This window comes from Podarcis vaucheri (genome assembly GCF_965113315.1).
Source record: "Podarcis vaucheri genome assembly, chromosome: 4".
Taxonomy (NCBI): domain Eukaryota; kingdom Metazoa; phylum Chordata; class Lepidosauria; order Squamata; family Lacertidae; genus Podarcis; species Podarcis vaucheri.
The window spans coordinates 71,722,000-71,794,088 of NC_138762.1; the positions used below are offsets into that span (position 1 = coordinate 71,722,000).

The 72,089-nt window shown below is 42.9% G+C and overlaps 2 long non-coding RNA genes across 2 annotated transcripts; one reads left to right on the forward strand and one right to left on the reverse strand.

The window, feature by feature from the left end:
* Positions 1 to 12,069: 12,069 nt before the first annotated feature.
* LOC309530950 lies at positions 12,070 to 19,410 on the reverse strand. The gene is made up of 3 exons (XR_014218987.1): positions 19,222 to 19,410; positions 15,731 to 15,829; positions 12,070 to 12,169 (listed from the first exon to the last, which is right to left on the reverse strand). It is a non-coding gene; the product is annotated as an uncharacterized lncRNA (long non-coding RNA).
* Positions 12,079 to 24,220, forward strand: LOC309530945. Its single transcript, XR_014218982.1, has 3 exons — positions 12,079 to 12,186; positions 13,810 to 13,916; positions 23,917 to 24,220. It is a non-coding gene; the product is annotated as an uncharacterized lncRNA (long non-coding RNA).
* Positions 24,221 to 72,089: the final 47,869 nt, after the last annotated feature.

Genomic DNA, 72,089 nt, shown 5'->3' on the forward strand with positions numbered 1-72,089 from the left:
CTCTGTGCCTAAAACTCTCATTGCACCTCTTTGATTGCAGGGATCTTTTGCTGCCACACTACCCTGCAAAATTATTATTTTTCTCTGATGCACTGCTGGACGAATCACCTGGTCTGGTACCATGGCGGCAAAAAAAACCAGGTGCCTAGACATTTTATTTGGGTGCCCACAACCCAGGTCCCAGGAGCCACATGGCTCCTACCTTTCCTATCCCAGTTTCTAACACTGTCTGGACATTCTGAGAGGGATAGTTAGCATATTCTTGTATCCAGTAGAAGAGATGGGAGGGCGTTCCACAGGGCGGGCACCACTACCGAGAAGGCCCTCTGTCTGGTTCCCTGTAGCTTCACTTCTTGCAATGAGGGAACCGCCAGAAGGCCCTTGGCGCTAGATCTCAGTGTCCGGGCTGAACGATGGGGATGGAGACGCTCCTTCAGGTATAATAATAATAATAATAATAAATTTTATTTATATCCCGCCCTCCCCAGCCGAAGCCGGGCTCAGGGCGGCTAACAACAATAAAACAGTACAAAGGTACAACATAAACAACATTCTAAAATCATTCATTATAAAAATTAATTAATTCAAGCCACTAGCAACCATTGGGCCAGAGCTCTGCGAAGATTGCCGAGGGAGGGAGTCAGGCTGTGCCCTGGCCAAAGGCCTGGTGGAACAGCTCTGTCTTGCAGGCCCTGCGGAAGGATGTCAAGTCCCGCAGGGCCCTGGTCTCTTGTGACAGAGTGTTCCACCAGATCGGAGCCACAGCCGAAAAAGCCCTGGCTCTAGTTGAGGCCAGCCTAACTTCTCTGTGGCCTGGGACCTTCAAGATGTTTTTATTTGAAGACCGTAGGTTTCTCTGTGGGGCATACCAGGAGAGGCGGTCCCGTAGGTACGAGGGTCCTAGGCCATATAGGGCTTTAAAGGTTAAAACCAGCACCTTAAACCTGATCCTGTACTCCACCGGGAGCCAGTGCAGCTGGTATAGCACCGGGTGAATGTGATCTCGCAGCGAAGACCTCGTAAGGAGTCTCGCTGCAGCATTCTGCACCCGCTGGAGTTTCTGGGTCAGTCTCAAGGGCAGCCCCACGTAGAGCGAGTTACAATAATCCAGTCTGGAGGTGACCGTCGCGTGGATCACAGTGGCTAGGTCAGGGCGAGAGAGGTAAGGAGCCAACTGCTTAGCTTGGCGGAGATGGAAAAATGCCGCCTTTGTTATAGCTGCAATCTGCGCCTCCATGGAAAGGGAGGTGTCGAAGATTACACCCAAACTCTTAACGGACGGTGCTGGCACTAATTGCGCCCCCGCAAGAGATGGGAGTTGCCCCCCCAATCCCATATCGCCCCGTCCCAGCCACAGGACCTCTGTCTTCGAAGGATTTAGCTTCAACCGGCTCCCACGTAACCATCCAGCCACAGCTTCCAAACATCTGGTCAGTGTGTCTGGGGCCGAGTCAGGATGGCCATCCATCAACAGATAGAGTTGGGTGTCATCGGCATACTGATGACAACCCAGCCCAAAACTCCGAACAAGCTGGGCGAGGGGGCGCATAAAGATGTTGAAAAGCATCGGGGAGAGTATCGCGCCCTGAGGTACTCCACACACCAAGGAGTGGCGCGATGACAATTCCCCCCCAAGCGCCACCCTCTGTCCCCGACCAGAGAGAAACGAGCGCAGCCATTGAAGGACTGTGCCCTGGATCCCCACGTCGGTACAGGACCGAGGCTGTTTAGGGCTTTAAAGGTCAGCACTAAAACTTTGAATCGTGCTCGGAAACGTACTGGGAGCCAATGCAGATCTCTCAGAACCGGTGTTATGTGGTCCCGGCGGCCACTCCCAGCCACCAGTCTAGCTGCCGCATTCTGGATTAATTGCAGTTTCCGGGTCACCTTCAAAGGTAGCCCCACGTAGAGCGCATTGCAGTAGTCCAAGCGTGAGATAACTAGAGCATGGACCACTCTGGCGAGACAGTTCGCGGGCAGGAAGGGTCTTAGCCTGCGTACCAGGTGGAGCTGGTAGACAGCTGCCCTGGACACAGAGTTAACCAGCGCCTCCATGGACAGCTGTGAGTCCAAAATGACTCCCAGGCTGCGCACCTGGTCCTTCAGGGGCACCTACCCCATTCAAGACCAGGGAATCCCCCACACCAACCCGCTCCCTGTCCCCCAGAAACAGTACTTCTGTCTTGTCAGGATTCAACCTCAATCTGTTAGCCGCCATCCATCCTCCAACCGCCTCCAGGCACTCACACAGGACCTTCACTACAGGACCTCCAAACTACAAGAAAGAAGATTCCACCTAAACATTAGGAAGAACTTCCTGACAGTAAGAGCTGTTCGACAGTGGAATTTGCTGCCAAGGAGTGTGGTGGAGTCTCCTACTTTGGAGGTCTTTAAGCAGAGGCTTGACAACCATATGTCAGGAGTGCTCTGATGGTGTTTCCTGCTTGGCAGGGGGTTGGACTCGATGGCCCTTGTGGTCTCTTCCAACTCTATGATTCTATGATTCTATGATTCTATGATTCACTGGTTCTGATTTAAAGGAGAGGTAGAGCTGGGTGTCATCTGGGTGTCATCTAAAGCAAGAAAATACTTATTTGTAAGGAAAGATTTATCTGCAAATATGTTTCCTTTTTAAGGCAACTTAAACCTGACACGATTTTAGCAGGTTTCCCCCAAATGCTGCCTCCATAAGCCATGGTGAATTGTAAGTCAAGTTCTGCAGAAATTGCATGGACATCTTGTAAAACTTAATCTCAGGAAAGTAGATTCTCCCATAGAAGTTGAATTATAATTAAAATAAAATGAATTTACATTTATGCATTGAAAGCAAAGGTCATAATAATGCTGTACAAGTCCAATAAAAATATTGTATGGAAACATTACTCTGCAAAAAATCTATTTCTTTTTATAACTTATTGAAGAGGAAAGCGTGCAAATGGTTAGTCACATTATCATTGTCAGATTGCTCTTGCATGAAAAGGGCTGTTAGAATTTTAGAAAACACTTTAAGAAACCACCCAAGAAATGTAACCAATGTCCTTATTAGTTCCATGTGTAACTATGAAGGAATCATTAATAAAATTGCAATCAGTTGATTTTATATGAGACCACAGATTATATGTGGGGTTTCTAGTTACTATTTTGGAAGAATCTTTATATGGTTCAACCTTGATTGCTTAATAAGCCACTAATTTTTCAGCTAACAAAAGTAAACAAGAACTATCTGAAAGAAAAACAGAGTTACAGTGTTTGGGGATGGGAATCAGATACTAGTGAAGTTTCAAAGCTCTGAAACTTGTATTTAGCACAAAAGCACCCAACCAAAGGCAAATATTCACATACGACTTTGGGATTTCAACCATATGAAGTAGTTTAATTCTGATTTCAGAACTCAAGCACATTTGTCCATTTTGAAAGCTATTTTTAAAACGCACACCACAAAGGTATGATTCAAATGTTTGGTGCAGTCCTCATGTCATCAGGCAAAGCATATATGGTATAGTCCTACATCACCCTGGAACCCATGAATTTACTTATTTGAATGAGAAAATTCCACTACATGTGGAATGCCTCAGGAAAAATACTTTCAGGCCTTATCTTCTTCCTGATATATAAACATTTGAACAGGAGAACTTTGCTATGAAGCTCCTTCAAACAACCCACCACATGTATTTTGAGATGGAGATGCCATGAAATATGTGGATTTCCCATGTGAAAATGTGAATATGGAAGTGGTCCTGGCCTATGTGAGGACATCATCCTATTAGAAACAGCACATTTTAATCTACTCTTAGGCAGAGGGTTGTATTCAATAGCTGTGAGAACCGAAGGTGCTTGCACAACCTATCTCTATCTCCCCTTCCTCTCTGCAACCCTTACAACCCCTAAAATCATCTCTGGGTGATTTTGGGGTTTCCTCTTGAACCTTGTGAGCTGTATGGACATCAGTGGAATTGTCAGAAATTGAACAGAGGAACATGATTCAAGTCCAGGGAGGGTAGAACCATCCAGTTTTAGATACCGGTAATTCCTCTTTCCCTTTGGAAAGCTGTGTACAACACAGCTCACACTGCTCAAAAGACACCCCCCATTTTTCCTCCATAGAGGCTTTCTGGGGGCAAGGTTGCAAAAAGGAAGGAGGGAAAAGAAAGATGTAATTATATAATAATAATTTATTATTTGTATCCCACCCATCTGGCTAGGTTTCCCCAGCCACTCCGGGCGGCTTCCAACAAAGACCAAAAATACACTAAAATGTCACACATTAAAAACTTCCCAGATGTCTTCTGAATGTCAGGTAGTTGTTTATCTCTCTGACATCTGATGGGAGGGTGTTCCACAGGGTGGGCGCCACTACTGAGGAGGCCCTCTGCCTGGTTCCCTGTAACCTTGCAGGGAGGGAACCATCAGAAGGCCCTCAGAGCTGGACCTCAGCGTCTGGGCAGAACGATGGAGGTGGAGATGCTCCTTCAGGTATACTGGGCCAAGGCCATTTGTGCAAGCTGCCTTCTACTTTTGCAAACCTTATTCATTGCAGGGCGATAGTTATAAAAATGTTTCAGACACCTGCCAAAACTTGAACCTTCAGAGGCCCTTAACCTTAGTAGATTTTCTGGGGGCTCATGCAAATAGGAAGCTGCCTTCATTGGCATCTGGCTGGCCACTGTGAGAACAGAACGCTGGATTCGATGGACCATTGGCCTCATCTAGTAGGCTCTTATGTTCTTACCAAGTCAGACAATTGGTCCATCTAGTTTACAACTGGTGACATTATCTGGCAGTGGCTTTTCAAGGTCTCAGACAGTAAAGTCTTCCTCAGTCCTTCCTGGAGATGTCACCTGGGATGCTCTACATCTAATAATGTGTTCCACCAGTGAACTGTGGCTCTTCACTTATGATTCTGCCATGATATCCTAGATCTAGTGTGGACAGCTCTGTGCTTCCCATCTTATAGGAAAGAGGAATGAAAACTGTTAAAAATTAAAAAAAGACAAATAAATGCATTCTAATTTGAAGAGCTATTTAGCCATGGAAACCAATAGTCTTGTTTGTTTCCTAATGAAATACTTTGCATTACTTGAATACCAGACGCAATACTTGGTTTGGATGCACAACATGAGAGGCCACTGCAGGGTGTGCCATGGCAGAGGAAGAGGTTCTAGGAAAGAGACACCAGCGGGTATCATTTAACTCAACTGGCAGAAAGCAGGATTCCAATGTAGACGGAAGAGACTGTCAAGCAAAACTGTGGCTCAGCTACACACTTCAGCATTCCAAAGTGATCTTCATGCTCCTTCCAGCTGTCATCATGCCAAAGACATACACTTTGTTGTGGAAGCGTGCTCTGATCCTTCTCAAAACTGCCTTTCCTTTCACAGTGCCAATATGCCAGGTATTTGTTCCCATATATTTCAAACATCTTTCAGCGGACTAAAAAAAATGTGGACATACTCAGAATATGGAAAGACTGTCAAATTATATTCATTAGTCTATGGTGAAAAGAGGCAAAAACTGAGTCTGAGAAACACTTTATTAAAAAAACCACAACCCTACTGTTATATACTCAATTTCTACTTATTTTTGAAAAGTCTAGATTAATTAGAAAAAGCTGTGTTAAATACAAGTTTAAGACATTTTGTAGAACTCCTACATGCATGTTAATTGCCAATTTGACATGGTTTTTTGATCTGTTGTTTCAGTTATTTGTCATCTGATCTTTAATATGCACAATTCCGTATGTGTAACAGTTTTTATCATTGCTTTTTCTAACTTGTGGAATACTTGCAGAGTTGGACACTCCCTCCCTTCTACTTTTGCTTCTATAGCACACTTTCAAGAGCTCAGAGTATTTCTAAAAATGTAACTCAAGGGAAATACTTCCTGGAAACACTGTTCTCTCTCATTATAAAATGTGATGGAAAGATTATTCTCTCTTGGGAGTGTTTGTGAAAGTGCTACTAAGAAGAATTAGGAGAGAGACATTTTCTAATTATGTTTCTTGTGTGCATAATCCAGAGCTTGGAAAGTTCATTTTTTAAATGAATTAGATCCAGTTCAGCCCCTCCAAAAAGGAACCATTTCCACTCCAGTTCAATTCACATGGGTAGTCCAATTGCACTAGTGGGAATCCTTGAAGTGACTTCCGCTTGTGCAATAACTTATTTAAATATAACCCACTGATTCAAAGTTAAACAGTATTTGAATCAGTGGGTTGTATTTAAATAAGCAGTATTCTGATACAGGCACATAAATGGGATCTGGGTGGGATGTTCCTTTTTGTCCATCATTGGGGAAAGCACTATATCCCAGGGCTGGGCACCAGCCAAAAGAAATGACTTGTATATGTGTTCAGAGCTGTTCCCGGGTCTTCCCAGTTTGACTCAATATTCAAACCTGAATTGGATCTTTTAAAACTGAAGTTCTAATACCTATCTCCATTTACTATAACAGGAAATCTAAAAACGGCTATAACACACACCCTTCCAACAGAACTGGATGCAATTTGCAGGCATAGACGTCCCTGCAGAGAGGATCAAATCAGCCAACTTGAAAGCAGACACATTTAGGGATTTTTGTGCAGTAATTTACAAGGTTTGATTTTTTTTTTAAAGGGAGAGCTCTATAACGTTTTCATTTTCTTCCAGAACTGGATGCAATTTGCAGGTACGGCCACCCCTCTGATGGAAAGAAGCATGCCAAATTTCAGAATGGGGTAGCTACTATAGGAAACTTAGGGGCAGGGGGTAGAAAAAAGGGCATGGGTCCCCAGAAAAAATGGGGTGGGTGAAATGTCACCACTAATAAATAACTTTTTCGCCTGGAGGGTCGTTGATGGCTTCTGCTCCCTACTGATATTGTGAGGGGATACCATCCCTTGTCTCTGTGAAAGAGAGAGGACTCTGTTGACTTGCATGGGAGAAGAGTCTGGTGGACAAAAGACCGTGGATCTCCAGAAAAGACTGAGATTGGGGAAAATGCCATCCTCTCAGAAAGGGCCCTGTTACTCCAAGGGTCACTGGTGCAGGTCGCTTCTGCCTTTCACAGATTTTTGGAATACAGTGAAGATCACTCCAGTGACTTGCACAAGGGAAGGAATTGTCAGGCTTCAAGGAATCAGCTTCCTCCCCCCTTTGGCAGTAGATAAGCAGAACAAAGGAAAAGGAGTCTTCTTACCTGAAACTTTAATGATCACAGCGAGAGAACAAAGAATCCCTTCTTAGGAATGGCGGCAGTGGCGTAGCGTGGGGGGTGCAGGGGGGCCGGCCGCACCGGGCGCAACATCTGGGGGTTAAGGTTAGGGGGTGCAAATCCACGGGTTAGGGGGCGCAAATTACTTGCCTTGCCCCGGGTGCTGACAACCCACGCTACACCACTGAATGGCGGTGCTCCCAATTAAGGGTTCCACCCACTTCCTCCCTAGTCACCCATGTCACTACCGCATCTTGCAACCTGATCTTGTAACCACTGTGCTGTCTATGCTGCCACCTTATCAGCTCTTCTTGACCTTGGGCTGAGCAGATGGATGCTTTCCAGAGACATTTAATCTGTTAACCCTCTCTCTCCTAGTGCATCTTCTCCTAGCTGTTCCCTGTCCGGTATTTCCCCACTTTTGCCTTCTGAACTATGTCCCTCTGCAATCCACTGTTCCAAATCTATACTGTCCTCCTGCTCCTGGGAAGATTCAGGATCCTCCTCAGGAGCAGGGGGAGAGGGAGGCTCCCATCATTCCTCCTAAGTGCGGCCCTCCTTGGCACGGTCCCTGACAGGAATTGCTTTACGTGAGGGCGAGGGGACAGTTTAAAATCCTTTATTCAAATCACTCTATTGGAGTGTCCTGGGGAAATAATTCAGTGTGATACAAAGCTAGACCTGTCCATCAAAATGAAAAATCCCCCCCTCTCCACCCTCCCATCTTAAACTTTGTGTGCTTCTCTATTCTACTTGGTCTCATTTCTTGGATTGGCTGGGTGAAATGGCTGTGTATGTTTTGGACAGCTAAGGCCACAGAAGCTCAGGGAGTCCCTGAACTACCTTGATCCACTTCGTTCATGGTATTACCCAACTTGGAAACATAAGAACCTACCCAAATCACTCTGATTCTCTTTGTAATTTGGAGTATATCCCTAGAACGTATGGATCCCTACTGTGTGTCTTGTAGTTTTCCTGACATTGGTAAACCAGAGGTAGAATGTGCTTGTGTGGTCTTATGTAAGCATTATAACCCTTGTTTGTGTCCTAGAGCTAAATGCCATCTTATGAGTATGCTTAATAGACGCTATTGTACTGCAGAGCCCCATATTTTTTCTACATTGCATTATCATGTATTTTCTCAGTATGATATATATGGAATGTCTGGATGTATGAACCATCACAATAGCTAACTCACAATTATTGAGTGACAGTGATCGGAATCTTAAGGAAGCTTTCTTATTTTCTATTACAGCCCCAGTTCGGTATGTTTCTGGTTTAATTTAGTGTTTTTCTACTGAACAAATCTGTTGAGACTAATACAAATACATGTAACAGTTCGGAATTAATACTAATTATATCAAATCATTTTTTCATGAGTAAGTTTTGAAACTTGCACTCAAAAAATAAAAAATCTTATTTCATAAAGAGCCCCATGAATCAAATAACTTAAAATGATTCTCAGGTCATATTTAGTTTGAAAAATTAATGAGGAGACATTATCCACATATAAAATAGACTATGAACTGTAATTCTGACTGCAGAGAAATGGAATTCTTTGAATTTAAAGTATATGCCATTAAAAAAAATAATCAACTCACCAGATGCATTTGACTCTACATCGATATAAGTGTGTATTATTTTATCTCAGCAGGCTCAAGAAGCCCATAAAAAAGATATTAAACTTTAAAACTGTTTTTGGAGACCTGTAATTAATGACTGATTCTGAGCTGTTAGGAAGAAAATATGGTTTTGTAGACTAATTTGGATACCTGCTCCAGAAGTGAATTGCTCCATTTTATTCATTGTACAGCCCACTGTACTATTAAGCTCCTGACAAATAACAGCAACAATGGTAGTAATATCAGACCAGCTCACACTTATCAGAATATCCCCTCCATTTGTCATAGTGGTGAATGCAAATATTTAGAAGCAAGGATCATGCATATATGAAGAAGAAACTGCATCACATGCTACATTCCAAATGTGATGGGTGCCCGCAAATGTCCACACTTTTCTGCCGTGTATATGGAGGGGAGGCCCTTTTCTAGTATGTGTATGAACCATCCAACACTAGCCTATTACGCAACCTCTAGGATATCCATATATCTTGAACCAGGGAAGGGAAACGTGTAGCCTTCCAGATGTTGTTGGATTCCAGTTCCCATGACCCCCAACCAGTATGGCAAACGGTCAGGGATGACAGGGAGATGTTGTAGTCCCACAACATCTGGAGGGTCTCAGGTTCCCCATCCCCTAACACTGATAATAGATAAGTAATCAGCTATTTGATTTGTCTAATTCCAGCTTGGAGGACCTTCAGCTATTTGGGAAAAAGTCTGTTTACAAACTGAGGATTTCCTTCCCCTGCTTTAAAGAAACAGATGATGGAGCTCCTAGCTTGTCCGGAAGTTACTGCATCACAGATGTGGGTGATGCAGCCCAGATGTTGTAGCTCGGCAATGTGAGTAAAGCACACTTAATATGTTTAGGGCAACTTTCTTCTTTATTAAAAGCTCTTTATGAAATGGGTACCTGGGTTCAGTCCGGGCTCAAGTAGTCCAAGAAGCAGAGGCTACACAGCCACAAAATAAATTTACTTTTGTTCTGAGCCATGTCACTGAGTTCAACAGGATTACCCATGAAAGATCTTTACAGCTGCAGTACTTAACTTGATGTATATTGGTTTCTAGTATTACATTATGAGCCTTTGAGGAAAACACCATCAGTATCTATCAAAATCACCTAAGGTCAACAGAAACAAGTTTCACTTTGTTTTCCTTTTCATTTCCAAGGCTATTTGGAATTTGATCATGCCAGGTGAATGAATGCTACATACAGGAATGAGCAACAACAGATTGGATCCAGTGATCCTTCTGAAGTATCAGAGTTTCCCCCAGGTGCTTTTGACTCAAGTGTTTCCAACTTGGGGAGGGGGGAGAGAGAATATGGATTTAAAATGAGATTTAAGTTAATCAGTTTCAAACTGAATGGTTGCATTATTTCCAAACCAATCTGGTGGGTTGAACACAGTCCAAACCCACTTCATACAACACAGTGCCTAATATTTCTGCTGGTTGTAGGAGATAATGGTTAAAACGTCAGAAACAGATGCTAGTACTGGATCTGCTAATGTCTCCTGTGGTTCTGCCTCCATCATAGGAGCCAACTTAGGGGCTGTGGGGGCTTCGGCCCCCACAATGGAATATTTGAGGAGGCCAAGCCCCCACAAAGTTGATGGTGTGTGCGCACTGCGTCATGTGATCGATTATGTGGGGTGAGACCCCACAATATTTTATTCAAGTTGGCACGCCTGGCCTCCATTGTTAATGGAGATGGGGGAGAAATAAGTAACAGACAAAAGTACAGTAGTGTGGAGCATATCCACTGAGCTCCAATGGGGTCCAAAGAATAAAGACTTATCCTCCAGTCAAGGGATGGATTGGGGAGTCTGTAAAGCAGTTGATCTTGTTGCCAGGGCCACACACCAAGATGGCGCTTTCCCCTAACATTTAAGGGTTGCCAGTTCACAATCTGGACAGCATTCTCCTGTCTCCATATGAACAAATGCAACAGACGATGGGTCTGTGGAGGAAACATAGCTCAGCGGTACACCACATGTGTTACATGCAAAAAGGTCCTTTTTTAGTCCCTGACATCTCCTTGTAGGTCTGGGAAATTCTGGAAAGCTGCTGCCGCCAGTCATTGTTGCTAATATTGGGGTACACAGCCCAATTGTCTGAATCAGGGTACTTTCCCCTGTTTGCCTGCATATTGCCATTCCACTTCCCACTACTCCATTTCCACTGCCGCTGCAGCAATATCCTTCCAGTTTATAAATCTTTTTTTTTTTTTTTGTGGGAAAGAATTAAGATATGGGTTCCTCACATCCTTGTTGGACTTCAAAGCTTATTTGTTGTTGCTGGGCTTCTCCTGGATAGGAACTTAATGTTGTAAATGGGTCAATGAGATGTCCTAAATGGATTTTTGGCAACCGAGGTTTTTAAAGAAACTTCTTACATATTTTCCAGAATTTATTTTATCCAGTTTCTCATGTTACATGTATTTCCTCCACCATGCTATCAGCTAGGATTGCCATCTTACATCACAAACTTTGTGCCAAACCCTCTAAGTCTTCCATCAAAGGCAGCTAGGTCTTCTCCCCCATCTGCTTCCTTTGTGTCCTTTCATCCTCTCCTTCCCTTATCCACTGTGCAGCACACCCTGCCATTATGCTATCTAGTTTTCTCTATTTTATTTTCTTCTCTATGGCCACCTCCAAACTGTTGCTATTTGGGGGCAGAATTAAATCACATTCCTGCGAATTCAGGTTGTCCTAACTCGCTTTCTCATGAGATCAGATTTTTGCTATGGGTGGTGGGGGAAATTCACTGAAAAGCATGTTCTGATGCAGGGTTATTGAACATCCTTGCAAACAAATCATAATGAATGCTTATCAAATAGCCCATGTAGTTTTGTATCTCCCAAAACAAATTAGGATTAATGTTCAATAAACAGGTCATTTGGAAGCTCCCTATCTCTTTTTCTTTTTTCTTCATGAAGGGGTATTTGGGATTGGGGCAGGATTTTTCCTTGATGGGAATATGCTTGACCCTTGCATCCATAGTTGTGCTGTAATAGTGTCATAAAACCAACATGAATGCAAAAATCTACATAAAAGAGAATTAAGTATGGAAAGGGAGGCTGCTAGCTAATGAAACCTTCCACAGGAAACCTAGCCAATTCATGCAACTCTTTTTGATGTGTTAAACCTGATAGCAATTGGCTTTTTTGGTAGCTTTTGGAATGCTTTAACCAGACAAATGCTTCACCGTTTGTCCAGGTCGCAACTGCGATGTACTGAATTTGCAAATCATCAAACTGGTTCTTCTAGATGCTTGTGTGTTGTGCTGATCCTGGACCAGTTTCTCAGTCACTGAACCTTATGTGAACTGAGTGCCTCTACAGTCGCATGACATTCCTGAAAAAGAAAACAGGGTGAGTTGCTTTGATAGATGGATCCCCAAATTTCAGTGAAATGTATCTCAGCCCTTGTTTTCTTTGGTACTTAGCTGCGACAATTCTTTCCTGGTTTTTTCTCCTTCCCCACCCAATCGCTCCTTAGGATGTGTTGATCATGTTATTGCTGCTATTCATGTGCCCACAAACTATTTTTTTAAAAAGTTGTATTATGGTAATGCATCTGCATCTGGGAAAGGGTGAGGCGAGCACAAAACCCCTTGAGCAATTATTCTGTGATGGTGCACAGAGTTTCTTTCCACTTTAATTGCATTGCTCACCGCATGTGTCTGGCTGTCTCCTTTAAACATTACTCTTTTTTTTTTTTAGTTTTGCATTTTTGGACCCCAACTACTCGCCTAAGCTGAGGTTTGCCTTAGCATCAGGGGCTTCGGTTCTATGTGGTGTGGATCATGTTGCACTTGGGGGGATAGAGAAATATAAAAATTAGCAACAAATCTGAAAGCACTTACTCATGATGAAAAATGTGTCTTGTATAGAAATATTTGCGGAGGGGATGTAACGCAGGGAGTGTATTAAGATTCAAAGATATCGGAGATGTGGGTTTTTATAGTTTTAATTTCATTTGCTTTTAATCTACTATCAAGTATCCTGACTGCATATTTTTATAGTGAGCAACACCAGTTTGAAGTATGCTATCTACACTGAGCAACAGAAAGGACAGATAGGGTCTGATCATGTAAAAAGACAACACCAAGATAGAGGTATCTATTTATTGCTAAGCATTGCCGGACAGCTAATCTGAAGCTGAGCACTATAGTCAACCCACAGTCTAGAGCCTGTTGCCAGAAGGCTCCCCACTCCAACCATCTCATAACCTCTAAATTCCCTCTCCTCCCTCTTGATTGTTGTTTTCTGAAGGGCTTCCTCCTGGTTTTGGCCAGCTAGATCATGTAGCATACAATGTTCCTGTTCTTGGAAGAGGGAAAGGAAAGACGGCAGAGCAGTCATCTAAACAATTTTTGCAACCGCCCCGGCTTCCTCTGTCACGGCTGTATTGAAGTATGATATATCTGGAAACATGTGTATAATAGCAGCTAAAGACACTATTTGACAGTCTCTGTCTTTGTCTTATGCTGTGATTTCCAAGTTCATTTATCATCCCTGGGTTGTTGTTTCTGCTCCACCACTTGCTACTACCTTTATCAATTCCCTCACTTCAAATCATCAAATAAAGTTTATGATGCTGGTTTGGTGATTGTGGCTCTTCCTAGCAAAGTAAATTACCTAGTTAGGAGTGTGCAATGTTTAGTGTATGATCCTCTTTAAATTCATAGCCAGCGTCTATGGGAAAGCATATATTAATTCCTGTTCATGAGAAAGTTTGGTACGTTACATTGATGTGATAACAGGCTACACCAAATATTTTCATGTTTTGCAATCCCGTTGAGTGCCATGGTTCATTCTAGCTCTTGTTTCTGTTTGCCACTTCGGTACTTTTTCCTGTTGTAAACTGCTCTGGGATCTTCAAATGAAGGGCAGTACAGTATACAAATTTTAACACAACAACAACAACAACAACAATAATAATACTATTGGTTAGGACTTCTTTCTTCTTTCTCCTACCTCCATTACTCACAGAGTGGTCACAGCTGATCAGAGACTGTACAGTGAAAATGGTGACGCCATGGTGCTACAAGCCAGTCAGCTTTGTTATCGAGGGCAAGCAAAGTCAACTTAGAGTGAAGGTAATTTTTTTCTTCATTACTTACATGAATGATCTAAGTCAATCAGGAATCAAGAGAGATTATAGTAGTACATTCCTAACCAGATTTGGCAACCTGCTAGTACTGTTAAGGGATGAAAATTAGAGTGCAGGCACCACTTTCTGAATGGATTGAGTTTTATCGAAATTGTAAATAATTGTTCAAGTCTGTGTGAATTCTTGACCTTGGCAAAAAGGTTAATGAAAAACAGCAGATACCAATTCATGCCTAGTTGATCATCACCTTCATTTTGAAAAGCCCTTTCAAACATCAAAACTCTAAAGTCTTCTGCATACCTGCTAAGAGTGTTTTAAATCAACAATGACCATCATCTCATTATCTGAGAAGACGCTTTTAACTCTTCCCAAACCTGATTGTAAGTACACATAATTGAAGCTTTCCCCCCTGGCTTTTATTGCAAGATAACTCTAAGCAAATATGGAAACCCTGAAGAAACAGAGATCAGAAAGGCATTTTAAGAATCAACATCCCATTATCTGGCTGGAAAGAGAGGTGTTTCAGATTCACCTACAGATAGGATTATGTATGCCCATGCTATGCAGTGTTTTCAAAAGAGTAGATGGGAAAATGCAGATATTTGGTGGGGGAGAAAGCTGAAACTTCAATAGCTATTTTATCCCACTTTTAGGTTGATCTCTCTCCCACCCTCTCCTACCACCTCTCTCTTGTTTTATGATATTTTTAATTGATGGAGAATGCTCAGAAACTTTGCCAGGAGCTTGTTCCTTATAAGGGACACCAGTCTGACCATATGCCCTTTGAAGTCAATTTCCGTTTTCAATGGACTTTAATGTCAAATGATTCATTCTTGGAGTCACAGTGAACCATTCTTCTCCACTGCTTGCCAGGATGGGGGAGGCAGTGAGTTCAGGATGAACAAGCACATCAGCAGACCCAATCTGGTGCTCCTATTGATGGACCTGTACAGCCCTGACCTAACCACTTCTCCTTCTCCTGGTGAGTGGCAGCTGCACTGCTGTTGGGAGGCTATTGCTCAGCTCTGTCCTTACCTGATGTCATTAATTCCTTCACAGCTTTACAGCTAAGATCAAATGTAGAATTATCTTACCACCATTCCTCGTTGCTCTCATTCATGCCGGTCTTCATAATTTCAGAATGATAGATCTGAGGCTGATCAATGGAAACAGATGGGTCAGCAATGCAATTTCCCTATGAAGTATTCTTGTTTGAGTCCTCTGTCATTAATATCTTTTGTATATTTGGTGCTTTCCATGCACATTTTAAAAATCAGGATACAGTAACAGCACCATCAGCTCCTAGTCTCAGTCTGTGGCTGAAAGCCATGAACACCAGTATATTGAGAAAACTTTTTATTAGTTTCCATGCTTGTTTCAAAACGTTAAGGGAGCCAAATCAAATTGCTCAAGGGTGACCTCTGGTCTGGCCATTTCTGTTTAGAGGGGGATTCATGGTGTTATGGTTTAGAAATAACAACTTTGCACATGATTGACCACTAAAGTATTTAAGGCGGCAGTATGGCACAAACAGAAGACAGAAATCATATGCTGTCATTTCCAAACCTTGCTAGAGCCATGCTTTTTTAATCATAAAAATGAAACAAGTGAAAGCCGTGATGAAGTAAAAGGTAAGTGAGGCCTATGTGGGGAAAAGGGTTCAATCTGCTATTCCTAAAAGCATTTCAAAATGGCAGGATCAAAAAGGGTTAGCTAAGCTATTAATCTCAGTTCAAAGAGCCATCAAGTAAACTCCCCACTGTGCTCAGAACTAGATTGAATCCTTATGAACATACCAACCTGTTGGCTCTGGACCTTGTAGAGCAAGGAAAAACAATTGGGAAGTGAGGGATTTTATTGTTCTTTCGACCAAGTTCCATGCCTGCTGGCTTTATCAGTCTGTCAATAATATTTAAAAACAATTCCAGTTTACTTAGCTAAATTGTTATTCTTCTCACTGTATAGGACCCCCCCAGCCCAGAAATGTGCTTCACCAAGAAATGTGCTTGGTTGTTATTTCTCTTTGTATGTGTTCTGAATATAGTAGATATTTCAATTTACGAGGTCAACAATAATACACTTAGTGCCTTTTTCATGCGTACTCAGAATGTTCCATGTAAGTATCTCAGTAATTTTCACAACAATCTTTTGTGATAGGCCAATATTATTCATATATGAGGAGCAGAAATTTATCTAAGGCCACCCAGTGATTTTGTGGCTATGTTGTGATTTGAAGAGGGGACTTCAAGCATCTTGCTCATTCTCTTAACTGCACTGGTATTTTCTGGAAATTAAAACTAAATATTCTTGGGGCAGGAAAAGAACTGAATAATACTTGGCTTCTGTGAGGACTAACTGTTGAGGAATGTGATAAGATGAGAATGGGCCATCTTTCAATTTCATGTTGTGAATGGTGATAAGAGATTTCTCCCAATCTCAATTTGGCATGGCCTTGTTCTTTCCAAACTTTTCTAGACAATTCTTCAGAAATGAATGGGTCCCCCCCCTGAAATTTTGAAAAGATTTGACCCACTCCAAATGCTTCCCTGCCAGTCATTCACTTACCCTGTAGCCAGATTACAAACTCTATTTTTTGAGCTCCCATCATCCCCCTCCCCTTATCAAAAAACTTGTCTTCCAACAGCCATAATAAAAAATTAAGAATGACAACGCATGAAACAAAAGAAGGCACCAGAAAGAGTGAGTGCTTTGTTTATATAATCAGCTGATCTGAGAGAACATTATGGTCTAATCTTGTGCCATGAAAACCGATATAGTTTTATTAATATTTATGAACATTAACTCCTTAATATCACAAAATCTGTATCAGTTAACAAAAAATATATTTTACCAAATCACACTCCTTATTTGCTTAAATTTGCAGCATCAAACTGAAAGAGTGTGGTACATTATGATCTGATTCACATGCACTGTAAATTATTTCCAAAGGCTGTTGCTTTTTCAAAGAGCAACAGTCTTTGGAAATTATTTAAGTATTGTACAAATGGTTCATAGAGAATGACAGAACAATTATTTTTATCACATGCACAAATCCATTGTGTTTTCAGAACATGTGAAGAATATGTGCTCTAACTGGATAAAAGTGGAGCATGAACACACACACACACTATTGTTCAAGGGGCAATCAATACCAACAATTCCATCAGTAATTTTGAAAACGCTCATGCAAGCAATGAATACCAGAAATTTGATCAGACTGAATTCAAACCACTCTTAAACATTTGCCAGTAACTGAAACTGAAACCAAACAATGTGTTTTGAGGTTTATAGAAACAACAACAAAGTATTTTTTTTAAAAAAAATTATTTAGAAATTCTCAATTGCAGACAAAGCTGACATGTGATGGTTCAATGGAAACAGAAATAGCTATGCTAAACTATCCATGGACAAGCATATATTGGGCATAGTCCAGCCAATATTTTAGCTCTCATTGAGTTCAGTGAGAGAGCTGAAACACATGCTTAAATGTCTCCCACAATGGAAAAGAACTTAAGTTAGCTAGATTATGGTCTTCATTTTCTAGACTGGATTTCAAGTATACGTGGCCAAAGAAAATAGCTAATGTGAGTACCCCATTTTTAACCAAATCACACATCTGATCATTTGTGGAATAAAATAGGCAGATGGTCGACAGATTCATTTCTCTTGGACTGGATCTGGACCAAGTAAGCCACACGTAGGTCTTATTGAAATCAATGTGGAAAGTTAGTCATTACTTGCTGAGCTCCCATTAATCAGAATGGGACTTACGCACGGCTACTTTGGTTTGGTTCCTACCCACCCGAGGAGCAGTTGGTGGGCAGGGATGCTGCTGCACACCTGGTCTCCTGTTATCGGCATCAACGTGCTTCCCCAGGGGGGAAGAGGCAGTAGTGAGTTTGGCACAACAGCGGAGCCAATCAGAGGCTCCCAGCACTGCACCTGCATTGCACCAAACTCCTCACCACCTTTCTCCTCTCAAAGTGATGTAGTTTATGGGAAGCCAGGTTGTGGTGCAGCTACTTCCTGCTGGCTGCCCTTCACCCACTGATTCCCCTCCCTTCATTTCTAACTGTAGCATAAAGTGTGCCAATCACCAGCTGCAATCCTGCATACAGTTATACTCTTTATAGGTGACAAGTTTGCTCACCACCACTCCCTGGGCTTTGAGCTTTCTTCCCTTGGGGGCAGTAGCAGAGGAAAGGGGGTGCAAGGGGTGCGGGCCGACCTGGGTGTCATCACTGAGGGGGGTGACAAAATGACAAAAAATGAGTTTCTTTTTTTAAATTTAAAAATGGGCTCATGAAACTTTTTAGTTCAGTCAACAAACGTAATGAAACATGGCTGGCACTGGGAACCACACCGCAGGGCCTGCAGCGTGCCTGAGCCATGTGTCTCTCCTGGGAGTGACGTGGTGGTTCGGGTGCCTGCAGGTTCCACGCTGCCTGAAATGGCAGCGTGGGACTTACATCTGCCCTCCGCCTCTCCCTCAGCCATCTACAGCTGAGGGGGAGGTGGTGGAGAGTCTCCATGCAGTGCCCCCTGCTCCCATGGACAGCTTGCCCTGCCCATGGCTGCAGGACGGGTGGGCCTCACCCAACACCCGAGCGGCTAGCTACACCGCTGCTTGGGGGTTCCCCAGCTGGTTCCTCCCACCATTCCTCTGCGTCCAACCAGTCCATGACAATGCATTATTTTAAACCACTGATTCCAAGGAATTTAAAGATGGACAGCAGAAAACAATGTATTTTAGCTTACCAGAACTTAAAATGGTTCCAGAACAGCACATTGTGTTTGTGTATTGTGAACAGATGTGAAAGAAGTGAGAGCCAAAGAAAAGCATGAACTTAAACTTAAATGCAAATGCCAGTATTTGAAAACAAAAGTACATACCCACTTCTTCTTTTTCAAAAAAAGTTCCCTAATAGTCCTTGGTACTCACTTTAATTTTGTCTCCAGCTGCCAAGATAATATTGGACATGAAAACTGCTACCCATCCCTGTTAATCTAGAAATGAAACACCTATCGCTATTGTTTCCAAATTATATTAATGGCTTCCATCTGATTTGCTTTTTAAAATCTAAATATACAATGACGTTGGCAAGTAGTTATGTTCTCCTATTCCACCCAGTGAAATGAACACATTCTTAGATTAACAGAAAAATAAACCCAAGAAGCAAGTCGCTATTCCCCCTCTAATATTTTCCCTCACCAGATTGTTGCAATTTGATATTTTCCCAAAGCAGAAAGCAGTTCACAAAATTAAAAAAGGGGAGACTTAATCATTTTACCTTCTCCTTGACACTTGTCACTCTGCAACTGAAGTAACGTAAAGTAGTGGCGTTTGTCCTCAGGTTTTCCTGGACGTGTTTGTCACCATAGCAGCAAAACAGACCTTTTTCTTTTTTCTTTTAACAAAAGCAGATGCAAAGTCTGCAAATCCCTGGTCTCTTCAGACCACCAGAATGCTTTGAGGTGTATTCATATAAGTCCCACCATTTAAAAGGAATGCAAATGAAATGCCTCTCTGATTCGGACTGTTAGGCGAATTGCATCTCTGCTCCCCCTGTACCTTAGCTTATATTTCCTTTGAGTGCCGGCAGATTACAGGTGGCTTTCTTTTTAATTTTTGTTTTATGTTTCTAGGGCAGACAATGGAGTCTTGTTATAGTTAAGTAGCTGCCAGTGAGAAAAAGGGTTCGGCTTTATGTGGAGCATTGCTGTGCTGTAATGAGACCCAAAGACAATATTGGCAAGCATCAGTAGCACGCTTCATTTTTAACTGTCTACACACCCAGCTGGAAGTTAAATAGGAAAGTCAAAAGATTAGATATCATAGTAGGATGTGTTAGGACAGTAACTTTCAAATTTGCTACCATCACTTTCCGCAGATATTTAACTCCTGAAGTTTCCTGTGAGTTGCAAAGACTGGTGGACCATGTTGCAGAGTCCTATGTCAATTTCTCATTTTGGGCATGCCTCCAAAGTTGTTCTGGTTTCTCCCCACATTTTTTGTTAATTCCATTTCCCCAGTTGCCACATTCAAGGATCATTGGAAGGGGAAATAAAGGTTACTGGCCCCAGTCATAAAAGAGGATTGTGGTTCAACGGAAGAGCATGGGCTTTAGATGCAGGAAAATCCAGATTTAATCTCTGGCATCTCTAGTTATAACTTCTACTCAGAGTAGTTCCATTTAAATCAGTGGAGGTAACTTAGTCATGTTTATTAATTTCAATTTCTATGGGTCTATTCTGAGTAGAACTTACTTGGGTACCATCCACTGGGAGCCTGTGCCAGTCAGTTGGTAATATCAAGCTAGATAGTCATCGGTAACCTCATCCTCCCTGGGTGTGTCTAATCCTCTTCACTACATATTCTGAGAGAGAATTCCACAGCTATATGTTGTGTGAAGTACTTTATTTTGTCTGTCCTTATCTGTATTCACTGAATGGCTCAAAATGAGCAAAACGAAAACTCAACAGCTCTAACCACGTGCTGAATGTTGTTTAAGTTGTCCCTTCATCTAGGCTCAGAAATACCTCTCCAAGCAAAGTCGAAGGGCAGAGCCACACCATACATTCGAAGCATGCAACATCCCCCCCATCCACCCCCCCGAACATCCTGTAGCATGTTAAGCAGATTGGGATGTGTTGTTCTGGGCAAGGGGAACCTACAATGCACAGAATCTTTTGGGGAAAAGGCATGTGCTTTCAATGGGTGGGGAATTTGCTTTAAATGTACAGTGTGCCCTGGTCTAAGAGACTGTCTCATTCCTGCATCCTCCTGTTTTCAGGGGGAAGCACATTGATCCAGAACACTGGAAGAAATTTGGTGGAAGAAATTGCCATTGATTCTATGGAGCTTTAGGATGATTAGTTTCTGAGCAGAACACTCTTTTGAGGATCTTCCTTTCTGACTTTTGTACTGCGTATAATTATTAAATTATATTGTTATTACTTTTGTCCCAAATGCATTGCTTCACTGTTGCATCTAGGAATGAGAGTAAATGGGGGACTGATACCTATTTGTTGATTACCATGATAACTGTCTATATAGAGAGAAACAACAGCACATTTGTTTGAGAGCTGTATAGCAACTTCCATACCTAAATGTAAATTCCATGCACTTTAGATGAGGGTTACAAAGGAATCAAATCCTTAATGGCAGGGTTAACTGCATGCTAATAAAAGTCACCTAGGGGATATATTACTTAAGCTTTTTTTTCCTGCAGGGAAAGTACAAGTGAGTGAAGATACCACATTCAGGAAATAAGATTGTCCTCTGCATAGCAAGGGCAACTATGTTTGAAGGGTATCACTAACATCAAAAGCCCTCTCTGGGGTGAAAATGAAGCCCTCCCAATAGGTCTGACCTCGATATCCATTCCAAACAAATATAGCATTCCTTTCCAGTAGTAGTGATGGGCTTGTCAAAAGAATTCTCTGTTAGATAGATAAACAACTGGTGGCTTCTGCAGCTCCGCAGATGCATTCCGACTCCCTGCTAGTTAATGGGCCTCCACCACAAGATGATGCATGAGAAACCAGACCATGAGAACAGCTTGGGTCAACATCGTACCATTGACACTTTCAGTTTAGAATGTGGAACATGTGCTGCTCTATAAAAGTTGTGCGTAGAATTCTACATGGCAACACTGCAAATGCCACCACAGGCTATGCAATGCCATCAAACTTTCCAACCTTTGAATGCTGTGGTTTCAGAAATTTACTGCATATCCCATTATTTGTCTCATATATATATATGTATTCCTTATTTCTTAGTCAACCTTCATCAGAAGATTCCAGGATGGGATACAACCCTGTAAAGAAAACTAATCACACAATTTAAGAATAAAGTATATAAACCAATAAGCCACAAGATTAAAAAGCAGAGTGAAAACATGAAATGTTCTCAGAGGAACTGAGAAGGCAATCCTAACTAAAACGTTATCTAAAATGCTGGCGCGAATAGGAAGGTCTCTGAAAATATTGTAATTAATATTGAAGCCAATCATATCTCTTTGGGGAGGGCATTCCAAAACAGAGGTGCCACCACAGAAATCTTAGGATTTAAGCATCTATTTAAAATGCTTTCCATAACAGAGATGCTATCTTATGTCTGTTTGTTAACTAATTAGAAAAGTGATTCCATCTTTATTCCATTCAGTTGTGCTTTCGGGCATAACATTACTCTCAGCATGTAAATTCTATACATTTTTTGGGTTTCTTCAGACATGATATAATAATTTAATCTCCTTATCTAAGCATGTCGGCAGTGAGGTTAGTGACTTCAGTTCCCCCAGTGCATAAATAAAGAAAAGTCAGATTATGTTGAAAAGCTTTTCCAAGTTTAGGGCATGAGATAAACTTCGCAATGGAGAGAGAGAGAGATCTCAATTGGGATTTCTAAAACGGCATTAACCCTTACTAATAAAACACAGATAATTAGCCAAAATAATGATAAAACCCCAGCAGATTTATTTTCTCACATGCTTTCCTTTTTATTGTGAGCCTTGTGGTATTACTTGGCAACCTTCAAGAAGAGTAATGGCCACACTGTTAACACATGCCCAGTCATGCTATGCAAACCCAGAGTACATTAATCTACTGACCCATGTTCTTAGAAGTTTCTACTTCACTTAATTTATGAAAGTCTAGACCCAGAATCCTGCTATTCTGCCTTTGACTGAATACTGTACATATCACTGATCTCCATGTATGGTTTATTACATCTAAGGTATAGTAAAATCATCGATCATCTACAACCTGCTGGTCACTAGGCAGGTATTTTTGTTTTAGATTTATGAGAAAGTGTATAAAGAAAATGTCCTAAAAGAATAAAGATATCTATTAAAATCTTACAGCCGGCACCATCTGGTAAAGCCATCACCAGTGTTTTACGGCTTGCATTTGCTTGAAGTTAAAGTTTATAGCGTCCAATGTGTGGTAAAAGAATTGTGTCACTTCTCACCCAGTTGTTGTCATACTATATATAGAGGGTGTGTTGCATCCATCATCACTGTGGTGACCACTTCTCAAAATATATATCTGGGATCTGTGATTTGCCTGAAGGTACAAAGGTGCTGAAGAGTGAATGAAAACAGATACACTCTAAAATTTTACTAGCTGGCTCTGCCTGAGCTCAGAAACAGGGTGTTTTCTCCTGGTCCTTTTTCTAGAGCTACATAGCCCAAAGTGCTTGGCACAAGGTTAGGAAGGACAAGGGGCGCCCCTCAGATGCAAGATATTGGGGTACCACCAAATAAAGGTTATCACAATTCAAAATTCTCAAATCAACAGTTCCTTGATTTTAAGAGCATATTGTGTGGTTGAAAACCTAGGCCCACAATCTTAATAGGACTTTATAGGGTTGTATCCAGATGTAATCATGCTTTGAGTAGACCAGCTGGGGAAAAAATGCAACTTAAATTTGAAGGATTGCCATGCCCACTTGTCCGCTTTGATCTGTGGAACTGGCACTTTTATCAGTGCCATGTTCAGTTTGCACTTGCAATACTTCATTGTGGCAGCACCTCTGGAACTCCCTGCCCATTGGTATTACACAGGCACCTTGGATGAACTTTTGGTGCTTGCTGAAAACTTTTGCTTTAGGCAAGTCTAACCAGGCATGCAATCTTAATGATTTAAAGTGTACTTTTTAGCATGCTATTTTACTATGTAGAATGATTTTCAAATTGGTGATTGTATTTCTTTTTTTTATTTATTTAAAAAACCTATTTATTTGTTTTTAGTGTTTGGTTTTATGGGTATTTTTAAGGAATTCTCTAGACCAGTGACAGCCAAACTTGGCCCTCTAGCTGTTTTGGGACTACAACTCCCATCATCCCTAGCTAAGAGGACCAGTGGTCAGGGATGATGGGAATTGTAGTCCCAAAACAGCTGGAGGGCCGAGTTTGGCCACCATTGCTTTAGACTGTAAACTGCCTAGAGGGGCTCTGCAAATGCTTGTTTGTTTCCTGTCATAGGCTGCTTTGGGAGGAAGAGCAGGATATCAATGGAATAACCAACCAACCAACCAATAACCAACCAGGACAACTGGTGGTAGATAGCGCTGTGGACGGAAGGAGGGGGCAGCCTAGCTAGATCAAGCCTTCAGGTGATATTTGCCTGCTTTTCTCACTGGCCCAGAACCTTTCCCACAGGTCAGTTGATGGTGGTCAGTAAATACATAACAAGTAATCTGGATCCATCCCACAGGACAGTTAGTAATACAAGGCCTTCTGGAAGCCAGAAGAGGGAAGTCCAACTGAAGCTGGCAAGTGGTCTTCTCCTTCACCAATCTCTTTCCCAGAATCCTCTTCAGACAATTGGTGATAGATGACTTTGTGAAAGGGCAGGGGAGTGGGGAAGGAAAGTCCAGCTGAAGCAGATTCTGAGGTGTTTCTGCCTGCTTCCTGAGGATCCTTTCCACAGGGCAGGTGGTGACAGAAATACATGATACTGTGCACATACGCGGCACCATCAACTTGCATGTGCCAACATTACAGAGAAAGGGATTCTGAGGGCGGGAAGCACATTTTCTCCGAGACCTTTGAAAAGCAGCTTGCAAATACCAAGCTGATGATAACTAACCAAGCCAAGGGAGCTTTTGCATCACTAGCTGTCAAAGCCTGTCTGCTTCAGTGATGCTCGGAAGCAGGTGTGGGGAATCTTTGGCCCTCCAGATGTTGTTGAACTGTAGCACCCATCTGGAGGGCCACTCCTGTTCTGGAGGTTTTTTGGCACCAGTTCTTTACTGGGGAGCTGTTGATACCTTGTTTCCAGCTGGCTTTGTCCCTTATTTGTTGCCGTCCTTGTTAAATCTCCTCTCTCTTCCACAGTGGCCATCATCACCTCCTGCTGACCGTAAGTCACTGTGTGTCTCCACTTTCAACTGGCAAAGGCGGGAAACAGGAAAAACATACACCCTGGCCATAAATTTCTGAGCCAAGCACTTATCTCCAAATATCGGTGTGTTGCTCTGCTTAAATTAAAATCACATTGCAGTGCCCCACCCTTAACAACTTTACTTGGAAGTAAATTCTATATGAATGCTTGCAATTAAGTGTGCTTACGATCATGACTGAAGTCATATTTTATGGAATAGCAATTCTGGAATCAGAATTGGCCCATGAGCCAGTGAATATAATTACTAATACAAGCACACAAGTGCTTTCCCTGTGTGTCTATAAGGTCCGGCATAGCGTGTTCTCACTAAAGGAGAGCACGTGTTGCGGATGGGGCCAGGCAAAGCACCCTGTAGTTGCCAGGGAAATTTGATGAAGGGGTCTGGCAAGGACTGGTGCTGTTGTTGCTGGGGCAATTTGTATGTTGCCATTTTTGGGGGTGGAGATCAGAGATTATTTAAGCAGGGCCCACAGAAAGTTGCTTTCTCTTTTGCTGTGGGCATCGGATCGAACACAGCTAAAGACGGTTGTATAAAAATATCTCATTCTCATTTTCTCCTATTTTATTTGACCTATTTATTAATTTGATCTTGGCCTTTTGTGTTATCTCCCCCCCCCCTATTCTTTATTCATACCTGGTTCTTGTCTTTAGTTTTCAATTTATTTGTTTTTCCTGACTCTTATTTCCTACTTATTAGCCTTCTCCCCCCCGATTTTTCCTTGTGGAATTTTGTCCCGTGGGGCTGCTGGGGGTGGCCGGGAGGGGGGGGCGGACCCTAGGCCTTTGGCCTGGTTCTTAGCGGAGGCGCCGGAAAAAGGGTTTGCTTGGCCTACGGGCCTTCGGAGCCTTACCCCCCCCTATTTTCCTAAGTTTACTAGTTTAAAAGCGGGTGCTTACCGTAGTCCTCCCCTGGCCTCTCCCAGCGGCGGCTCCTTTTCGCGCGCTTCGGCGCGCTCTTACTACCCGGGGTGGGCCGGCTGGCGCGGAGCCTCTGCGTAGGCGCCGTTAGAGCCGCCAATTCGTGCGTGGCGCTCGGCGCTCGTTTTTTCGGCCCGGTTTGGGCCGGGTTTGGGGAGGCTTAGCGGGGCCTCTCCTCTCTTGCCCCGGGCACAGCGGGGAGTGCCTGGGAGATTTGTTGGGGGCCGTGCGAAGTAAACTGGGCCGGGAGGCCTATTCGGGCACCCCCCCCCTCCTCACCCGGCTCCGAGCGGTAGCGGACTTCACCGCGCTTCGGCGCCTGCGGAGTTGGGCCGTTTAAGCTGCGGAGGGCCATCTCCGGACGTTCCGGCCTTTAGCCTGGTGGCGCTTAGCGTGCACAGCGGCTTTGGGGGCTGACGGCCTGCTTGCGACCTGCCGTGGCCCTTGGGTGAGGCCTTCCGCCTGATGGCAGTTGGGAGGCCTCCATTTTGAGGAATTTTTGGTGGGAGCGCCATTTTCTTTGCCTCCTCATTGCGCTGGCCGCTAGTGGCCGTTTATTGCAACGCAGTTATACTATTGGCTTTAATTACTGGCTGTGCCACCTGCTGGTGAGCTATATAGTTGCAACTGTTTTGGATTGATCTGTTTCCTGCTTGATTGACTATTCAATTATAACAGAGCACTGGTGCAGCCTTGCATTAATCTTATTATTTGTTTTACTAGTAGCAGGTATGGCTCCAAAGAAGAAGGTGTCACGGAGGTCCGATCTCGCTTCCTCGGCGAAGCGGCCTATAAAAGGCCCGTCCCAAGCCTTACGTTCCCCAGTGCCACAGCGATCTTTGAGACGCCTTCAATCCATGGTCACTGGCTTGGCCAGTGACCCTGTGGCGTTAGCACGTGTTGAGGCAGAAATGGATGGCTTGATTCAACGCTGCTCGACTCCGACGACTTCTCCTGCTAGTCCAGCTCCGCCTGTGGAAGCACCTCCTTCGGTGTCATCTTCTGCTGAAGATGAGGGGGAGGATTTGTCAGCTGGGGGTCTTTCGCGTATTACTCAATTGTCCCAGTCGTCGGTCTTACCTGTCTCCCAGGCTGCAGCGCCAAGGGTACGGGGCGGCCCCAGGGGTTCGACCAGGCGGAGGACATCCGCCCGGATTCGGGCGGCACGGGGTTCAGTTGTACAGTCCTCATCAGCGGTGAGGTCTGTTCCTGGTCATTCACCTGTGGTTTCTTCTCAGTTAGTTCCAGGCGATGTGCTGTTAGGCGACGCATCGGAGTCTTCGGTGGAGGACAGCCTTCCTCTCCCCCCAAAGGCGTCTTCGGGTGGGCTCCGTCGCCGGAAAAAGAGATCTAAGAAGCGTGCCAAGAGGAGACGGAGAGACACCTCATCCTCTTCCGCAGGTACGTCGTCTCAAACCTCCAGTAGTGATGAGGAAGCGTCACTCTCGTTATACTGGGGCTTTGGGGAGACATCAGGGCTTCCAAAATGGGCTTGGGAGCGGAGGGCAAACTCTCATAGGGCAAAGTATGGGGCGGTGCAGGACTGTCTGCACGGGGTCCTCATGCCTGATGTAAAGGTCTCCACCAACTCAGTTAGGGACATCATACCAGGTGCCCATTTAACCACAAAGCTACGATCCAGGATTCTGGATGGCCGTTACATTGATATTTTTAGCCTGGCACCCCCTCAGGAGGGCCAGGACTCCCTGGATAAGGGTTCGACAGCCACAAAAAAGAGGGCGGTTGTGCCAAAGGTGGAAAGGACCTTCGAGCGATGGCTGGATAGTTTCCAGGTGTTCGCAGGAGTGGTGGCGGCGGCTTACCCACGGAGGTCCATGCATTTATGGGTTTATTTATCCATAGTTCGCTCAGCATTTACGATGGCTGGAGCGTCGGCTGCGATTTCCTATGATGAGAATTTCAGACGCAGGGCGGCTAAGATCCCCACTGCCCGCTGGGATCGAAAGGATTTAGATGTTTGGACCACGTATGTGGCTCCACGTATTGACAATAAGCTCCCTGAATCTCAAAAAACTAGGACTGTGCCAGCTAAGACAGGTCGCAAGTTCTTTTGCTGGGATTTTAACAAAGGTACCTGTCAGCGCCAGTTCTGCAGGTATTCTCATAGTTGTGAAAAGTGTTCTGGGAACCATCCAGCATCCGCTTGTGCAGGGGTTCGACGGCCCTTTCGAAAGGGAGGGGGCTCACAGCAGCCCCCAAAAGCCGCTCCCCAGCCTGCAGCCGCCAGTGCAGGAAAATAGTGTACTTTTCTCTTTGGCTTATACCCCGGTTAAGCTGCAGCCGTTATTGTCTTTGTTACAGTTATACCCTCTTCAGGAGGCAGCATCTTACTTGCGTGATGGTTTTTCCCTGGGCTTTCGAATCCCAGTGGCGGCTAATCCTGCAGCTAGAAACCCTTCAAACCAGAAGTCCGTGAAGGATATGCCAGAGGTGGCGCGTAAGAAAATTGGGAAAGAACTGGCTTTACACCGTATGGCTGGCCCGTTTGCCTTCCCCCCCTTTCCTAATCTGCATATTTCACCCTTGGGTATAGTGCCCAAGAAAGCTCCGGGGGAATTTCGCCTGATACACAACCTTTCACACCCTAGGGGCACATCAGTAAATGATGTGATTCCCCCGGAGCTTTGTTCAGTGAAGTATGCCTCGCTTGATCAAGCGATCAAGATGATAAGGAAATTTGGAAGGGGTGCTTTGCTAGCCAAATGTGACATTGAGTCTGCATTTCGGCTGCTTCCAATTCATCCTGATGACTTCTGGTTGCTAGGATTTCAGTTTGATGGGGAATTTTACTTTGATAAGGCCATGCCCATGGGTTGTTCGGTAGCCTGTGCGGCCTTTGAGTGTTTTAGTTCATTTTTGGACTGGGCTCTACGCAAAAGAACTGGTTTGGGCGGAGTCACTCATTATTTGGATGATTATTTATTGGCCTCAGCTAGTGATACGGGGAATTGCGTGGTGTTGCTGCAGGCCTTTGCTGCCTTAACTGAGGAACTGGGCGTGCCGTTAGCTGCGGAGAAGACTGAGGGTCCTTCTACGCAGCTGACTTACCTTGGTATTTTGTTGGATACGGTGGCGCAAACTTCCAGTTTGCCGGCGGATAAGATACTCACACTGAAGGGCATCATCGCTGAACTTATTCCCATGAAAAAGGTTACCCTGCGGCAGCTACAGTCCTTGTTGGGCCACCTAAACTTTGCCTGCAGGGTGATTGCCCCAGGGCGACCTTTCTGTTCCCGTTTGGCCAGACTTATGTCAGGTTTAAAATCCCCGAGACATAGGGTACGCCTATCAGCTCAAGTGCGTGCTGACCTTCGTATTTGGTTGGAATTCCTGGAGGAATTCAATGGGGTGTCACTCTGGCAGGACACTTTGAACCTTTATACCGATTTTCAGGTGCACTCTGATGCTGCGGGGTCGTTGGGTTTTGGTTTGTATTGGGATGGCAGGTGGTGTGCCGAGCGTTGGCCTTTAGCCTGGCGTGGGGAAGCCATAACTCGGGATTTAACTTTTCTTGAGTTTTTTCCCATTGTAGTGGCAGTCCATTTGTGGGTTGAGCAATTCAAGGACCGTCGTGTGTGTTTCTGGACAGATAACCTGGCGGTGGTGAATGTGCTAGCCAAGCAGTCTTCACGTTCACCTAGGGTATCAACCCTGTTGAGGGTTTTTGTTTTGCATTGTTTACGTTTTAACATTGTATTTTCTGCTCGTTTTGTGCCTGGAGTGTCTAACGAGATTGCCGATGCTCTGTCCCGTTTTCAGATGCAGCGGTTCAGGTCCCTGGCGCCAGTGGCTCGAGACCGTCCGGAATTTTTCCCGGATCATCTCTGGAACCTTGGCAGCACTTAGTTTTACAGGGAGTAGCTGCATCCGTTGCCCCCTCCACAATGAGGTCCTATAAGAAGGCTTGGACCGATTTTTTGCATTTTACTGGGCAATCTGTTGTAGAGGGAACTTGCACACCTCAATCGACAGCGCAGGTGCTCCAATATTTGGCGCATCTATTTCAGATGCGGAGGGCAGCCAGGACGCTGAGATTGCATGCGGCTGCTATTTCTTTCTTTAGCAAAGTTTATTTTAATAATGACCCATGTGGGAAGTTCGTGGTGCGCAAGGCATTGGAAGGGTGGGGCCGGCTTTGCCCCTCCAGGCCAGCTACAAGGAGGCCTATCACGTTTGGTTTGTTGACCAAGATGCGGAGTAAACTAAGGGGCATCTGCTGGTCTAAGTTTGAGGCGCGGTTATTTTCCGCAGCCTATTCAATAGCTTTTTTCGGAGCCCTCAGACTTGGGGAGGTGGTGTGCGAACCTAAGCAGAATGGGGGTTCGAGGGGTTTGTTGCTGCAGGACGTGAGCTTATCTCAGTCTGAATTGCAAATTCTGGTTAGGAGTTCCAAAACTGATCAACTGGGCAGGGGGGCAGTTATTCGGCTCCCAGCAACTGGGCTAGGGGGCCCTTGCCCAGTCAAGGATCTCCAGAAATATATGGCATTGCGGCCTACGGGGGCGGGGGCCCTGTTTATTCATGAAGATGGGCGTCCATTGGCACGTCATCAATTCACTGGTGTTTTGCGCAAGGTCATTGCTGCTTGTGGCCAGGCAGCCTCGGAGTTTGCTCCGCATTCCTTCAGGATTGGGGCTGCAACTACAGCCGCCCATTGGGGCTTGTCGGTTAAGAGGATCAAAGACCTGGGTCGTTGGAAGTCGGATGCATACAGGGGTTATGTGCGGAAATGATCTTGATTTCATGTACTCACATCTTCTGTTTTACCCTAGGTCTACCCACTGTCCATGTTTGGATAGTGGGGCACAGTATTGTGCATTGGGCTGCTTGCAGAGCTCGGCAATCTGAATTGGGAGTTGGCCTTGGCCTTCCGCAGCACGTACGAGTGTCCTGGATCTCCAGAAGGGGGATGCGGTGGAAGGAATTCTTACCGCTGATGCAGAGGCGTGTTCTTCTGGAGGGCCCCCCTACGGCGATTGTGGTGCAGCTCGGGGAAAATGATATGGTTTCTTTTTCCTGTTATGTTTTACGTGCTATTATTTTGCAGGATTTGAGGGACCTAGCGGCCTTGGTGCCCGCTACTAAGTTAATTTGGTCACAGTGGCTCCAGCGTGTCTGGAGGGGTAGTCCCTGCCCTGCGGCCACTGAGAGAGTGAGAAAGCGTATTAATTCAGCTGCAAGCAAGCTGGTGTATGAGATGGGTGGGCTTGTGATTCCCCACCCAGATATTAATGTTAAAGCCACTGATTGCTACAGGTCTGATGGGGTTCATCTTACCTCTGTTGGGAGTGATTTATGGTTGAAGTCAGTGGTGGCTAAGTTGAAAATATGTTTAGGTTTGTGAGTGGTTGGCGGTGAGCGTAAGGGCTCAGGTGGCGGATAGGCATTGGTTTAAATTGGTTGGTGGAGGGGTATGGATTGGCTGTGCCTACCCCTCAGGTGATGCTGCTGCACGGGAATTCCGTTAAAGGAATTCAGGGGCTTACCATCCTTTTGTCCAAACCCCTGGAATCGGGTTTGGGCCGCGTAAGCCCCTAGGAGCATGCGGGGAGAAGCTGTGGGTCTGTGTCGCAGCTCCAGTTATCCCTGGTCTTGTTCCTCCACACTGGCTTCCGCTGGAATCCGGAAGTCAGTCCTGTCCCCAAGGCGGGGGGACAGATAGTCTTAACCAATGCCTAAGCAACCACTCACAATTTGTATGAAAATAAAGTTGTGGCCAAAAATTATGCCAAAAACCTTAAACAAAAATTATGTGTGAAGTGTGAGTTATTGGGATAAGGGTGTTTTGGGGGACCTCAGCACGCAAAGCGTGTTCTCACTAAAGGAGAGCACGTGTTGCGGATGGGGCCAGGCAAAGCACCCTGTAGTTGCCAGGGAAATTTGATGAAGGGGTCTGGCAAGGACTGGTGCTGTTGTTGCTGGGGCAATTTGTATGTTGCCATTTTTGGGGGTGGAGATCAGAGATTATTTAAGCAGGGCCCACAGAAAGTTGCTTTCTCTTTTGCTGTGGGCATCGGATCACCCGCCCGCCCTCCCTTGATTGGGCATTCGCTTGACCTTGCTATGCCTGTCATGGGGTCGTCCGCATTGGTGCGGGGGCCTGGTAGGAATTTTGCCATTTGGCTGATTAGTGTGTGCCATCTGGTTTTTGCCTACTACGTAGCAAATCGTCACAACTTGTAAGGTTGGCGGATAGGCATTGGTTTAAATTGGTTGGTGGAGGGGTATGGATTGGCTGTGCCTACCCCTCAGGTGATGCTGCTGCACGGGAATTCCGTTAAAGGAATTCAGGGGCTTACCATCCTTTTGTCCAAACCCCTGGAATCGGGTTTGGGCCGCGTAAGCCCCTAGGAGCATGCGGGGAGAAGCTGTGGGTCTGTGTCGCAGCTCCAGTTATCCCTGGTCTTGTTCCTCCACACTGGCTTCCGCTGGAATCCGGAAGTCAGTCCTGTCCCCAAGGCGGGGGGACAGATAGTCTTAACCAATGCCTAAGCAACCACTCACAATTTGTATGAAAATAAAGTTGTGGCCAAAAATTATGCCAAAAACCTTAAACAAAAATTATGTGTGAAGTGTGAGTTATTGGGATAAGGGTGTTTTGGGGGACCTCAGCACGCAAGTGGAACTATTTATTATCTCTCCAGCGATTTTGGAAATTATCTGGCATCACATTGGTTCCACTTGGGCTTTATGACTGCAGTTTGTCCAACTGTGTGAAAAACACATTATTTATGACAATGCAGTGTGAAGGCATGGCGTTTTAAAACAGTATCCTTGTTAGAAGGCGGATGCTTGCTTCCTGCTTGCTGTTTGGAAATGTTCGCAAAATGTGGACCATTGCTCTTTTCACACTATGATATTCTGCTTTCTCCCGCCTTTAATCTGAAGCTGCTTGAAGTTTTAGATTAGGAGTGGGAGGTTTGGGGTTATTTTAAATGATGTGGGGGAAAAAAAATCTCATTATGCTGCCAGAGAAAAAGACTATTACTGAAAATTAATGATAATGAACCAAAAGCATTAAGCTATCAGCTGTCGGAACAGCTAAGCTACTGACACATTTTAACATCAAAGCTGAGACTAAATTATGCCTATTATTGCTAGGTAATAAAGTGATATATTCTGTACATCTGCCTTAGCTGAAGAATTATGCACCCCCAACTTTATCTGTTCTCATCATGTCACTGGGATGTGCTAGAACAATCTGACTAGTTTAAAATTCACATAACTCTTTCCCTGCTAAATATATCAAATTTGTAAGGAAGGTGCATATATTAAATGCTCTTGCAGAAGTAATTATTATCCAGATTAATCTACTTTTGTCCACAGTGACAGGGCAAGGTGCCCAGACCTTTGTGTGGCTGTACACAAAAGACATTACTGCTGGCAGTGGGCCTCAAAGTCAGGGATACTGAATTAAAAAACCCCACCCACCTCTATGCTATTCTGTATTTTATCTATATATCTTAGGCGTTTATATATCAGCAAGGCAAATAAGAGCAAAATTAAAATGCATGCAACAAAGCAAGCCAATCATTAAAAATATAGAAGTAGAATAAAAGAAGGTGGCAAAGCTAAAGGTGACAATACCTGAATCAGATTAAAAAGCCTGGGAAAGTCAAAAGAAGAAGAAATTTCCTGGTGCCAAATAAACATAGCCAGAGTCCCACCACTGAGAAAGTCCTTTTCCTAGTAGCCATCAATCATACCTCACCCACAAGGGCACCCAAATAAGAATCTCATAAGATTTGGGTAGGTCCAGTTGGGACCAAGCAACCTTTCTGGCATTACGTTGAAACTCTGAGTTGTGAAGTTAGAGTAGATTTTCTCATTTATTACACTAGAGAAGACCTTCTCCAATTATGGTGCTTCTGCTCTGCATGCTTTTCAAGTGCCCTTTGTTCAGAGAGAAATCTTACATAGATTCATCCCTTGCACCCCCTCACCCTGAGAGCGGAGACCAGACCTTATGCCTGTTGTGTGCACAATGGCAAGAAGGACATCACACTGGCAAGTTCTATCCTGCCCCGTAACATTTAGGAAAGCTAACTACATGATTCAGCATTGCAGTGTAAATTTTCCCACCCAAGATTGGTACACAATAACATGGAATGAGGCTACGAAAACTTCCTAAGTGGTGGTGTTGGATCTTGTGTTAGGGATTTCTAAATGCTGTGTAATGGGAAGGAACTCGGTATAGTGTTCCTGTTTTGGTGCCATTCCCACTGTGCACATAACATCCCTTCCTTTCATACCTTACTTCTTCCCCCATCCCTCTAAACTATTGCAATTGCTCTACGCATAGAAGGTCACAGAATGTTATGAAGTTAAGAATGCGTGCAGAAGATATGCAGACCAGACTCTATCAGCCAAGCTGGGAGTATCAATAGAATTTTCTCTGAGGCTATAAAAGCATAACTTTAAAGATGATCTCCTTGTAGGTTGCTTATGTCTCAGCAAGTCACGTTTTGGAACATCTGACCCTTCTCTGGCAGAATTTTCTGTACGTATTAACATGAGTGTGGGGGTGAAACCACTTCTCACTCCTGGAGGACCAACAAATTCTCCTTACACCATCTGCATGACATTATGGGTGAAAGAACTCAACCAATTATCAGATGCTAAAGCACTTCGGTGCCCATCTAGCCAGAAGGGAAGCTGATAATTGGTAGCATCTAGTCATATTGTGCATCCTTATCAAAAAATCTAGAGAAGCAGCAGAATGGCGAAATTCTCTATAAAAGACCAGGTTGTTGTTTTTTCTTTGCAGATAGGCTGCAGTCAGGGCAAAAAGTGTCTGCCCCATCACTGATGGAAATATCAATATTATCTTTCCTTAGAAATTGCTATGGTCAAAAACTCTTGGTGGATTTTTTGGTACCACAAAATAACGTAAATCCACTCCACTTCCCAGTGGGGAGGAGTTGCGGTGGACCGCATGGCCACCCACTCCCCTCCAGGGGCTGGGGACGAAGTCCCGCGTCACCCGGAGGTTCCCAGCCATGTCATTGTCCAGCCAGCCAGTCTGCTGGCTGGGAGGGGCATGGCTGGACCCCATTTAAACTGAGGTGTGAGCTGGAGAGCTTCCTCCTCAATCTCCTGCCTGCCCTCTCTATTTTCAGGTTTCAACATTTGTCTTGCTATGGACTTCAGTTGGTTGCCGTTGAGGGGCTTGGTAGGAATTTTTCCACTTGGCAAATTGGCATGGGCCACTTGGTTTTTGTCTACCTCTTGAAAATTGTCGCAACTTTGTAAAGTTTAGCGGTTAGGCATTGGTTGATCTTATGATGGGGGAGGGGAGGTGTGGCCATCACCTGCCCCTCAAAGCTTAAGGGTATTCTGTTAAAGGAATCTGGGGGTGTGGATCTTGTCTGAAGCCTAGGGCCATGTCACAACCCCGTCAGCCACCCCCCGCCAGGGGGAGCTCGAGTTGGTTTGCATAGACGCCCCCCCCTTACTGGTGGTTGACCCTTACAGGACTCCCTGAAAGATGGGCTGGAGTCAGATATAGTTGGGTCAATTCCAATGCCTAAGCCAATACCGCTCACATTCTGTAACCAATAAAGTTGTGGCCTAAATTTGTCCAATAGCCATTAACCTAATATCTGTGTCCTTGTGCCTTATTCATCAACGAGGGGGTGGCCTTTGGGTCTCGACACACAGTAAACATCTTTCCTCAGCCCTTAAGAATTTCCTGTGTTAAGAAATGTTGCTTAATGTAGGTGACATTGTCCTGTTCTGGAAAATAGTTACTTGTGAGTATGGGAATGTTTCTTTTGAACCTTTTGGAAAAGTTAAGCGCAGTTCCATACTTTTATATGCAGCGGGCTTGGCTGGGGGTGGGGACATGTCGTCTATGCAATGCATGAAAGAGACAGATCTAGGTTGCATTTAGGAACTCCAGCATCAAAGACAATGTTCTTATTTTGTGCTCATATGCATCTCTTTCCTGACTTCCTGACGAATTCTATTAGTGCTGGGCATTCAGTTTTAAAGGATGCCTTAAAAGCATGGTTCCTCAGGTGAGCCAAGCCTGGGTACCAACAGAGTCACAAGGAAATTATACTGGGCCTTTTTATAACAAGAAAAGGGCATACTCATTCATGCATTAAAAGTACCTGTCATCTTGTACTATGTCTTTTTAATGTACTCTTGCTGTGATATAAAGGATCCTATTGAATTCATACTCACACACAAAGGCACACTTGTGACTCTAGCAAAATAAGCTGTTCAGTTTTCTTCCCTGACACACTATATATCAAAATATATAACAAAATTTGTCTTTTGTTTCATGCATTTAAGAGGAAAGTCAAAAACAGGCAACTCCTCCCTTACATGGGAGTTACATTCTGCATAAAGAAATCACGTAAAGTGGGGAGCTACCTCTAATCACCCTTTAAATGCCCTCTCTGCCACATACTATTCAAATCCATACCAAAAATACTATATCCAAAAATATCCACAACTAGAATTGAAGCTCATGGGGGGCCGGAGGAGCACGGAGGATGTGCAGGAAAGCAGGGGCTGTGCTACCCCAGACGCCAGCTGTTAGGCAGGGAGATGGAGCAGTGTAAACAAAGCCCCATTGAAAGTCTGGTCTCTTTGGGGCTTCCTCTGCCCCTCACTGACTTCCTCTTTCGGCTCTTGGGAGGGTCTCCTCATGAGTCACAAGAATTCTCTAGCTCTCTTCCGCCATTTCTGAGTTTGAATTGAATTCTTTATTTCCTGGTAACATGCATGAGTCGATCACATGTAAGTTGGGGTGTGTGTGTGTCTGTAATCTGCAAAGTTAACTTCACCAACTTTGCTCATTGAAAACAGAGACATTGCTTAGTTTACATTTTTATCCATATATTTTTTAAAACTCTGTGTCTGCTGGTGATTTGGAACTCTAACAGGAGATGGTGTCAGATATGTGGGCTGGGAGGACTTGGGAGGTGGCTGTACTGCACAGGTGGAAATATTTTGTATACTGAGTAGAACATACTGGAGGAAGCCGTAGGGTCTGTTTCCCCATCACTCTGCGATTTAAAAAACACAAACAATTTTGCATTGTTTTTGAACATATGTCTCAGTCAAATATGTTCTTTGTTGTTGTTGCGTTTTTTAGCACATTTTTAATACACAATTTTTGTACAGGTTTTGAGTCCCGAAATGTATTGCCAGAAAACTGAAGGACCACCACATTCCACCCATGTGTTAGCCTGGGAAGCTCACATTAGGTTGGTTCATTTGTGGACTGGACAAAGAAGATGAGCTTACATAGCACAGGTGCAAGCCTGAAAAAGATATGGTTTATCAACATGCGAATGAACCTTGTACCCACATGGCCCCTTTTAATCTCTTCTGCTATCACATATCCAGCTTCAGAGCTTCTCTCGTGCTTGCTTAAACCAGTTCACCATGACACCCAACCCGGGAAACATGCTTTAAACACTTTAAACAATCCAGGCTCTAAAACCAAGATCAGGTTCTAGGAAAAAGATTTTATGCATTTTTTTGTAAAATGCAGATAATAAAACATTTAAACTTATTCTCTGAGAGTATTCTTCTTATTTCTGTTATCTTTATGTTCCCATAAAACCCTCCCACCATCCCATGGACTCTCTCACATACTCACACCTATCAGGAGTACAGTAATAACTCTCAATTCCAATCGCCAAATGCAGCACTCCAGGTCTGTCTGTCTGGCCCAGGAATCTCCTCAGGTGATGGCCCTTCCTGAGACGCACTGTTCACTGACTCTATTTGAAACCCCCGGAGGCTTTTTGCCTGGCAGGACTGTGTCCTTCAACTCTGGCCTCAAGAAAGTTGTCCAGATGGGATTGCATCTGAAAAAGAGTCTTGATGTGAAGAAAGGTTCCCATCTGTTTTCAAGAAAGCTTTGGCCATCATAAATTTGTTGGTCTTTAAGGAAGAACAAGATGGCTGCTATTTTGAAAATATATGTCTACATGTATAGTGAAATAGTAAGCCTTGAAGGTGTCAGGGATCTCAGTCTCTTCTCCCTGCAAGACACTAATTTAGATCCTTCTCACCCAAACCCTTATTTGCTTTTTGAAAGACTGCAGGACCTTTAACAAAGCAATAGTGGTGCTTATATATTTGTTCATGTGGATATCATCATATACTGCTGGGAGTATGGAAGGTCTGGCTGTTGTTCACCTGTGGTTCTTATAAAGTGTTATGGCCTGTGAAAGACTTGCTGTAGGGCCCGTACCTTTCATGTGTTAACAGCCAGCATGTTTTTCTGTTTGCTTAAAACTCACACACACACCATAAAATGAAACAGTGTATTAAATACAAGAGGTAAAACAAGTCCCCAATGTAGGAAATCACTTTTACATATGGCCTATAACAAAATACAGCATGTATTGGGCAGCTGAGGAGATGCAGCAAATTCTTTTAATTATTATTTTGATTTTAACATAGCAGTCGTGATGGGACAGTATCCTCCCCTGCACCTGAGAGCAGCAGGTTAGTTTAGGCCACGGGTTAAGGATAGGTTGTGTGGCACACACACAGTTCTGTTCTCCACAGAGGGTAATAGCCGGAGGCTGCCACCCCTTCCCTCAGAACCTGCTGCCTGAGGCACCTCTGTCTAATGGAAGGGCTGGCCCTGTTAGTTTAATTACCAACCTTTGATTTCAGCACGTATTTATACAAATACAAATGCACAAACCCAGGAGTTCTCTTTTCACTCCTCAGATGCCATAAACTGGGAGAGGTTTTTGTCTGCATGTTGACTTTCTGCTGCAATCTTCTTTGCTTTCAAGTTGCTTTTGCAGCAGATGTTTCCTGAATTAATCATTTGTTACATGAGGGACTTTCTTCCACATAGACATCAGATAACACCCCTTCTCTAAGGCCATTAGTTTTCCTTGGCAGCCATACCTATACTGCATGCAGTGTATCATTTACTCACCATTGTGTCCGTAAATTGTAACATCAGGAACATTTTGATCCTGTGAATTTTGCTTTTATGCAGCTTTCTTTTACAATAGTTTTACAAACAGAGCAAATATTCATTCACTCATTATTCTGCTATCAGGGAAGAATGGATCCCCCTCAACAGAACATACTAGTTGTTCAAGTTCAGAAGGTTGCTCTGTCCCACTATGCATAAAAACCACAAGGAAAATGCCTTGTCCTATACAAAAGAGAATGCCTTCTAAAGTCAATCCACTAATTGCTTTCCTCAACATAGCTTTAGCTTAATCCGAAGCTTACCAAGTGTACCATGAAGGTTGCCTCATAGGGTAAGCTGAAATAAAATCTAGAGCATGGCAGTATTACTCCCATTATTTTTCTCACCACGTTACAAAACTGTGGCATGGAAGTACATTGAAAACTGGATTGCTCTTTCCAATTTGGCAGTTTATGAAGAATTTACATCTTTGAATTTTATAGGTAGCCAAAATGTGGGAATTAATAGGTAGCCAAAATGTGGAAATTTTCCATATAATTCTTCTGTGGCTACTTTTTCCTTTGTCGATAACACTATACAACAAAAGTGAATTCCTGAGTTGAAGAATGCCAGTGCCTCTTCTGTGTCTCTGTTTTGCTGCATGGGTTCCATGTGAGAGAGGCAAGTAATCATTTAAAAATTGGAGGTGTTTTGGTCTCGTGGTTTTTCTGTTAAAAATGGTCATATAAAACCCATCCTTAGATGCAGATCATAAAAGCACAGCCCTTACAAAGGGCTCTGAGACAAATGTGAATGTGGACCTGAGAATGACCCTGCTTGATCCCCTTCCCTTTCTTTGTCCATCTTCATTATTCCTCTATCCAGTCCTCAGGATTTCCCCCAGGCCACACTCATCACTAGCTCTGCTCTGTGGCCTTCTCAGATGCTTTTGCCTGGCTAGATTGTGTCCTTGTGAACATTCTTCCTGTTTGTTGGATGGAGAAGTGAGAGAGAGCATAGAAATGTTCAACCAGGCAGAGGGCCTTCTCAGTAGTGGCACTAACCCTGTGGAATACCCTCCCATCTCCTGTCAAGTATATTACATTCAGGAGACATCTGAAGGTAGCCCTGTACAGGGAGCCGTTTTAAGGTAAAATGTTTTACTATGTTTTTATGTATGCTGGAAGCCACCCAGAGTGGCTGGGACAACCCAGTAAGATGGGTGTGGTACAAATTATTATTATTATTAACTTTTCTATAGCTGGAAGGTAGCCTACTGCACACGTACACTATTTCTCTACCTAATCTTGCCTGCAGCTCTGCTCACCCCTTGGAAGTTTCCCCATGAGGCAGAGTTGAGTAAAGGTTATCCTCAGTTCGAAACAATTCATTGATGAAAATGGATTCTGTTTTATTCACTATTTGAATGCCCCAAACAAATGAAAGCACTGGTGTGAATCAGGCAGTTCCTTGAGTCGCATAAAGATTCAGGGCATGTCCCTATTTCATTTTTTTACAAGAGTCTGGGAATCCTAGTGGGCATGCAATTGAGTAGAAGTCATTCTTGGGCAGGTGAGAACAGATGGGAAAGAGAAAGTGAACAAAGAATGGACAGAATCTGGCACTGATTAGTATTTTCTTTCATAGGTGGGATGAACAGAAAGGAATACTTATTAAATTTATAAGTTGAACAAAAACCAAGGATGGGCTTCAAACACTAAAGGGCATGACCAGAATACACAATAATCGTGGACTATTGTGATGCAACAGAACAAGTCTGAGTAAGGAACAGTGAAATGACGCTCAGTGTTTTTACCCATAGTAAGGTCAAGTTGACTAGTACAGAATGATAACTAATTGGCTAGACAGGATAATAAAGATTCCATAGTGGTTTAGTAGCTGAAGTTTCTGAGAATTTTTCAAAGGAAGCATGTTGCAGTAATCTTAATGGCATGTAAGTAAGGCATGAGCAACCGTGGCCAGATCAGACATCTTCAGGAACAGGAGATCCAACTCTACCCCATAGAAAGAGAAGCAGAAGATTAAGGTCCATAGGCCTGGATGAAGAAGAACTTTGACTGGTGACTAAGAAACAGATAGTGATGGCACCAGACCATTAGATTATGACAGGAACTAGATTATTATTTTAGAGTATTACGGTAAACCCTAAACATTAATGTGGACAGCAAAATAAATTACACTAATTTGGTATGGTGGGTGAGGGCTCAAGGTGGGCTTCTGGTGAGGAGACTGAAACCACTTTCTCTTCCTTTATCCCTCCTGCTGCACCACTGTGAGCAAAGCCATAGTTTCATCCAAACCTGGGACAAAGCCAGAGTTTGAATTGCATTGAATTGCAGTGATGTGACCAAGAAGTAAAGCAGTGAGCTGGAGAGAGAATCAGAGCAACATTTGAGAGTAATGTTTGATTTCTGTTCTAATCCAAGGCTATGGACTTTCGGAGAAACAAGACCTTTTTGGGGTGTTAATGCTGTGAACCCCTCCCTTGTAGGCTCAGGTTGTATATATGTGTAAATAAATCATATATCATAATGACACCACAGTCTCTGTGTGACTTATTCCAAATGGAAACACGAACCCTGAGTAAGTGCCTTGGACTTCTGGAATCAAGCACCACCCAGCGATTGGGGTGGCATTCGGCAATAAGTATACAAGACAGAATTGGAACATGGAAGACATCTGAAGAGCTCTCTATGTCCAGAATGGAAATTTCACTAGCTTCAATTCCTTTAGGGAACACTTCTGTTTTCATTTTTATTCCAGGATTATTAAGTACACTGGACCTTTCTTGGTTTGATCTATGGCTCAAGTTTTCATAGTGAATGTGACTCCTTTGATGAAATTCTTCTTTGCCTTCTAAACAAAGATTATTACAGCTCGAGGTCAATTCAGGTTGCACTTCTGTTTAAAGGACTGCTGCTTCAGGGAATCATTTGGGAAGAGAATATTTTTGCAAGACATAAATCAACTCTCCTTAATTCAACTTTTAAGAAAAAAAGAAAACACAAAAAAACTTTTGGACGATGGCTCCTATAAATCCAAATGTGATTTTATTCTTGCCCTTTGGCTAATATTTAATATTGAACAGATTTATCTAGGTTTCACTGCAGGTTAAGGCCACTGCAGATTAAGTTAGAGGCCCCAGGACAGTCTGGCCTTTTGAGTAATGCCATCATATTTTACTCTGTAAGGCGACATACACACATATATACAAATGAAATATGGACTGCAGAATATTCCAAGTCAACCTCAATCACGTAGTATCTCTGTATAGAGCTGCAAGCAGTTAGCATTCTTGCTTACCAATGATGTGAGTAAGCTGGATCTAAAGTGATATAGGCAGCATTCTGTTCATGCATGGGTGTGTTCCAGTTTTCCCTCCTGTGCCAACTCCAAAGTAGCACCCTATGTACAGCAAATATCTATTGCAAGAATCAAGTATTCACCCCTCCTCCATAGACATGTGGAAGCATTTTCCACAGAGGTAGGGTTGCGAAACAGGATTGAAGCCAGTCCTAAGCCAGTAATGTTTTCTTCCATTGTGCATCAGTATGTAACCTGATCATTATTTATGAGTCACAACATTTTCTTATATTATTGTCATGAAGTGGAAGGACATTCGAAAACCTTGCAAAAGGAAACCCAGCTCCTATATTCCAGTTCAGCTGTACTGAGCATGTGAACTACAGGGAAGGGCCATTGCTGAGTAGATAGATAGATAGCTAGATAGATAGATAGATAGATAGATAGATGATATAGATAGATATAGATAACCATTGTAGATTTCTGTATGCTTCTTGAGATGTTTGTTAGTCGAGCAAGAACTACTGCCAAGGACACATGTGGATAAATGTAACATGTAATTCAATATTTATTGACTGCCCTGACTGGTGGTTTTATATGTGGCTTTTGTTTGTGTTTGTTTTAAATACGGCATCTTTTGATTAATGGAATATTTCCTTGATTTCTAGGTAAACCACTTTGTGGCCATCTATGGTGAAAAGTGGTCTATAAATATTGAAAATAAATATCATCTTCTGCCTGCTGTGGAAAAGCATTTCCTTGCTCCCTTTTTCAGATTTTGTATATATCATCACAAAGCAGTTTGTGTCACCAACTACTGCTACTTAATGTCACTGTTACATACAATGGAAATCCCAAAGCAAAGACAAGTGCAGGGCCTTCTATGATGGAAGGCAGAGCACACAGAAACGCCGTTTACCTTCCTGCTGCAGAGGTACCTATTTGTCTATTTGCACTGGTATGCTTTCGATCTGCTAGGTTGGCAGAACCACATTGTTGTTGTTGTTGTTGTTGTTGTTGTTGTTGTTGTTTTTAATCTATCGGCTAATGCACCAATATCATGTTGCAGACTATTTTAGCAAAACAGCAACCTCACCCTGTCACTGAGGAAGAAATTACATTCTGTCTTGACTGAGTAAAGTTTACTCTCTCTATTTGGCAAAGCCTAATTGAAATTTCAGGCTTGTAATGAAATACACTCATGAAAGCTTTTATTGTATAACAGGAAATTCACTCACAAGTTTTGAGTGCTGTATACTTGCTTTCTCCTGAAAATGTTTAACCAAAGAGCAGAAGAGTTCACTAAGTCCTAGCTGGTCAGTTTGGCTTTTGACACTGAACATTTGCATGTAACTGGATCAGACAGAGAGACATGTTTAAAGGCAGCTGATTTCTGTCCACAAAAAACCAGCAATAGCACCTGTTGGAACAGGCATACTTCTTCTGTAAATCTGTCAGAGGTCATCATCATACAGAAGAAAATTCTAGATAAATTCCCTTTAGACACATGGAAGTTAGCATTAAGAATCATAATGGTATTTTCTTAACAAAGAAAATAAACCAGCAACTAAATTGGAACCAACCACCAGCAAAAGGCCTTGGGATCTTGAAACAGCTTCAGCCAAAGTTTCATGAATGACTGGCTGAATATTAGTAAAATAATGGTTTTTATAAGCAGACCCCATTTAGTGTCACTCATGACTGGAAAATAGCAGAAACCTAAGAGGAACATTTTAACAGCAGGAAAAGTATCAGTGTTATTTTAAAACTGGAGCTGGGGGAGTTAGGGCAAAATTCCCTGCCAAGAAAACATAATGCTTTGGAGACCTTTGTAAGTCTCAAAGGAATTGTTAAAAAATTAAAAGGGTAACAAGAGATTTTAAAAAAGAAACAATGAGAATGAGAATTTTTAAAACATGGTTTGATGTGTCCTGGATGTCAAGGTTTATTATGCTATCAAGATAAAATCATGTAGAAATCTGCAAGATAAAATGCAAATAAAAATTAGTTAAAATAGTCCCCTCCTCAGCTGAAGGATGTGTAGTTCACTTCATGAAGGACCTCCCGGCACTGCTTACCAGTTGCCTGGTGTCTTTTTGGGCTCCTCTTTTCCACTTCATACCACAGTGAATGCTTAGTGAGGGTTGTGTTGTCAAAGAAGGCATCCTATCTGTCCTCTCCTATATGAATGTTTCTGAAATTACAATTACATGCTATATGCATCACAACCATACATCAATTTGTCAATACAAGTCTGTACTTCATCTTGGCCACTCTTGCTCTTGGTTGTGTCTCCTGTTTTATTCCCCAGCTTCCTGCAATGTCCTTTTACTATATCCAGTTTGCCTCTTTTCCCTGAAGTCTGCCTTGAAATCTCCAAGCTGTCATCCTTTGCTGCCCCACTCTTCTCCCTGAGGTGCTGTGATTCTGGCATGGTAGAGGTTTGAATCAGAAGATCTTTGGTGCCCCTTCCAACTCTGATACTGTATGAGACCTGTTTTTTATTTTGCATGCAAGTGGTATTCAATCATGTTTGCCTTCCATGTGAAGTGATATGGCCTAGACACAGGGCTACCATCTCATTGAAAAAACCATTTCCACTGAGCCAACCAAAGATCTATGAATGAACTCGTTTGGAACAAACAAAAACAAGCAAAGCAGGGCTGGTTCAAGACATTTTGCTACCTGATGGTGCCCTCTCCTTCCACATGCACAAGCTAACTAGACTTGCAGTTACATCAACATTGGAAATAGGACAGAATCCTCCACTCCATCTGAAGACAGCAGGCTAGTTTAGGGGATTGTTAGTCCCCAAGAATCTGACACCTGAGGGAATTGTCTCACTCTGCCCAATGATAGGGCTGGTCCTGAAGGAAAGATATGTCTCTCTCTGTTTTGATTTCTAGCTGAAGGTAACCTGTCAATAACTCTGTTAATATTTTAAAGCCATGCACTGAATTCTCCACACACACAGGAGTTGGCAAAAGGTTGAAAGGAATTGCTTTAGAGATGTGGAAAGTGCATTATTCCCTCTGACAGAATTTGTATCTAATAAAATAACAAATCCTCAAAATTAAAACATTCTCACTCTGCAAATGGTCTTGTTTTATTTCTGGTCCAGCCTCATCTGGCTTCGTTGTTCAGTCCCTCAGGAATAGCAAACCACTGAAACTGAAATATAAAAAATATATATGGGAGAGATGAATCCATTAAACAATCTAGCAATGCTGGATTTAATATATGGAACAAATGTATACAGCAAAACTGGCACCATGTGTCACACCCTTTGTGAGTTGAAAAGTTGAGCTCGTACTGTAATGCAATTTTTGCGATGACCAAATAAACAAAATGTGACAGTCAGACAAGGGTAAGCTAAAATAGAGCAGACAAGGAGGACCCTTGCACCCAGATGAAGGAGGATGGAATCTAGGACACAAACTAACCCTTCAAGAGCAAAAATCCTTCCATCTGTGCTGGCTGAGCTCTGGCTGGAGAGAATTGGAATAGGAAGGGGCTCTCTTTTCTTAACCATGCCACTCCTCCTATATCTATGCAACTTGGCAATAGAAGGCTGCAAGTGTCAAGTGTTCCTCCTAACAATCTTTCTTCCCTTCCCCTTCTCTTTAGTGTCATCTGTCCACCCTTTTAATAATATCACTACCTGATATGCTCTGGTGTCAGATATTGGTTGTGTACGCACCATAACTTCACACATTCAAAGCACAAGGTTGCTGGGAATTGTAACTGTGAGGCGTAAACTACAGTGCCCCGAATTCTTGGGGGTGGGGATGATGATTGTGCTTGGAATGTGCTTTTAAGGTACAGCGTGTGTGCACTAAAAAGGGTGGTCTTATGGCTTCTCTGACTGCTATTGGTTTAGCCACCAGATGTACAATAGAAGCTAAACTCCCTCAGGGCGAGCCCACACAATAAGTGTTCAGGGCAGCATTCCCCAAACTAATGTTGTCACGATGCTTTGGACCTTTAACACCCATCATCCCCTGCTAATGCTGACTGGAGTTAATGGGAGTGGTGCTGTGTGTGGTCTAAACCACTGAACCTCTTGGGCTTGCTGATCAGAAGGTTGGTGGTTCGAATCCCCATGATGGGGTGAGCTCCCGTTGTTCTGTCCCAGCTCCTGCCAACCTAGCAGTTCAAAAGCACGCCAGTGCAGGTAGATAGATAGGTACCTCTGCGGCAGGAAGGTAAACGGCGTTTCTGTGCACTCTTGCTTCCGTCACGGTGTTCCATTGCACCAGAGGCGGTTTAGTCCTGCTGGCCACATGACCCAGAAAGCTGTCTGTGGACAAACGCTGGCTCCCTTGGCCTGAAAGCAAGATGAGCGCCACAAGCCCATAGTCGCCTTTGACTGGACTTAACCGTCCAGGGGTCCTTTACCTTTTTTTACCTAATGGGAGTTGTAGTTCAGAAGAACTGGAGAACAGCAGGTTGTAGCAACATCCTCCAGCAACTTCTGATGAATTAAGCCTTCTTTTCTATGGCCGTACCATAGCTATGGACTTTAAAATTGCAGCTTTATGGGGCTCTTGATACTATGAGCATTATTCATGCAAATAATTATTAAGTGACTAGTTCCAGTTAATTAGAAGGAATACTCGTGCCTGGCTACTGTGTGACCTCAGACATAAACTATGCTGGTGAGGAAGTCATCCAAAATGGGTAATGCAAAATTAAAAGGCAACAGCAACACACCTTCCAGAAGAAAAGGGCATTTATCATTTCAGATAGTGTAACACATGTCTCTGTTTAAAAAAGCAGGCCTGTTTTATTGATAGGTATTCTACTGCACACTTTTACAGACTTGAGGAGATTGTTCTCCGAATACTGGATCTGTCTACAAACGTAAGGGCCTTGTCATGGTCTGGTTTCATGTGATGAAAATTGACTTGTGTATGGAATGGAAACCAGCTGTCTTTTGACATGCCTGGATAAGAAAGGCGCATAAGCGTCAAATTCAAAAGGATGGAAAATCAGATCGGAAGCAAAGACACCCAAGAATGAAAAGCAAAAAAGAGAAACAAAGAATTCTTTCTTTCTTTCTTTCTTTCTTTCTTTCTTTCTTTCTTTCTTTCGAAGAACAGTCAATTTAAGAGACCAAACTTGATAGAAAGATTGTATCTATTAAATATATAACTTGAGGACCTGCACCAATCTCTCAACCAACAAGTGCAGGCAGCTGTAGCCTGCGCAGGCAGAGAGGGAAGTCCTCCTGTCCTCTGCAAAGGGCCAAACCACCCCAGAATAGCTTTATCACACAAGCTGGCATGATGGGCGACCATGTTTCCATCTGTCCTTAAAGAGGAGCAAAGGAGATGCTTGACCTGACTAGTGCCAGCCACCTCCACTGTTCAGCAGGTGGTACCTGCCAAGCTGCCAGAGCACCAGACCAAGTAGCCCACCCTCAGCCTCTTGGCAATAGGAGAAATGCCCCCCACCTCCCCGTGCCTCAGGATGCTTACCCTGAGTGCTCCAAGCCATTTACCTGTCCTCCCTAAAGGCCAATTAACTCCAAACAGTCAAATTGAAAACCCAGACCTACGGTAAGTCAATCAAAATTAAGAGCAGCATGCAGTAGGTGAAAAAGGCTGCACCAAGGACCATGCGAGTCCCAGAAAGAGATCGTCAGCGTCCACAGTGCCCTAATGCTGGGAGGCTGCGATGTTGCAGGGAATTAAGAGGAAGTGTTTCAGAGCGGCATTGTCTTTTATAGCACACATCTGGAGAGACTTCCAAGAAAGAAGGATCGATTATTAAACCAATCTGGGAATTGTAGCTCTGTGAGGGGAATAGCGGTCTCCTCACAACTTTCTGCACCCTTAACCGTTCCTGGGATTCTTTGGGAGAAGCCATGTATGAACCTGCTGTAGATGTCTTGTGCAGATGAGGCTCTATGCATGATTGTCAGTGTACGCATGGTTTTCCTCCTTCCCTTTGGAAATTATTAAGGTCACCAGATTTTTTTCAATGAATCCGGGGACACTATACATACATACATACATACATACATACATACTACACGTTCGGGACGTTGATGCTGCAGCGATGGTGGTGGCAGAGGGGCAGCTGCCGCCTTGACCTTAACCGCATGTTTCCCCTTCCTCCGAGGCTTCTATCTCCTTTCTCCCTGAGCCTGGGCAGCCCCTGAGTTGTTGGTTCTTCAGTGGTGGTGGTGGTAGGGAAGCGGTGAGTGGTGGGTCAGGCATGGAAGGCGGAGAAGGAGGGCCGAGAGTGGCGGTGGTGAGGGTCGGGCAGCGCAATGCCTCCCTTCCTATTGGAGCAGCCCCAATCCCATTTCTGCTTGCGTACAAGCAGGAGGGGGGCAGGGATTCCTCAGCTGGAAAGCAAGGCTTCACGCTGCCTTTTGGAGCAGCCCCATCCCACTTGCGTGCAAGCAGGAGGGGACAGGGATCTCTCAGGCAGCGCGGTGCCTCCCTTCCCATTGGAGCAGCCCCAATCCCATTCCTACTTGCGTGCAAGCAGGAGAGGGCGGGGATCCCTCAGCTGGGAAGGGAGGCTTCCCATTTCCTATCTGAGAAATCCCTGCCCCCTCCGATAAGCAACATGAAGCCTCCCTTCACAGCTTAGTTGCTGGGGTCAGGGAAGGTGGAGGCAGCCTGCACCACCAGGGGACTTCCGAGCAGCTCCTGAAGCCAGCCAGAGCCAACTGCTCCGGGCTGCTGAGACTGCTGCTGCTGCTGCATTTCCCGGGGACATTAGATGAAATCTGGGGACATTCCGGGGATGGAATTTGTCCGGGGATTTATTCACAAATCCGGGGACTGTTCCCGGGAAACGGGGACACCTGGTAACCCTAAATTAACATCCCTCTGGTGCTCAGCAGCTCGAGATCCACACTACAAAAGACATGAAGGATGCTTCTAGACTCCAGAGCTGCAAGGAGGGGCTGCTGTCGGAGGAAGCCTTCCACAAGCTGGAAGCCTCAGTGGCACCCCCTGGAGACTTCACCCAGGACTGAGACCCCAGCTAGCCTCTGTTAGCTACAACTGTGTTGTAAGCCAAGAGGTTGATGTTTTTGGCTCCTTTGTCAAGCAGCCTGGGGTTAGAGAGACATAATCTGCGAGAAACAGCATCTTATTTTCTCCAATGTCCTTTCAGATGCTAGCTCTTCTAATTGCATGCAAATGTGCTCATTGTTCACAAGAACCCTGTAGACTCAAAAATTCATGGGGAAGCAGAGTAACTTTCTGGAATGATAACAGCCAGTGCTTTTTTTCCTGGGGGTACGCAGGGGTACGCATACCGTTAAACATTTTGTGAATCTAAGTTTGGTCTCATTGAGGGGCAGTATTTCAATATGAGTAGGGAAATGAGAGTACCCCATAACATATATATATTTTTTTAAAAGAAAAAAGTACTGATGACAGCCATGATTTTGTCACTATTGACCACCATGAAGTCACCCTCTTCTTCCCAGTCTTACATGCTCAGAGATGCGAGACAGAACATCTTCTGTCTTTTTCCCAGTATTTTCTCCGAAAACAACTGGAAACTGTGGCTCTATTAAACACAGATGTCAGAGTGCCAAGGCAAGGGAGCTGTCTGAAAACTGGCTCAAACAATTTTCCTTTTTAGAGCTCATACAGTTTGAAACAATGTTCAGTACAATGCTGCTGTAATAAATCTCCAGTTGTGAAGTTTATGGCCTCTTATTTGAGTTTTAGTCATTTTCTGCTGTTTAATCTTACTCTTGTTTTGAAAAGAATTGACAGCATTGCACATCCGCCCAGAAGAAAGAGCCAAACCCCAGAGGCTCCATGCTGTTTGACTACAACAGACAAAATAATGGACTCTTGGCCACAGTGTCAACCATAATTTGTCTGAAGGCTTACGTGGTTTCACACAAACAGGTAAATAGTCTGTGTTATGGATACTGTCTGTCATTTGACTGAAAATGCAATCTTTATATAGGGCAGTATTGCCAGAGGCAAAGTCTTCTATTGCAATAATCAGATAGTCTCCCCCTCATCCTTCTATGACTGAACTCTATGAAAAATGATAACTCTTTTATTGCTATGTGGCTGCATTAAAGATTAGAATCTATAGGAGGCCTGTGCTGGTCTACAGCCAGAATATTATAAACAGAACCAAGAGAATTGTCAATATTTATTTTATATTAATTCATACTGAGAAACCAATGGGCACTGTTAGAACTTGGTGGTACTTCATAGGTTTAGTTATGACCAAGTTCCAAACCTCTAGTTGCTGAGTTCCGTCTTGAAAGATGTACAATCTGATAATCTTCTATTTGTGTTAACGCCACATGTTTAAGGAATGCTGATTTTAAAATACAGCTTGCTTTTCCCATTAATAATAATAATAATGAAAATTTTAGGCTTGCTTCAGAGTGGCTACTGATGGATGCTGAGAATTGTAGTACACTACTTTATAGCGTCTACTGATCTTAATCCATAATTGTGGTGGCAGCCCTGGGTGGTAATCAACTTTTACTCAGTAGACCCATTGGAATTAATGAACATGATTAAGATAGGCCCATGAATTTCTACTCTGAGTAAAACTTAATTGAATACCATCATCTTTGTTTATTGCAATGTATAATTTCAGGCCTTCTTTCCAGGCAGAACTCACCAGAACTCAGTTCCAGCACCTCTCAGGTGGGCTCCATTGCCATTCTAAGAGAACGAGGGAGGTCTTCATCGTGAGTTCTGGCACCTCTTTTTCTAGAAAAATAGCACTGTATAATTGTAACAGTCTGCAGCAACATATAGGGAAGCAGGAGTACCTCAATCTACATCCTTCTCCCTCTCCACTCATGCTCACAAAAGAGGGGGAAGGCCATGAGGTTCAATCTTTTGGAAGCTCCTAATAATAAAAGCTCAGCTCCCCTTCCTGTCTGTCAATGTGCAAAACACTTTCCTTTAAAAAAAGAAATCTCTCTGCACTGGGTCCAGAAAAGTCTGGTTATGGCTCTGTTTCAGTTATTCCTTGAGCAGACTGGAGAGCAAGCCAGAAAAGGAACACTTTGAATGTTGTTAACTGAGAACTGACTATGTCTAACAGTTGAGGGAGAATGTGCTATGATGTTTTTGTCTGATATCAGTGTGCTGTGGTATGATGAACCATATGGTGCTCTGTAGTTCATCCTTGAAAATATCATAATTATAAACATCAGTGAAGTTCCAGTAACCCCTCCCCCAAAATGACTTTTCATACATCTATTTAGAAATGCATTCAAGTTATTCTTGCCAACATTTCCTTTAATTAAACAGAAAAAGAATGCCAAGACCACCTACGCTGATCACCTTAAGAATATGGAATTTAGCTCAAAAGCAGTCAGCTCAATCAGCAAATAAATAAATAAATAAATGATTTTGATTTACAACCCCCCTTTTTGTTTATTAAGGGGCAAGTCACCTGTGTACCTAAGAGAGAGAAAGCATTTCCCATGAACGAAACTTAACGGTTGAACTTCTAGTTAAACATAACTGCTGAGTAGTGGGTTCTTGTTTAAAACTGGTTTGCTTCAAGCAATCAGTTTCCTTGAGTCTTTTCTTGAGTTCAGAGAACAGATTTTCTTCCGGCTAGGAGCAGGTCTAGGAGAAAACAATGTTATCTGGAACAGAACATTTTTAGCATCTATTCTCTCAAAAGTAGAAAATCAAAGATTCTTTTTCAGTCTGTGATAGTTGCAGTAAATCACTTAATTCCACAGTGCTTAGTCCTTTGATATTTGCAGGGCATTTTCGGTGGTTTTGAATCTGTTTTCTGCAAGTCACACAGCAATTGTGCTGGTCTCTGATCAACCAAATCCCCCCACCAGTGTATGCAGATTAGAGGAATCATAGTATCAGTGCAGGTGGCACAGCCTCACAAAGGAGTACAGTCATACCTCCTCTTGCAAACGCTTCATGTTGCGTTTTTTCGGGTTAAGAATGCAGCAAACCCAGAAATGTTTAATTTTGGGTTTCACTGTGTGCGCATGCGCAGAAGCATTCTGTGCGGTTCGCACATATGCAGAAGCCTTCTGCATGCTTCATGCATATGCAGAAGTGCTCTATCGTGCTTTGCAGAAGCACTGCTCTGGTTACAGACTTTTCGGGCTGCAAATGGCACCCTGGAATGGATTGTGTCTGCAACCAGAGGTACGACTGTATTCCCGGAAATCTGAACACAACGCCTCCTGTTTTCTCTACTCTTGAACCAGAAATTTCTTAATAATAATAATAATAATAATAATAATAATAATAATAATATATATTTTTTATTTATACCCCGCCCTCCCCAGCCAAGGCCAGGCTCAGAGCAGCTTACAAGCAATAATAAAAACAAGATGAATGATTACAACTTAAAAACAAAAATAAAATACAACATTAAAATAATGGAACATTAAAATATTAAAATATAGCCTCATCACAGGAGGAGAAGGAAAAGAAAAGAGAAAGAGAGGGAGGAAGGGAATCAAATTGGCTCCGAGCCAAAGGCCAGGCAGAACAACTCTGTCTTACAGGCCCTGTGGAAAGAAATCAGATCCTGCAGGGCCCTGGTCTCATGAGGCAGAGCGTTCCACCAGGCCGGAGCCAGAGTTGAAAAGGCCCTGGCTCTGGTTGAAGCCAATCTAACTTCATTACGGCCTGGGACCACTAGGGTGTTGTTATTTATGGACCTTGAGGCTCTCCGTGGGGCATACCAGAAGAGGCGGTCCCGTAGGTACGAGGGTCCTAGGCCGTGAAGGGCTTTAAAGGTCAAAAGCAGCACCTTAAATCTGAACCTGTACTCCACCGGGAGCCAGTGCAGCTTGAAAAGCACTGGGTGGACTTCCGGGTTAGCGCGATCGACTAATGGCGGATTCCCTCCGAGCTCTGGAGGGAATCGGCTCCGCAGGAGTTGGGTCTAGCCGCTGCGGCGACGCGGGGACCCTTAAAAATCACAGGCGGTGAAGCCTGTGAACCTGGTGACTCGGCGGGCACCATTTGCGCCCCCGACCCGCAAAGGAGCCTTTTTAAAGGCTTTGGAACGGGGGACGGGGTGAGTGGCGCGGTGCTGAGAGTCGACTGCTTCTCCTGCAGAGTGAAGCCGCATGCCATGGTCGGAGAGCGCTGACTTCTTCTTATGAACAATTGGACTCTACAGCAGCAACCCGTGAGTAGTACGGAAATTGGATTTGTAAAGAAATTTTTTTTTGAATTAGGCACGATCGGGGAAGGTGCAAATAGGAAGTCCATCTCCCCATCTTATACATAATCTAAAGCAAGGACCAGTTAACTAAGGTCGAGAGGATTTTATCTTTTTTATTAGGTAAAGACATTAATTTCACGATTTGGCAGTTTAAGTACCGGTAATCTTACTGGAGGATAAGAGCTAATTTTGGGAGCTGACGGGGACGGGGTGGGGTTTGGGGATCCAAATGGCGCATAATTATAATCCATCTTTTTTCTTTTTATTCTGTTTTGTTACTAGTATGAAAAGTGGGGAATTCGTGGAAGGGAATTTGGGTCGACTTTAGAAAAAGGATTTAAGATTTAAGAATGAACATTGATGCATAAATTTTGATGTTGTAAAAATGGTCTTTTAAATTCAACTAAATATAAAAAGGTTAAAAATTGGGGATAAGAACTTGTTGAATTAACAATTTGAATTGGAATATAAGAAGGGGAGGTGTGGGGAAGTCAGAGAAATATGTTATAGAAAAAGAAGGGTTCTAAACTGTATATGTTTACTTTTTCTTTTTTTTCTTTTTGGTTTTTTTTGAAATGGAAAATTCTTAATAAATATCTATTAAAAAAAAAGAAAAGCACTGGGTGAATATGCTCCCTGGGCAGAGATCCCGTGAGGAGCCTCGCTGCAGCATTCTGTACCCGCTGGAGTTTCTGGGACAGCTTCAGGGGCAGCCCCGCGTAGAGCGAATTACAGTAGTCAAGCCTGGAGATGACCGGCGCATGGATCGCTGTGGCCAGGTCAGGGCGGGAAAGGTAAGGGACCAACTGCTTGATGCGGCGAAGGTGGAAAAATGTCGCCTTGGCTGTTGCTGTAACTTGCGCCTCCATGGAAAGGGAGGCGTCAAGGATTACACCCAAGCTCTTAACGGAAGGCAATGGCACTAATTGGGCCCCCGCAAGAGAAGGGAGTTGGTCCCTCATTCCCATGCCATCCCGACCTAGCCATAGGACCTCTGTCTTCGAAGGATTTAGTTTCAATCGGCTCCCACGAAACCATCCAGCCACAGCTTCCAAGCATCTGGTCAGTGTGTTCGGGGCCGAGTCGGTGTGGCCATCCATCAGCAGATAGAGCTGAGTGTCATCAGCATATTGGTGACAGCCCATCCCAAAGCTCCGGATAATCTGGGCAAGGGGGCGCATAAAGATGTTAAAAAGCATCGGGGAGAGAATTGCGCCCTGCGGCACTCCACACACCAAGGAGTGGTGCGATGACATTTCCCTCCCTAGTGCCACCCTCTGTCCCCGACCAGAGATAAAAGAGCACAACCCGTCACGAGCTATGCCCTGCATCCCCACGTCTGCGAGGCGGTGGTTCAGAAGATCATGATCAACCATGTCAAAAGCTGCTGACAAATCTAAAAGGATCAGCAGTCCTGACCCGCCTCGATCCAGTTGTCTACGGAGATCATCTGTTAGGGCAACCAGAGCCGTCTCGGTCCCAAAACCAGGACGGAAACCGGACTGAAATGGATCTAATGCCGATGTTTCCTCCAGAAACCTACCAAGCTGTTCAGCAACCGCTCTCTCAATTACCTTACCCAGGTATGGAAGATTTGAAACTGGGCGGTAATTGGATAGGTCTAAGGGATCTAATGAAGTTTTTGTTAAGAGTGGACACACCACTGCTTCCTTCAGTTCCCCTGGGAATGTCCCTGTGTCAAGGGACAAATTGATAATTTCAACCAGGGGGGTCCGCGCAACATCTGGACACTCCCTAATCAGCCAAGACGGGCACGGATCAAGGAGGCAGGTGGTGGGCCTACCAACTTGGAGGAATCTATCCACATCAGAGGGAGTATCCGATCGAAATGGTCCAACACTGGACCTGAAGTCAGTCAAGGGGCCTCCAGTTCAGTCACTGTATCTAAATTGGCAGGGAGGTCACGGCGGAGTAACAGGACTTTCTCCGCAAAAAAAAGCTTGCGAATGCCTCACAGCTGTGGGTGGAATTTGTGCTTAAATTTGGTTGTCCTCCTAAGGACGTTATTGACCTAATTATTCTAAAAAGTTGTGCCGGGCGAGAGCTAGCAGATGCAATGGAAGCTGCAAAGTAAGATTTCTTAGCAGCTTTCATAGCCATCTCATAGGCTTCCATAAGCGTCCTATAAGATGTTCTTGAGGCTCTGTCATGAGTCCGTCGCCATACTCGCTCTAGCCGTCTGAGATCCCGCTTCATTTTCTGGAGCTCCTCAGTAAACCAAGGGACCCGGTTTCGACGGGGTCGCAGAGGGCGCTTAGGCACAATCTCATCAATGGCTGCCAAGAGCCGGTTATTCCAGTCCTCAACAAGGTCATCTAATGAGTCTCCAGGAGGAGCAGGGTTCCGCAAGGCTTGTCGGAATCTATCAGGATCCATCAGTTTTCGCGGACGAGCCCAAATAGGTTCGCCACCCGAGATGGGGAGGAGCGGGAAGTCAATCTTGGCTTTCAGAGCATAGTGATCAGACCATGGCACTTCCACATTAAGAATGAACATGTCCTACAATTGCAGTTCTGAATACTTGCTGTTATTCAGCACCACTGCTCCATTTGCTCTAAGGTGCTTTCTTTCAGTTATTGGCTATATAGGAGCAGTGCCATAGCTAAGGTGTGCGTGTGGGTTAGCTAGGGGTCCCCCCCCCTGGGTGAAGCCTCCAGAGGGGTGCCATTGAGGCCCCCAGCCAGTGTGTGTGTGTATGCAATTGTGCATGGGTTTTGTGTGCCAAACTGGGTCTTTGACCCGGGTGAAATGAAGCCTGGTTCTGCCCTGGGAAGAGATTACACCTCTTTCCTTCCAGATTTCAGTGATGTGTGCTTGCTGACTTGTTGACACAGTCTTCCAATACAGTTAATGCCATATAGTTTGTTATGTTCTTCATAGCTAGATGTCATCCATGGCTGGAACAGGAGGGATATAAATGCAATAAATAAGTAAATTCCTCTTGCTATGTGTTGGAACATTTTTAAAGAACAAACAGATAAGCCTTTTGAACACCAAAGGGCAGTTATTATATGAGATTTTCAAGAAGTGCCTCAATACTTTGGCATATTTATCAGCACTGGATTCACCTTGTTGCTGTGCCTGTGCATATTTAAAAATTGCCTTGTAATTTGGGGTACTAGTTTCAGGGTCATACATTAAATGGAGGCCATCCTAAAGTTCTTATAATGAGGAGCACAAATAGATTTGTTTCATACATTGTCTGAGGTAAATGTAAATTTAGTATACCAATTCTATTATCTGAAGACAAAGAGGCACTGTGAAGGAGAACACTCAAATATCTCACTGCCCAGACGTAGGTGGTGCAAGCAATTAATCAGGCGAATAAGGGTGGAGACACTCAAACTGGCTAAACTACAATCCAATTGTCCAAATAAGACACCAAACTGGCAATGTGTCTGCTTCTTTCATGCACGTTTGTGGTCACAGCTGATGTATTTGCTTGCAGGGAATGTCATAACTGTGCAATGAGGCACATTACCAGTTACTATCAAAGGGAAATCAATTGATTCCAGAGGGGATCCACATAATCACTGGACAGAGCCAGAGACTCTTAAGATGTGGTTTTGTATGTTATGACAAATATTTTCCTTGATTATCATATTTAAGCTATTAGGCAAAGTCTAACATGGATGTATTTGCAATAAATTCTGGACACGGCAGGGCTGATCTCTCTCCCTTTTCTAAAGACCACCATTGTTTCAGGATTATTGCTTGATTAAAGTGTCTGCCTGATATTGAGGGTTCCAACAGATAAACGCAGGCCAAGTATTTAATCAACAAACTGCATCATATTTACATCCGTCCCATATTCTTATCTCTACTTGCTGAAAATAACAGATGCAGGCTCAGTAGGAGTCAGAAAGGAAGGAATCCACAGAGAGATACATTAGCAGAATAACTTTCTGAATGCATAATCCAACACTCAGTTATACATGCTCAGATGTTCAATTCCTTTAGCCACTGTTTTCCTAGTTCATGTTTTACTCCTTGGTGGTAACCAGTGATGTCTCCTCTGCTGTTAGTAGTTATTCATCATAGAATCATATAATTGTAGAGTTGGAAGGGGTCAATAAGATCATTTAGTCCAACCCCCTGCAATGCCGGAATCTCAGCTTAAGCATCCATGACAGATGGCCATCCAACCTCTGCTTAGAAACCTCCAGGGAAGGAGAGCCAACTATCTCCCAAGGGAGTCAGTACCACTGTCAAACAGCTCTTCCACTGTCAAACAGCTCTAGGGTTAGGGTTATCCCTAACCCTAAACCCAGCTCTTCCTGTCAGAACGTTCTTCATGATCAGAGTCACCATTCTTGTAACATGAACCCCTTGATTAGAGTCCTATCCTCCAGAGCAGGGGGCAGGAGTGCCACTGTGGTCTAAACAACTAAGCCTCTTGGTCTTGCTGATCAGAAGGTTAGCGGTTTGAATCCCCACGACGGAGTGAGCTCCCGTTGTTCTGCTCTAGCTCCTGCCAACCTAGCAGTTCAAAAGCATGCCAGTGCAAATAGATAAATAGGTACCGCTGTGGCGGGAAGGTAAACGGCATTTCCGTTTGCTCTTGTTTCTGTCACAGTGTTCCGTTGCATCAGAAGCGGTTTAGTCCTGCTGGCCACATGACCTGGAAAGCTGTCTGTGGACAATGCCGGCTTCCTCGGCCAAAAGTGAGATGAGCGCCGCAACCCCATAGTCTAGTTTGACTGGACTTAACCGTCCAGGGGTCCTTTACCTTTTACCTTTACCTCCAGAGCAGGGTTTTATCCAGTACACTCTCTCCTTGCAGATCCCCATACTACTTCTCACACTTGTCTGTCTACTACACTGGAACAGATTTTGTGTGCATGTAGGGGCTTCAGGGGGAGTTAGAAAAAAATACCCTGCCTCCCCATTCAGCTGGTGGAAGCCTCTGCTGGATCAAAGGGCCTTCCATCAGTGGAGGAAGACCACTGAATTCAAGCCACAATTTCCCCATCTGTTGCATGTGTATGTTAGAATAAGGTCCCTTAATTGGCTTCATAGCATGTTTAGCATGAAGGTTAATCTAACACTGATTTCATTTGTATGCACTTGCGGGGAAAACCCTGGATTCAATGCAGAAATCATTATGACTGCTCAGCTGTGTTCAACTAAATATGAAAAAAGAGTTTGATGGCACAGAAGTCTTGATCAAAGCTACCAGCAGTCACCTGAGAGTCAAATGGTCTGTCTTCTTTATGAAATGTGATCAGATATGTGAGCTGCAGGTTTTCCAGCTTGTTGACAGATGTGTTGGACAGCTTTTGAGAACAAGCAGACAGCGAGAGTTAATTTGTAAAGAAAAGCCGTAGAAACTAAGCAACTCTAAAAACATTGAAAAGGGGGACATTATCTTCCATAGAAGAAAGTTTAAGGCTGAAAAATCTGGAAAGATATTTTTCGACAAGTTACCAAGGAAATAACAGGAGTTATAGTACAATGGGAACAGATAATAATTTTGCTAGGTTATCTAATGTTTGTAATCATTCACATACAGAGATGGTATAGTATTTAATTTAGCAGGAAAATGGTCTAAAACAAAAGGCTGAGAGATGGAATCACTATTGCCTTCAGTTGCCATGGCTATCATAAGTATGGGGAAATTGAAAATATTGAAAATGACCTCTATCCATTTTGAACTATGCCTTGGTCTCAAGGAATGAAATCTGACAATCCATTTTGAACTATGCCTTGGTCTCAAGGAATGAAATCTGACAATGTTATTTTCCCTTCCCCCTCCTTTTCTTTTTATATTTATACCTATTAAAGAATTGCAGTCTACTCATTGTAATGAAATGATATTTTTGAAGAAAAAAATAAAAATGAAAAGGGGGAACATCAGGCTAAAGAGCAGGATCTGAAACAAATTTGTCAAATTTTCCAGAGTTTTCTTGCAAAATCCCACATTTGTATTTTCTCTATGACGTCTCCCCCTCCAATTATAAAATAAAATAGCGTGAAACAAAAGTTACAGGTAATATCCAATGCCAGACATGCCAGAATGGATGCAGATTAGATTTAAGTCCATTGATTTCAGTGAATCTACTCAGGGTGTGACTAAGGTTAGATATTATCCAGCATGTGCGTGAAATTTGTATAACTTTTGCTGAATAGTGAGCCTGCTCTAATGAAAGTTTATGGATAATAAGAAATACCAGATATTCAGAACTATAAATGTTGGATTGTATAACCTTCCATGTATGTCTGACAGATTACCAAGCACCCATGTTCTAATGCTTCCCACATCTAATTGGAGCTAATTACTTGCACTTTAACACCTCTTTAACAGTTTAACATCTTTAACTTCTAATTAACACTTATTTACAGTCTCCAGGCTCTCTTTCCTAGCCATTTTATCCTGTGAAGTGACAGAAAGGAAAGACAAATTCATACCTAACTAAATTCGAACAAACCGCCTTACATGTGCAGAGCAACTTGAGGAGGTGAAGTCCTACCAGTTTGGGAGTAATTTTTCTTTGATGGAGGCTCCTTTCTTTTCCAGGGGGAATCTAACTGCTAATGCATACGTTCCCAGTGGATCCCAGAAAAACTGTTTTGAGAAGGAAGAGGATCATATTATTCCTTTGATAATATGAACTGAGCACTGAAATTAAATGGCTGTACAGGCATTAGAAATGTTAAGTGCTCTGGCAGAATGGTGCCCTAAAGCACATTGGCTAAACCCAAATTGTTATATAGGCTATTATAAAATCCCTTGCCCTTTGTTGTTTCTGCAACATGATTTATAATGGCAGTTTAATTAGAATTTAATGCTGTTGTTGTTTTTCGTTTCTAGGAAAACAGTGCAAGTGTTTAAAATGTTTTCTATTATCGCTGACTTCAAATTACATAGATAATTTCTTTGTAAAAGAGATGAATATAAATACCTTTTTATGGCATTGCAAATACAATGGTCCCCCCCCCCCAGCTACAACCTTTTGCTTTTACGTCAGGAAATATAGGGCCAAACTAGATGAGTCTTTGGAGATCGGTAATCGGTGATCCCTGGCATATCTGGTGTAGCGATGCCAGAATTCCTTCAATGGAAAGTATGTGATCTGTCACCTTATTTTGCATAGGCTTCAAGTTAATTTAAAAATCAATTAGTCTAATTTATTATATATGACTGCATTTTCTACTTACATTTATGAAGACATTTCATAACTTACAAAAAAAAGCTATAGGCTATTTGATACATTTACCAAAATATGGATCAGTATTAGTCAGTCAGGATATATTTCTTATATGTACAAAATACTATGACATTTTATAATACTTTTAAATAATTCTGAATGTATCTTTTAAGGCCATTCTCCAAGGGTTAAGCATCTCTAAATAAGGCCTAGGGCTAAATTTTCTGAGTCAATACTTAATGATCCATAATTTGGTAAATGTTTCAAATGACCTTGCCACATGTGGTGTTTGCCTTTGCTGCATCCCATCGTGGAATGGCAACATCAGGAGGCTGGAGGAGGAACATGTTTCTACGGCAGGAGCTCCTGAGAAACATGAATTGTGTCATATGACCCTGACACCTCTTTGTTTTCAGGGGCTGAGGCTGAGAATTCAGAGTGGGAGGAGTTTCCCTCAGCACACAAGCTCTAAAATGTTCAGTAAAGACAAAAGAAGAAGAAGAAGAAGAGTTTGGATTTGATATCCCGCTTTTCACTCCCTTTAAGGAGTCTCAAAGTGGCTAACGTTCTCCTTTCCCTTCCTCCCCCACAACAAACACTCTGTGAGGTGAGTGGGGCTGAGAGACTTCAAAGAAGTGTGACTGGCCCAAGGTAACCCAGCAGCTGCATGTGGAGGAGCGGAGATGCGAACCCGGTTCCCTAGATTACGAGACTACCACTCTTAACCACTACACCACATTGGCTCTCTTTACAAAGGTCCTTTAAAGAATGTAATAATTCTAGCCTGTCTTTCAATCGAAACCTTCAACCAGCAGATTTCCCAAGCTGTCTCAAGGAGAAGCATAGGGGATAGAGGGATAAGTCAATTCCTGTCCACATCTGTTTTACATGTTTATTAATAAGTCTGCTCCAGTCTGCCTCCATATTAATCTTTCCTTTAAAAAACCTACATTACAATTTTATCACAGAATACAGATCTATTTTATATCAGTCTTCTTCTTCTCCTTCTCCTTCTCCTTCTCCTGTTTCTTTGAGTTTCTATGTCGCCCTGTACCCGGAGGTCTCAGGAAATCTTAATCTTAAAATATGTCTGTTAAGACAGTGGGATGTGTTTGTGCATTTCGCCGAGAGCTGCAAAATTTGGAGAAAAGTGCAACATCTGATGGATAATGATATTCCAATCGACACATTAGCCTGGGATGTGCACATCAGGTCGGTCCACAACGGAATTCACAGAAATCAAATTCCTCAATTCCTTTCTCTCTTTTTGAAAAGTCAAATAGAAGGAGCAGGTGTCAGCCTCCTAACTCGATGGACAATGAGCCTCAAATTGATACTCTGAAATCCCTAGATTCAATGATTTTGATTGAAATCTTTGAACAGCACTTTTCAGCAATTGATTGTTTTACGTTTCAAGCTGTAGCCTAAAAATAATATTTACTGTGTTTCTTTTGTCAGCATTTTAGTTCCAAAACAAGACTCTTGACCCTAGTGTGTTTCTTAATTTCCTGCCTTTGATCCCCAGTGCCATTGGGCTTGTGTTAGAATTAACTGCTCTGAACTCTATTTATTTGTGAAATATTTCCTCCCACCTCTCTCTAAAGCATCTTTGATTAGCTGCTTTTGGAAGCTGCCTTATATGAAGTCTGGTTTATCCATTTGGCTCAATATTGTATACACTGATGAGCAACAGTTCACCAGGGTTTCAAAGAAAGGACATTCCCAGCTCTGCCTGGATATTTGGGGACTGAACCTGCATGTAAACTAGTGCTGTCAAAAACCTGTCTTTCAGATTCTTAAAAAAAAAAGAATAAAACGTCTTTCTTTGCAGAAGGGGCTTCCATTTTTATTCTTTTTCTTAGAGTACCTGAATATTTCTTTGGAATGTTGATGGATGTAGGATTTTGAGTTCACCTTATCATGGCAAGGTGGCCAAGGTTGGCGTACTTGATTTAAATAAAATTTAAATATATTGGTGACAAATAATAGAACTTTTTGTAAAGAATTGGAAAAACAAAATAATAACAAGGCACTGTGGGTAAAACAACAAAACAAGAAACAGTACAATGAGAATAATCAGAAGTATATTTTATTTATTCTGTTGTTTGTCTTTTGTTGTTTTGTTCTTTTTCTTTTGTTTTTCTTTCTTTGTAAGATATGTGTATGTAGGTTGTATATATTATATTATTGTGCATTGATGTGTTGGTTGATGTTCTATTTTAATAATAATAAAAAAAGATTTTTAATAAATTCATTTTAATGTACAACAGAGAATTGCAAAAGTCTATATAAAACAGTGCAAAAAAATTAGACACCACAAAAAAGGTTTGATATAAAAGGCATTCAGCAAACTCCAAACTTAATAGCATCTTTCTGCAGCATTTACCTAAATGCTGCTGCAAACCCTCAAAATCAATATGTAAGCTTCTTGCTCAAGTACACTATGCATGTTAAATGTATTATACAAAATCTTCAAGAGTGCATGTAGAAGATGCAGCATAATTTGGGATGGAGACCATCATTACCAGTGCCAACATTTTACTACACTGAAGGTTTCTTTTCAATATTTATGTTTGGAGTCAGGTAATTAAACACATCCATGCAAATGATTTTTTTCTATAGAGCACAGTCAAATAATCGTTTCATTGTATAGTGGGCGATCTCACAATCTTATGAGCAGCGGCTGATGTAGGTTACTTCTCTCAGGTGTAATAAATCATTTGCAGTTTTAGTCTTTGTTTTCCCATTTGCCTATAATTAGAAAATGTACATAAAAAAGCTCCATATAGTATGGGTGCAAATACATTTCTTCTACAGGGAGAAAAGCTCCTGGGTTAAGATTTTGGGGAGCTGCTTTTGTGATTGAATTCTCTGCCAGTCCTATTCACCATCAATGAGATGCAGACAAATAGCCTGAATGGTCGCTGTCTCTCTTGCTCTGCTGTTATATTTCAGTGTGCTGTACACTTTTGTCTTCATTTGATTTTTTAAAGAGGCAACTGCCATATAGGTATGCTCTGAGCACTGCACAAGCCAACCTCGGGGGGAGGGGGGATGTTGGAAAGGTCATTTCCACAGCCAACTGCCTTCAGTCATGTTGCATTGGCCTATATGATAAAAAGCACAATAAATTAATCCCAGCTTTGCTAGCAGCGGTCTCTCTTTGGCTTTGGCTGCAAGACAGATGATGCAATGAGAAAATAATAATAGAACTCATTCTGAAGTTTATTGAAACCCTTTCTTGCATTGGGATTTTCCAGGAAGGTTTGGAGGAGAAGACCTCTTTTGAACTCAGTCCAGCCTATACAGATGGCCGTTAAGCTAGAAACATTAACATTTGAATGTTGGGTGGATGCACATTTTTACCATGTGCTAAGGAGTGTAGACCATGTTCATGCACATGGCAGCACCAAGATTCTAAGGGGCCTCCCAAAACACAAATTACTCTCCCAGATGTAAATTTAAGCAGTAGAGGCCTCACAATCCACAGCTGCGGGAAGGGGGGTGCGCTCTATGTTATGGGTCATAGGGACTGTGGAAGTGCCTTTCCTGGATTTTCCTGGACAACGTTCAAGGAGTGACTGTTTGTTGCTCAGATGTCTTATCTGATTTGGTTTTTTTCTGGGGTGACTCCAGTGAGCTGGAATGGAGCAGTAGAGATCAGTGAATCAACCTCATCAGGAATAAGGAAGAAATTGTATCCCCAATGTACTGATATCCCTTATGACAAGTATTGGCAGATGCCTTCTTTTCAGATGCAGGGGTTTGAGGGGGGTCACAGCTAAGAGGCAGATGAGGGGGAAAGTTGGGAAATAATGGGAGAGGAGGAGGAAGCACTGGGGGGGGGGAGAGACAGGTTATGGATACAGTGCCTTTAGAATACATGCAGTCCCTTCCTCTACAGACAGAGCTATCAAACCACTCAAGTGGTTTTGGGCTTCATGTTTGGGTTTGAGCCTTTCCTGGACAACATTGTCCAATGTGCTTCTGCAACCCCCTTAACTCTGACCCTCAGGCATGGCCAGACTTGGCCCTCTAGCTGTTTTGGGACTATAACTCCCATCATCCCTAGCTAACAGAACGAGTGGTCAGGAATGATGGGAATTGTAGTCCCAAAACAGCTTGAGGGCCAAGTTTGGCTATGCCTGCTCTAATTGAACACAAGTTCATCTCTAACATTTACCTATGGTTTGGTCCTGACTTTGAGATAAGTCCTTAAATAGCACTGCTGTGTATTCTACTGATTTTCTTTGTACACACACTGTACAAAGGACAACACCCACACTCAATTGTCCATTTTAGAAAAGGTTCTCTAGTGCTCTTTTAGCAGAAATTGATTTAAGATGAAGAACCTAATCTGAAGTTACAGCTAATGGTCTTTGGCTTATACATTAATAAATCTGAAATATCTTTGCATCTGAACAACTGAATCATTCTTATGACTTCATAAAAGAACCCTCCCCAAATGAGATATGGAGATCTTTGCATTTACAGACGGTGATTCATCTCACAATCCTATTCAGAGGTAAGTTCACTATAGCAGACTATGGTTTTTATTGAAGCTGATAACTGATAGCCAATGTAACTTGGAACTTCCAATTTATCCAGTGCATTCTCACCCAAGAAGACACGTTTTGAAGAGTCAGGAAACACATCTTAAAGCAACTTGAAATGTAAGCCATATTTCAGGATCTTCCAGTTTTCCATTTAGTTTGCCAAGTCTTCTGTTTCACAACTAACCAAGACAAACACTCATTCCTTCCAAATTGAGCAACTTATAGATAGAAAGGATTTCCTCCCTCATCCCATAAATAATCTGGTTCTGGAAAAAAATAATGATGGAAGAGGAAGTCTTGACAAGTTGACATTGGTTCTGACCTCAAAAAAATAATGGAAGCCAAAGCCTTGACATGATGGTGATGGTTCTGTTTTCAGTTTTTAAAAGATTTCAACATTTAGGCTTTAAAGTAAGACACATAAAGGAGATGTTGTTGTTTAGTCATTTAGTCGTGTCTGACTCTTCGTGACCCCATGGACCAGAGCACGCCAGGCACTCCTGTCTTCCACTGCCTCCCGCAGTTTGGTCAAACTCATGCTGGTAGCTTCAAGAACACTATCCAACCATCTCGTCCTTTGTCATCCCCTTCGCCTTGTGCCCTCCATCTTTCCCAACATCAGGGTCTTTTACAGGGAGTCTTCTCTTCTCATGAGGTGGCCAAAGTATTGGAGTCTCAGCTTCAGGATCTGTCCTTCCAGTGAGCACTCAGGGCTGATTTCCTTAAGAATGGATAGGTTTGATCTTCTTGCAGTCCATGGGACTCTCATGAGTTTCCTCCAGCACCATAATTCAAAAGCATCAATTCTTTGGTGATCAGCCTTCTTTATGGTCCAGCTCTCACTTCCATACATCACTACTGGGAAAACCATAGCTTTAACTATACGGACCTTTGTTGGCAAGGTGATGTCTCTGCTTTTTAAGATGCTGTCTAGGTTTGTCATTGCTTTTCTCCCAAGAAGCAGGAGTCTTTTAATTTCATGGCTGCTGTCACCATCTGCAGTGATCATGGAGCCCAAGAAAGTAAAATCTCTCACTGCCTCCATTTCTTCCCCTTCTATTTGCCAGGAGGTGATGGGACCAGTGGCCATGATCTTCGTTTTTTTGATGTTGAGCTCCAAACGATATTTTACGCTCTCCTCTTTCACCCTCATTAAAAGATTCTTTAATTCCTCCTCACTTTCTGCCATCAATGTTGTGTCATCTGCATATCTGAGGCTGTTGATATTTCTTCCGGCGATCTTAATTCCGGCTAGGGATTCATCCAGCCCAGCCTTTCGCATGATGAATTCTGCATATAAGTTAAATAAGCAGGGAGACAATATACAGCCTAATTGTACTCCTTTCCGACAAGGCTGTATATTGTCTCCCTGCTTATAGTCTGTCTTATTATACATTTCCACTACACTTAGTGACTAGTGGCAGTTGGTGCCCTTTCAGACTGGTTGGGTGGAAGACAGGGAGGCCCAGAAGTATGAATTTATTCACAGGATTTTTTTCTGATTGGCTGCAAAATGCAGAGACTTTTGTAGAGCAGTGTGTGTACCTTTTCATATTGGCGTAAGGTATTCAGATAATTGATTTGACCTATCACACTTACACTTTAAGCTTCCTTTGACTATATTTCAATTTCCCGCAGAGAACATTATTCAGTTTGGCAGTATAGTGGACAGCAAAATTTCTGGGCTGCAAACCACCTCAGTGTTTAAATGTTGTGATTGCCATTTTCTGACTCTGCTTATAACTTATTTCTGCATTAGCCCACCATTTAAAACTCGAGTAACCAAAAGCATATGTTGGGATATTCGGTATTTTTTTTCTGGCAGCCGTTATTATAGTCACTAACCTTTGTAAAACTGCATTATATAAAGGTTAGCTTTTATGCTCTGTAGGACACTTAAAAGACAACAGATTTGCTTGGATTATGCAATTTTCCAAGCAGACAGCTTAGTTTCTGTTTTTGGTCCAAATACACACTTGGGGTGCTGCTACAAGCAGCCATTCTCAATCTGATTGATGATTTTCAGATCCTAATGAGACCTCCTGAGTGCAGTATGACCTAAAAGCTCAAGGCTAATGGAATTGTAACAGCCATGTATAAAAATAATGTTCAATCTAGTAGGTGCCAGGACTTTAGTGAAACAATGCGTACTTGGAATAGAAAGTATATTGCATATATAGAGCCAAAAAAGTAAGAGCAAAAGAATCATAAAGCTACTAACAAGGAAAAGGAAAATTCTTAAAAGATGCTATGGCAGTGCCATGTGAATAATTGTCAGGCAAGAAACTTCAAGATGACAGAACTGAATGTAGCTATTCCTATGAAGTTGAAAAGCAGATGGTCACCACTTTTAAAAAATGAGCTGTTCTATTAATTTGATGTAAAGCAGACCCATTGCTAAGAGGAGACACCTTGTAAATGGCTTTGCCCCCTGATGGAATATGATACATTCCAGATTTGGCTCCGGTTTCTTAGCTTGCCTTTTTGTTTCCTGTTAGAGCTGTTTCGTGGGATCATCTTTGTGGACAGCATTTGGACACAATGTTTGACACAAGTATTCCATGCGTCATGGCCGTCCAATTATCTGTCCAAGAGCATGACACATTACATTAGATTGAACAAATGACACTGTACTTCTGATATGGAAAAAATGTAAATGTTTGGCTCTTCATATTTTATGCTGTTTTTATTTTTGTCACACTGTAACTCTGATCCATATGCTTGTGAACAGTCAAGTCTGTGTCTGTATAGCTTCAGTTAGAAAAATCAGCAATACTAATGATTTGGGAGTAGAAGGGAAATCTATACCGAGTTTTCTTTTCTTCCTGCTGAACTGCTGATTGGCACTATTACTGGTTATTTGACTGTGTTATAGAACTTGATCAGGCCATTGGGTTGAACTAAGAATCCTAGGAATACTCATGAGAGAGTCTGCTTTTGTACTTGTACGCTGGAACAGGGCAAATAGTGGCCCCATCTGGACTATATGTTTAAAGCAGTATCATACCACTTTCAACAGCCGTGGCTCCCCTCTAAGAATCCTGGGAGTTGTTGTTTAAGGGTGTTTAGACTTATTAGGAGACCCTAACATAAGCACCCTAAAAGCAACAATAGGAGGTACAATTCCCAGTCTTTATTGGGAAGAGGGATTGATTTCCCCATTACTCTGGTAACTGTAACTCTGTGAGGACCAGTTTCTTATTTAAGCTTAGTTAAGGGGGTGAGGAATGAGAGGAATTAGTTAAGGGGGTGAGGAATGAGGAACAGCAAATAGGAGTTTATTGTTAGCAATTTACATTAATCTCTTTTTCTTTTCTTGTGAAATGTGTGAAAATAATATCCTGATCAGTTATCAACTATTCTTTTTGGAAAGAAAAATCAGATAGTGGCAAAGAGTATAAGCACTGAAGTTACCTTTTCAAATTTTATCTCAGCTCTAATACGGCTAGACAAATCTGACTATTTCAGTTTCTCTCAGCTTCTCATTTTCCCAATCCTAAGTCCCCTTCTGCACATTTCTGCATCAATGTGCAAATGTTTTTCAAATAAATAGTCATTAAAATTCACCAACATTTTAATGTGAAATTCTCTGAATACATAATATTTGTATGTCATTTTGCCAAATATGCACAATTTTGCAGTCATTTCTGCTAGTATAATAGATTATCATATATTATTTTCACCAGCACATACATTTTTATGATGCTTTACTTGAATATATGAAGTTCTTTTCTGTACACATTGTTTGGAGAACCATATCACAAAATTCCGAGAAGTGTGAATCCTAAAGAACAGCGTCAGTGCATATATTGTTTCAGGAAGTGTAAATCTGTAACTATAACATCTCCAGGTGCCTTTTGTGAGCCATTGTTTCCCAGCCTTTGCCAGGTATCTCCAGTTCAGGAATAATATTGACTTCACTTATAGGTGTCATTGGAATAACACATGTGAACATGAAGTACTCCGAATATTCTAAATACAGATATAAAAATGCCTAAAGATATTAAAATTGCAACAAGCAGACCTACTCAACTAGCCACCCAGCATAGTGAAATATAGCCACATATGACACCAGGTACTTTAGGCTCTCCTCATTCCTATGCAGGCAGAATTTCGAGTTTCAGGTAGGCAGCAAAAACAGAGGTTGAGCAACTGCACGGTGGATTAAATGGCAGCTGGAGTGTTGAGGCTGAAAGCTGGAAACTCTAGTTCAAATCCTTGTTTAAGCCCTTTCTGAATCATTATGTTCTGCATGAACTCAGTTATGTGGAGGAAGAGAATAGTCACCCCATGAAACCATGGCTTAGGTTGTGTGTTGATGGCTTAGGTTGTATGTTAAGATGACAAGTTTCTCTCTGCCAGTCTGCACCATAGGAGGGGAGCCACAGAAGTACTGTGCTACTGCTGTTGGTTGTGGGGCTCCTAATGGGTAGAAATCTATTGTCAGTACTTATCCCAGCACCAGCACCAGCACCAGCAGCAAGTGGTAAAGTGGGGTGTTTGTGGGTGGGGTGGAAGGCTGGCAGCTTCAATCTGCTGGATCCAAAGCCAAAGTCAGTGGGACTGACTATTAGGCTCCTCAGCTATGCCAGCCTGGAGTTAGCATAGCAATAAAGAAAAATACTTGTGAGTCTCACCTTTGTCCCTGGTTGGTGTAAGCTGGCAGGCAAGCAGCTGTTTATCCACCACATTGCTCCTCACTGGCCTCTCATTTAAAATGCTGTAACCCTAAAGATCTGAGCTGAGATGCTTCAAATTGCAGTGGGGTAGCTGTAAGTAAATTGCTATCTTCAGCTAGGACTACCTCAAAGTGGTGTTTCAAAGACAACATAGAAGGTATGATGAGCTGCTTGGGAGAAGGGAAAGGGAATTAATTGGATAATGTATATAATGGGCAAATTTGGGGAAAGCAGACACAAATATCTATCAGGAATTTTTGTGTGTCCCCCCTTTTTTTAATAAAAAATATTTTCTGTTCCAACAATCAACTTCCATGAGCATTGGAGGCAATATGCCTCTAGATGCCACCTACTGGGAATCACAAGTGAGTAGAGTGCTGTTACACTATGGTCCTGCTTCCATACTTTCCATAGGCACCTGGCTTGCCACTGTGAAAATGGTCCTGGACAAGGTGGGCCATGGGTCCAGTTCAACAAGCTCTTCTTCTGTTGTTATGAGTACTGCTGTTCTGGTCACATTACCTATTTTCCTCTTTGAGTTCACACTTCTCTTGCAGACATATTAATGGATTGATTGATTGATTGAGTGTCCCATGCACTGAAGACAGGATCAGTGCCAGGGTTCCATTGCCAATGTACAGTATGAAAGACACCCAAGTACTGCCCTTCATTCTAAAATCTCATGGAATTTCCATTAAACATCTGCCTACAATTATGGCCACATAGGACATATATTTTAGACAGCTTTAACCAGTAATCTTTTTAAATAGTCATTAAACCTTTCAACCTTGTTGGTTTAAAAATGGCACCATAGGTTTGGCTAGCCACTCTAGATTCTGTTCTATAGGCTAGACAAACCTCAGACCATTTACTGTGAATTTGGTGGGCTAGTGGCATTGAATAACAACTATTAGTAAATGGTGCTAGAAATAAGATAGGAAAAAAGAAGTGCTTCTGTGAAATGTTTCAGAAGCTGTAAGTACTCAACAATAAGAAGCATGGATTATTATGAAAAGGGGAAAGAAAAACGGTATCAGCTCATTTTGAGATTCTGGGATATTGCCAAGTTATCCAGGTCTTGAGCTAGGAACCTAAGATTCCCCATCAAGTTGCAGAAAATAATAGTTTTGCACATTCAGCTGTGAATGGCAGGCGATATTAGGTGTTTGGATTGATCAGGCCAGGTATAAATTCTAGGTCTACCTTCTGCTTACTGCACTAAAGGGCTCAGGCTCAAACCACTAAACAGGGCCAATAAAGAATGTTGTAGGAGATACAGAGGGGATAAGCCCTTTCCATCACACCTCCATTGCCACTGTTATCATCTTCCAAATGTTGGGGACTGAACTTCTGCAGTGGGCAGTTTTCTTCCATTCTGTAGGCTCCCTGTAGGCTCTTCCAGATTCTAAACAACACATGAGGTCTGCACAAGTAGAAAAAGCTGTCATCTGGAGAAGTTCTTTTCCTAACACATGAAAGGCCATGAAACCACTGATGAGGACACAATGGACGGTGCAGAGTCAACAGGTTTGTCCTCACTCTCCCCTGCTTTAACACCTGAAGAAGGCTGTTATTGTGTAACCAAGTCTTATCACCTCCATTGTGCTGTGTGACATCATAGCAGTCACTTTCATGAGTCGTAAACATATGGTCCCACAAAATGGAGAAATCCTGACTACAGAAATGATTGGGAAAATGCACAAAACAGGAGAAGGTTGGGATATTTTGCAGACTCCTTCCTCAAACCTCATGAAAATTCACTTTGGCATTAAAATATACTTAGCTGGTCTAGATTTTGGTACAATTACTCACTGCCCATCTCATGTCTGAGAGGTGTCAGGATGAACTCTTCAAAAATGTTCATAGTCAGGGGCCATATCTGCTGATTAAATGAAAGCGCCTTTACAACTCGGTTCTTTTTCTACACTGGAAATCTGCCATTTCTAAAACTTTTCAGTTTGAAAGTATGACTGGCCACTTTCCAGGGCCTGCAAATAATATTCCCTTTATAATTCTTTCAAATTAAGCAAATTAACCAGCTTTGTTTTTAAGCAATGGTTTATTCATTATTATTTTTCTTCCCGTGTCTGACATTTCTGAAGAATAGTAGGGGGAAATTGCAAAACAGGAACAAATAATCTGGGTCAGACCATGCACTCTTCAAGCATTTTGTTTAATTAAAACAGTTAAAGGATATGTTCTATACAAATGCTGTTATTGTATGGGGGGGGGGACTAGAAGCAATAAAATCCTAGTTATATTGAAACACACTGAAAATTTGCAAATCTGTGCCAGCTGTCTACTTATGCTTTTGTAATTAGACGAATTTTATAAGATCTGGCCCAGGAACAATTCTCTGTAACCTTCTCAGATGTCTCCCAGGAAGTGTAAATGGCAACATTCAGATAATCAAAATAAGCCATTTGAAAACCACTGCATGACAGTAAAACAGTGTTGGGTAGGTGTTATTTGATAGTTATTAAACCAGGGAAAGATACTAGAAAG